The sequence below is a fragment of the Dunckerocampus dactyliophorus genome, chromosome 9, assembly GCF_027744805.1.
Source record: "Dunckerocampus dactyliophorus isolate RoL2022-P2 chromosome 9, RoL_Ddac_1.1, whole genome shotgun sequence".
Taxonomy (NCBI): domain Eukaryota; kingdom Metazoa; phylum Chordata; class Actinopteri; order Syngnathiformes; family Syngnathidae; genus Dunckerocampus; species Dunckerocampus dactyliophorus.
The window spans coordinates 28,216,559-28,288,647 of NC_072827.1; the positions used below are offsets into that span (position 1 = coordinate 28,216,559).

The window sequence follows — 72,089 nt, forward strand, 5'->3', positions numbered from 1 at the left end:
ACTCATCACGGTTGGGTCTGGAACCAATTAACCGCAATAAATGAGGGATTACTGTAAGTTGTAACTCCGCACTTGTCCAACATAATAGATGTTATATATCACATACAACAACATATTAAGGAGTGGGAAATGAGGACACAAACGCAACACTAGCATAGCTATGTCAAATACAGCTAAAGAATCGTCCCGTATTTACAAACAAAAGCAGCCAACTAGTATCGAGCTGAAAGGGAAGCGCCGTGTCCCGTACTGTCGCAAGTATCAAAAATAGTCTGAGGATTCCAGCTTGCGACAGGTTAAACTAATCGATGCCAGCGTGTCAGTGTGTTCGCTCACTTATCAAACTCATTGATGTTTGACTTTTCTGGCATCTTTATTAATTCCCTTTGCCAGGCTGTCACTCTGCCTCATCTTGGCGGCAGCTAGCTCGCTAGAGTTATCCGCCTAGCTTCTGGTCTTTCAACTCCAGATGTGACTTTTTCAGTGACATTGGTCTTTCAAAGAAAAAAACAAAAGTAAGTTCAAAGCTCGTTTTTGTCTGACGGCAAAGCTACAAGTGGCGATGATGTTCATGCTAACTTAGCAGTGTAGTAGTAACGCTTGCTCACTTTTTTGAAAGCCTCATTAACAACTCTGCTCTGTTGGTGTCATTCTCATAATTATAGCTTGTCCTCAAAATACCAGTTGTGTATCTAAGTTGTTTAATTAACATAAAAACGTAATGTGTCCATCTTTATGATAGCGACACTAAATTATTTATTTTTCAGGGAGTTGGCAAACCTAGCTAGAACGCTAACATTGCAACATCATGCTAGGTTTTTTTTGTAATCATATTATCTCAATTTTGCATTTACGAGTGTTAACATTTAATGCACTATTTGTTCGGTTGTTTGCTGCTGCAATGACCCATTTTCCCGCTCTACGGGAATTATTAAAATTTAATTCAAACTGCTCAGTCTCGTAAAGGTTCCGTGTTATTTTATTTATTTCTATCACACTCGCGTCGTGTCATGTGCGTGTTTGAGAAGATAAAAATAAATAACTGACTGCTGGCGCTCCGACGGCCTTTGAGGTTGCATCGCTAGCGTGACGCTATACGGCAGAGAGCGAGTCGACTCATCTTGTGATGCAGTGCACTAATGTACAGTACATGTTTTTATTTGGAGTTAAAAATATACTGGAGTGCTCGTCTGCCCGCTTGCTCGTTTGCTGGCTTTCCCTACTCCTGCTACGCCTGCTCCTTTGTCTGCATTGCTGGGGTCGTCCTGTCGTTGTGGTGGGGGAAGGGGGCTGGCCTAGTCTTTTCATGGATCTGGGCTGTGGGTCTGGAACCCCAGGATCCCCTATCCGTCTGAGGTTTGGGCGCATTGGAAACATTTGTTAAATGGAAAGTAAGCGGTGCAAAGGCAAAGATGAAGTGAATCACATGTTTGTCTGGATTGAGGTTAGATCAGTCCTGACCGCATCAATGGCTACGGTGGTCGGGATGCATGTGAACCGCGAGGTGATGTTGACTGTTACCATGGTTTCTTTTTTGGCAAGTCTCAGGTTCTGGATCGTGTCGGTGCAGCTGTGGAGTGGTGGATATGGTATGGGGTATCAACAACCAATGGCGTAAGAATGATATTTAACAACGTCGTAGATGGGAGTTAATGCTGCTTACATACTTGTGTATCTTGCTTGCTGCTGTAACAGATGAATTTCCCTGCTGTGGGATTAATAAAGTACTACTACTACTACTACTACTACTACTTACGATCGGCCTGAGTGGAGCTTCTTCCTTGTGGTTATTTGGAAGGCTTCCCCTGGGCACAGGTGGTAGTACATGGAGTGGTTGATTCCTTCTTCCTTTTCTAGCTCCCGAGGACATTCAGTGATCTTCTTGTATTCGCTGGTAGGATCCCTCTTGAGCCTTTCATATGTGTTGTCATGGTACAGTAGGACAGCCAGCTTTTCCTTGTAGTCTGTGGTGTTGAAGATCACGGTTCGTCTTCCCTTATCAGCCGACTTGTCAGCCGATTGTGCCAGCTGACAAGGGAAGATGCACTGTGAGCCGCAAAAGACTATTTTGTGTCTAATGGCTTGGTTTCTTAGCTTCTGACATTGATGGCAGTTTTTACATTTAAATATCACCCATTTTAGCACTGTTTGACCTACTTTTTGGGAGAACTACAAAGAATAAGTGGTCAGTTTGAAGATTGTATGTTGGTTGTTGGTACTGCTTGACGCAAGCTAGCCAGTTTTGTAGTGGTTTAGCAAAGCGATGTTGTTAGCAAACTTGCTAGATAATAAAGAAGACAGCATGATGACATGACATACAAATGATTTTGTCCCAGTTTTCGGCTAACTACAATCAGTGTATCCTCTAGTATTATTTTGTATCCGGTGGATTAATTTAGGCTACGTGCTTGTGCTCAGTGATGTTCATGGCTGGTGAGGCACTGACTCTGTTAATACAGGTTAATACAGGTTAATACTGGTTGCTCACTAGGAGGATGCCCAAAAAAGAAGAGAATAATTCACTTTGGTTTAAAAAAATAATAATCAAAATGTATTCAGATACTTATTAGACCCAATTATTATTTTTTTATAAACTATATTTGTTAAATGGTCTTTCACTTGTATAGCGCTGATCCACCTCCAAGGCACTCGAAGCGCTTTGACACTGTTAGCACATTTACCTACTGATGACGCAGCATCAGGAGCAAACGGGGGTTCAGTATCTTGCCCGAGGACACTTCAACGCGATCACGGGAGGATGGAGGATCGAATCCGCAACCTTCAGGTTGGGAGACGACCACTCTACCAGCTGAGCCATGCCGCCCCGTTTATATCTATATTTGTAACTATAACTATAACTATATCTATATTTGACATCTGTATTTTATAAACCTTTTTTGTATTTGAAGTACTTGCAGCCTTTCCTTCTCCAGGAAAAGTTCTGACACGTTGCTGTAAAAGTCTAATGATCACCAATGAGTTTGGGTGTGTAATCCTCCATCTTGGCAGTCAAATTCATTCATTCAGCATTGCATAGAAATATATTGAATGCATTTAATTGTCTGCTAGCGCTAGCTAGAGAAAGGACCTTCCTCTGTGGAAGGACGTCAGCGACAAGAAGCACCTTCCAGCTCACGCACCCTCCCACCCCTTCAGGACGTAGCGGTACTGCACGTGCCTCCCCTGTGACATTTCTACGTATTTTATTTTCTAATTAGCAAGAATAATGATGTCACACTTACATTAAAAACATTAAACAGGCTATAGAAAGCCATGGTGTGTAACATATGTTTCTACAACATTATATTATTGGCACCATGAGCCCAGGCAGGGCTTGGGCACGAAGCCAAGCATCCACGCTCACGGTGGCCTCACCCAAGGTTTCTTCCCTGTATTTGATCAGGAGATCTGCAAATTCAGGAATTGTTAGTGAAGAAAATGTTAAAAACGATTGGAATCATACAGAAAATATATTTAAAATACAGTTCAATGGAGAAATATGAAGATTTATTTTATGTTATTGTTTGTTTTTGTATTTTTCGTCATGAGCCTCACCTGCCTCCTCTGACTGCACATCACCGCTTGTGCTAGCCTGTCCCAGTTGCCTTCGTGCGAGAGGCGGGGCACACCCTGGACTGGTCGTCATCATTAGCAAGGCATCATTCACATTCATACCTATGGGCAATTTAGAGTCTCCAATTAACCTAACATGCATGTTTTTGGAATGTGGGAGGAAACCCACACACACACAGGGAGAACATGCAAACTCCACACAGAGATGCCCAACGGAGGTTTGAACCCAGGGCTTCCTGATCTCCTGACTGAGTGGCCAACATGCTAACCACTCGGCCACCTACTTGAAAAGTATTTTTCAAAAACAAACACTTGTGCTCAGCTTTTTAAAAAATATAAACAATCAACGTACCATATGTCTTCCAAAGTGACTTCTGACATTCTCAGCATATAACATATGATGCAGTACTAAGGGGGGACCAGATAATGAAAAAGGCTACTGTTGCGTTAACATGTATTAATTAAGCACTGCGTCGAGCACAGCCTGGGAAGTCATCAGTTAAAAATAACGCCCCTCCATGCACACAGTGTATACAAATTTAATAAAATACACAAGTACAGTACAGTAGCCCACATTCACGTGTAAGCCCAGCTTATTTTCCACATAAACAGCAGAGAGGACGACAATAAAATTACAAATACATTCTTAAAAAAATCATTTCATAGGAACCTTGAATGGTTGTTATGAAAAGGGACGTCCCCTGTTGCACCACCATTGACAGTTCATAAGACACTTCACTTTTTTTGTATTTAACGCCACTGATATGTGATATGTCGTTGGCCTTTTGATTCTTCAAAGTGATGCTCCTTAAACACTAAATGGAGACAGATAGCTACACCGTACAAAAGCAGACAGGACTCAATAGCTTAACAGTAGCGGTTTTGTTCCAACAGCCACACAAGATGGGACCTCGAGATGTGTAAAATACGGACATCTAAACTGACAAATACAGTACACTATGGAAACACTTGAAAGTCAGGAACGCACTTGATTAGCCCGCAAACCTTCACAGCAAGGACACAAAGTTCACCTAAACACAACAAGTCACTAGGGATGGGCATAATGATCAGCTAATCACTCATTTGATCATTAAGAAGTCATGGATGGTTTGAAATTGATTGTTGATCATGTGGAGTGCACTACTTGACTGCAACCAGCAGAGAAGCAGTTGATTCATTCTCAACGGGTCTGCCACCTAAAGAAAACAAAGCGACGTGCGGTATATGCAAAATATCCATTATTGTAACACGCTGCTTGACATTTCTCAAAGTTCGGACATTTGAAATGTTACATTTTTTTCATAATTTATATTTTTGAGTTTCCGGCTGTTTCATAAAATATAGATTATATTGTTATGTCAATTTTCAACATAAACCCGGCATGAGAGTGGTGCGATCCTGCCTTTTCCTTTCTTCGCCATCCATTTTTACCATATTGGCCCGAATATAAGATGACCCGGACTATGAGAGGACTCCTCTTTGTGAAAACCTATTTTTTGAAAAATATCTTTTAAGACATCAAAAAGAAAATGAATGTTCTTTTTGGTGTGTGTGAGTGTCAGGAAGAAAAGCTCTGACTCCCTTGGGGAGAAGTCAAGCGGTGGCACCTGTGGGTTTAAATCTTTACCCCAAATATAAGACAACCTGTCTTTGTCAGAATTTTGTAGGGAAAAAAATACTCATACCAGTCTCATACCAAGGGTTGATACAGTATTTTTATATTATTTATTTTCATCTTGTTTTCTCCCTTTGTGATTGCTATACAATTCATCATTTTTCATCTGTTTTTATTATTTGAGTGTGTATTTATTTGTTTTGATTGTTAAATGTTTTGATGGCGTTTGATGTTTTTTTTGTTGTTTTTTTTTTGTTTTTTTAGTATTTTAGTTGTGTAACTCTGTGCAGCACTTTGGAAACATTTGTTGCTTAAATGTGCTATACAAGTAGATTGGATTGGAAATTCGGAACGTTGCAAAAAATTTGCATCTCACAGGCCCGCTCACGATACCACGTGAAAAGGATGATTGGGAAGTTGACATACAGGCACAAGTTATTCAGCTTAATACAACACAGACATGGAAACAGGAGTTCAGAACATTCAGCAAGAGATGCTAATATTAAAACAAAATCAATTGATCAACCTTGATATTCCCCGTCGTTGTCAAAAAATGCCCATCCCTTCAAGTCACTGAGTAAGAAACGAAGAAACACGCAAAGCAGATGATTTTTGGTTATACAATGTTTGGACCCCAAAAAAACAAACAACAACAAAAGAAAAACAATCCACCCCAATCACATGCTTGTCGGCCAAGAGCGTGTGGGGGTTGGAACGGGGTCACCCATGTCAGATCCCCGAGTCTGGCGTCTCGTACTCGGACACGCCGCACTCCTGGCTGATGACTGAGCTGTGAATGAGGCTGCTGGACAGCGCCTTAGGGCGGAGCTCGCAGGTCAGGTAGGAGGGCTCCTCCAATTCAGTGTGCAGCGGGGAGCACTGGCCATCTGGCGGGCCATAGGCACTGCTGTCTGAACCCCCCTCCCTCTCCTCTTTGACCTCTCGCTCGCCAGAGTCCAGGGCCGTCCCTCTCTTAGTGGGACTTCCGGGGGTGGGTGGACTCTCCTGTAGGGGCGGGCATGCTGCACGCTGCGATTTTAAGTACGGTTTGACGTTGGCCACTAGGATGGTGCTGTCCCGCTGCTCTTTCCCGAAGGTGCTGAGGGCTTTCCGGCTACCGCGGCTGATGGTGCCATAAATCTCTGTCTCTACCATGGCATCCATTCCCACGGGGATGAAAAGGTTGGTGCGATTATCGGCACTATCCGCTTGGCTTCCGATCCGTAACTTTGGCATCCAGCATCTGTCAGAGTGTCCCAGTGCACGACACTCATCGGTGCAGTGGACTGATTTGTCTTGTTCTGCAAAAACAGTTCAACATTTGTTACTGGATCCTGCTGCATTACAAAGAAAGAACGTGTTAAACAAGGAACATCAATCATGAGTTCAGAAAAACTGAAAATGAAATAACATCTGTAAATATTGTATGAAATGTTTTTTATACATTACTGGAGAAGAACATGCAGCCTTTTGCAAAAAGGGCAGAGTGAAAACAAAACACACATTAATATGCATGCCTTTATTATTTGTATCCGTCTTTCTGTCTACAGTCATTGCAACAGATGAGTTATAATATTTGTGACAGTGTGAATTAAATGATGATAAAAAAATATGCAATGATTTATTATTTATATTTGTTATATTGCTGCCATACATAACTAAAAATGTTGATTTAATCGAGGCAAAAAACAATGCAGGTGTATTTTAAAATGTTTACTGTCCCACAAATGGTCGCTAAACGATATTATTATTATTTTCACAGGCGGTTTGTACTGTCTATCAAATCTTCAGAACATTTCTTGAAATGCCGGCTTTTCAACTGTTTTAAAGAGCAGCATTTCTTTGGCGATGTATTGAACTACAGTCTCTGTGAACGCACACGATTTTGCGCTGTTCAGTTTGTATTTACTTTGCCGATCAAACGTCTCAGTGAGTGTTGACTGTCGGTGTGTAGTTTTTTTTCCCATATGGGAAAACTGGGTCGGGTGGATATGTTTGAGGTGGGCAAGTTTTTTTGTTGCATTTTATGTTACTACCATTTTTCCAACCAATTCGGCATATTGGCTCGTTTGTGTTCCTTGCATATTCTCACACAGGAGATAAGGCAATTGGCTTTGCAATCATCTGTTTTCCTAATTTATACTACGTTGCCTTGCATTGGTCCTCACTCTTTTGCTGTGTGCATGCTAGCGGCCCCGCCTCTCCCTCCACGTAGACAAAGCGATTTTTTGACTAACAAGAGTTCTCACGTCATTCAAATACCGTTCGCATGTAGGTTTTGCGCATCTAGGTGTTGAAGCAATGCATAAAGTGAACCCTCTTCCTGCATGTTTGGAGGCGAGAGATGCATGCATATGGCAATATATAGGGCCCGTCAAAACTATCCAGTTAATTTCCATTTGTGATTCATTCATTTATTTATTTTTGCAAGACAGTTTTTGTCTGAACGTTTTGATTTCGTGTGATCTCTTGTGACACACCTAACAAAAAACGAAATATAAGGCATTCAGAAGACGTGATGTAATGTAATATCTGTGACTTGTTGTGTGCGCCTTTAAGAGACTGAGCCTGGGAAGTGACGTGTATGACGTCAGCTAGCCAGAGTTGACTCTGTTTATCTAGTTAGCAGTGCAGAGAGTGCGAGTGAATGACGTGAGTCGTGGCTGACAGCAGCTCCTGTGTGAATGTTCACTGCATATGCCGTTCTCCGCTTGTTAATAAAGCGATTGAAGTGAATCGTCGACGTGAGTCTCTCCTTAACCACAAACAGGGGCACTACAGTAGTATTCTATGCTGATCACCAGATGTAACAGTAATCTTACGTTATGTTACATTGGTACGACAATAGCCACCACAGGTAGTACTGTCCAGAAACTGGAATGTGCGTGATATTCTACAGTCGACCCTTGCTACATCGCAGTTCGAACATCACTCCCTCACTCTATTGCAGTATTTGAAACATTCATTAATTAATAAATGATGCCTGTTTCGTGGTTGACTACAGCCTATTATTAATCAACAAATATGCATATTTATGCAAATTGTACTTTTTTTCCCCCAAATTACGCATTTTCAAGCATAAAAATGGCTGAATGAAAGAAAATACAAAGCCATTAAGACCACCAACTTGTGAATGTACTACTATTCTACATCAGTCGCTAGGTGTCAGTAATTGTTCGGTGAGACCACCACCAAAGCACCAAACTTGAACAACTGGCTTTTATTGCAGGTTTAAATTATTTCACAACAGGCAATATAATAATGACATCATAATAATCATAATAATAGCTCATGTTACTCTTGCGGCCATAGTCCACAACAAACTAAAACTCAACTCTGAACTCCCGACACCACTTCCTATCTGCTACTATCTACTTCCCGACAAGGTAAACTGTCTTAAATGGCTTATTTTATTGAATTATATACACAATATTGTGTAATACGAGTGTAAAGGTGAATATAGGCGTGTTCGTTCATGTCTAGATGTCTCTAATCATGTTAAAAAAGGTATTTAGAAGATCATAAACACATTTTCTATACCATAACTATGGAAATATTCCATTTATAAAAATGGAATCCTACTTTGAGGAAATTTACTTATGGTGTTCTGGGAAATTTGCATTCTGCCTGCCCCCTCATGATGAAAAACTGCATTTTTGTATTGTTTGTCTTTTTGACATTGACTGATTCCTCATATTCATAAACTGTCCATCATCACGATGCATGACTTGAAATTTCTCAAACAAAACTACTGTCTGCAGAACGAAAATGTGAAACATTAAGGAACATTAGCCTGATGATGACACATTAAAATGATGAACGATTTTGTTTGAGTTATTCATAAAATATATTTTATACATTGCCAGAAAATTTCAAAACAAGGCCTTATCTTACCTTATCTAACAGTGGCTGAGCGACAGTTTGCAACGTTATGGAAACTTTGCATTGCACACAGGCCCCCTCATGATGCCACATTAAACTGATGAACAAAGCATGTATGCATCATTTGGATTATTTATATATTTTCCCTCATTGCGGGTCAGTGCAACAGATGAGGGATTCATAATATTCATGAATGCCTTTTTTCCCCTCTCTCTGCAAACCATTGAAACGTGCGTAGGTGTTTCCTGGAAAATGTGCTTGTGGTGCAGAGGAAGTATTTTTTCTGATGCACAAACAGCAAAAAAACAAAACAAAAAAAAAATCAGCTGTGTAAGTTGCATCAGACTGTACACTATATAGCCTTATAGCTTTCCAAATTGTGTTAAATTTATCGTCAAAAGTCAAATTGGAGTTTGGATGCTTGCCTTTTTTTTCCCCTCTTAAGACTTTATTGTATCGTAATCAGGTCCCTATTTGCATTTCCTGCCCATTTTTCATTTCGCTCCTTATTAGATGCGTCATATATAATGACCCGTCCTTGCCACAAAATGACCTCATTTGCATGCAAGGAAACGAGAAATGTCGGGAAAAAACAATTATTCTATTCCGAAGATGAATACTTATTGGTGCAAATTAGCAGTGAGTGAAAAACAATTACCTTCAAAACACTGCAAGGATTTCATATTTAATGGCGGGTAGTGATTGTTTTTAATGCTGCCTTTGAGTCTTTGCATATCCTCCCCATTGCCTCGCATCCTCTCAATGACCAAAACATGTTGGGTTAATTGGTGATTCCAGCATGCCTTCAGGCAGGAGTGTGAATTGTTGTCTGTCCCTATATGCCAACCCTGTGATTGACCGGCGACATGTCCACAGTGTGCCCCGCCCCCTTCCTGTACCGCGTTGACTTGGAGAGACGCCATCTGCACAGTATCAGCAGCAGGCTATAGATAATGAATGAATAATGAATGACTGTTTATGTCTGTTGATGCAAAGAACACACTGATCTAATCTAGCGCCAAACTGATAACTGATGCTGTTCATCGCAAAATTAGTCACGACAAGCGAAGTCGAGCCATGCGTCCTCACTGGCTCGCAAACAAAATAAACACGCGGAATGAGCCACTTGTTATTGCAGCATTTACGCCGCAATCAACATTTATGTGACGACGCCGCAATAAGTATTAGTGGTTTGAGGCTATGCGTTCCAAATGTCTTGGCAAAACAAGCAGTCAATAGTAACGGTTGGGTTTTTTTGCTTCATAAAGTAAAAAGGAAGCAAGCCCTTCCAACTACAAAAGCATAAAGTTATTCTTCCTGCTGTTCATCTGCCTGTTTTAATTTAGCTGTAATGATCAATTAATTGCTGGGAATTATGTCATTTACTCACAAAGGCACACCTACCCAGCTCGTCTGCCCGCCTCAAAGTATGAATGAGACACTTGAATGATGATGAATGAAATACTGATGAGGTGGTGAGTGCCAGCCTACAACCAATGAGTGAGGCTTTTCCTCTTTGTTCCAAGGGAATCTTCCTCCCAGTTTGCTGGGCTTGGAAGTTCAAAGAAACAAAAAGAATCCACACGCTGCAGGAGATGAGAACAACAGCTTCATGTAGCCAGCTCATTTACACCATAGTGCTTGTTGTTGGTCAACACATGCAGCACTTTAAAGCCTTAGGGGGTGCTTACACAGCACACTTTTTAACTGAAAAGTCATTAAGAAACTGCCATTTTCAAACGTAGTTTACACTGCGACAGCATTTCGGAGTCTTAAAATGCAAACATTTGAAAATGGGTGGATGTTTTTTCGAAATGACACGGACATTATTTTGAAAAAATGCAAAAACTGTCGACATGCATCTTAAATGTCCTCTTTTATTTATTTAAGGGACTTTTTAAAGGTGTTCTAACAGCAATATATGTCCCTAGAGTGTGTTAATGAGCACCAAACATGACAAAAATTTCCCTCACTCGACTTTTGAAAGAGGCGCCCCAACTGCCATTTTTGATGTTCCGTGTCTCACAGAGGGGGAAGCTTTGTAAAAAAAAATCCAACAAAAACCAACAGGCTTCACCACACATCTTAAAATAAAGCCAAAATAAAATCAGTCAGCATATGTGGGAGCTGTAAGTTAGATTTTTTTTTGCTTCAGCAAATCGGCTTGTGAGTATGATGTTGCTGTAAAACGTGAAATTTGCCATTTGTACCGTCTCTTTACACTGTAACAACGGCTTTTGAGCCTGAAAATGCACACAGGTCTCAAAAGTGGAAGATTTAAAAAATAATACCGTTATTATTTTTGTGTAAAGGTTGAAAACAGTTGTTGGCGAAAACAAAGGACGTGAGTGTTAAGTGCTGAGTATCTGTATGCACGAGTTAAGGTTGTACTGATGTGTCTCCTTGCGTGCAAGTTTGATTAAACTGTACTTCTCATTATTCTCAAGCCACTTGTCTTGTCTCTCATCTATTCCCTTGACAACAACACAACAAAACTACAATGGTGGACCACAGCATTTTTGGAGGCTTTGTGCTTATATTGCTACAGTAGTTACGTCAACGCTACCTCGCCCAGCCAGATTGCATCAAATTTTAAACTCTTATATAACACATAAAGTCGTCCCTCACCACGTTGCGCTTTGAATTGTGTGGCTTCACTCTATCATGGTTTATCAAAAATAGATTGATTTGTGTTTGAATAATATTATTTTTAAAAAGTGCAGTGTTCTACACTGGTCACTAGGTGTCAGTGATGTTACTGTAATGCAAATCCCCCATTTGCTGCGTTTATTGTTTATTCCTTATTTATAAATGAAATATTTTTGTGATTAGAGCACAGAAAACCTGTTTACAACTTTCTGTTTTTTGGTAACATGATTAGAGCCCTTTAGACATAAAATAACACCCCTATAGTCTCCTTTACACTGGTATTACTCAATATAGCAGACAAGTATAGTAAACAAGCAATATAAAATATAAATAAGACTTGAGCTTGTGTGTGTTGCGACAAATGTGTTCTCTAAGGGAACTGAGTGAGTGATGTCAGAGGTTCAGAGTTGAGTTTCAGCTTGCAGTGGGTTACGACCACAGCACTAGCCTGTGTTTTTATTACTTTTTTATATTAGGGATTAATGTGCCTGTTGTGAGATCATTCAAACCTTCAATAAAAGCCCAGTGCATGTGTGTATGTATGTCTCACCGAACTTTACAGTAACATTACTGACAGTGTAGAATACTACACACCAACATCTTTGAATGCATTTTTTGAATGCCTTATATTATTATTTTAGTTCATGTAGCCATTTATATGCTTAAAAATGCTTAATTTAGGCAAAAATAGATCAAATGCACCTAAATATGCATTTTTTTTTACTAATAATATAATAACATTATATTATCAGTATATAATAATATTTTTGAAAAACTTGCAATTGGCTGGCGACCAGTCCAGGGTGTACCCCGCCTCTCGCCCGAAGTCAGCTGGGATAGGGTCCATCATACCCCCGTGACCCTAAGTAGCATAAGCGGCATAGAAAATGGATGGAGGGATGGATTTTTGAAAAACCGTGATAGCGTGACGACGCGACAGTGAACTCAATGGAAAAATATGTTTAGAAATGAAAACAACGTGGATGTCAACCACCGTTATGTGTTCAACTTTGTGCGTTCCACTGTATTTTGCAACAGGTACATTTTTCCTCTATTCTTTTACAGCACCCCAATCTATGTTGAAACAACCAGTCTTTTATTTATTTCTTTATTTTGACCCTGTCACATTACATGCAGTTTAACGTGACCGAGATCAAGAGAAATACAAGTACATGTGGGTTCAAAATGCATTTCACATCAAAAGGACGGACTAAAACATAGCTTTGATTTGGCAAAGGTACACCTTGTACATACTGGAGTGCTTTGCTTTGAAGCATGCACGCCTCTGATTACGCTCCTCTGCCATTTGTTTCTCCATTTTTCTTCCATAGAGAAATGCTTTTTTTTTTTTGCAGATAGACAAGAGCAGACCGATAAGCGAGGCAGGAAGATGCGGCGCTCATTTCCATGGCAGCCATCAGTACTGAAGAGGAGCTCGCAGATGATACTGATGAAGAGATGTGTGCGCTTAGAAGGTCCGGGAAATCACACTCCGGTATTATGTGATTGTTCTTTTCTATCTCCCACGGTGTAAGTCATTGTGTCACACAAAATCTTTTTTGGCTCACAAGCAGGAGTTTCTATTTTCTCTCTCCTAAATTAATGATGTTGTTTTTTTAAATGCTGAGTTTAATGGTCACACGTCATTCCGCGTATTAATAAATAATCAAGAATGTTTGGGGGACATAAATCACATTTCAGCGTAACTTCTTTTGATTAAAAGTGGGGGAGGAAGGCTGATGATGAAACCGGGATGCTTTCATGCCATTGTTCCTGCCGTTGGCTTGCTTTCTCTTTTTTCATCTTTGTCTGAATGAAAGAAATAATAGTTGAATATCAACTCAAGGCTCAAGTGACAGCATCGTGCACTGACTTCACATAAAATAACAATGAAAGTCTTTCACATCTTATTGGGTAAATGTGGAAAAAGGAAAACAAAGAAGGTGCACGCCCATTATAAATAGAATGAGAGAACGCCTAGCAACATCCCCACAGTGCATCTGGCGTCTGTGAGAGGGAATAAATATTCAGGGTGCATGATGGTGGAAGCTTCACTCCAGGTGCATATATTACCTGTATCAAAGCAGCCAGCAGGATGGAGGCACAGCAAAGGTAAAGATATAAAAGCAATACTACTTAACCCATGAGCCTTTTTGTTTAGAGCAAATATTTTGCAATGTCTCTTTTTTCAGCAATGCTATTTTGTCATTATCTATAAAACAGAGGCTCTGGAACTCACGAAAAGGGAGAATGGAGTCGGATGGGGCGGTCTTGAAAATCTTTCCCATATTCTCATTTGAATTTACAAGGAAGTCATATCCGGGGTGTCTGGGGGCCACTTGCGGCCCGCAGCTGTTTTTTTCTTTTTTTTTTTTTTATTGGCCCGCGGCACATTTAAAAAATATAATTGGGGAAGAAAACTAAAAGAAAAAAATAACAAACAACAAAAATGGACAAATCAGCAGTAATTTCCCTCACAATAAAAAATTGTAATTCAGCAAGAAAAAATCGGAATTTAATTTAATATGCAATATGAGGAAAAATAACATCATTTTATAGCATACGTTTGAAATATGATAGAAAAAAGATGTTATTTTATAGAGAAAACAATGAATAAAGTTATAATTTGTGGAAAATTAGGTTGCGGAAATAATTACGACTACGAGAATAAAGTCCAAATTACGAGAAGAAAATTGACAAGAAATTCAAGAAGTTCAAATTGTTGGACAATTACAAAAAAAAAATGAAAAAATGAAAAAAAAGAAGCAGTAATTGTAGGAGAAGAAAGTTAAAATTTTAAGAGAAAAAAGTCGTATTCTAACAAGAAAAAAAGTCACAATTTTACCTCAATACATAAACTCACAATATTATGAGGGAAAATAGTGAAACTTTAGAAGCATAGAGTTGAAATATTAAAGAAAAAATACTTTTTAGAAAAGTCATAATATTATAAGAAACAAAAGTTCTCATTTTTGGAAAATTAGGTTGGAGAAAAAGTTCTAATATTATGGGAATAAAGTACAAGTATAATGGGAATAGTCATAGTATAACAAAAAGACAATTTAGGAAGATTGGTTAAGAAGTGAGTTGAAATATTTTGAAAATTTTAAAAAAGCAGCAAGCATGGGAAAGGAAGAGCACAGTTCATACTAAAAATGCGTTTTCACCTATATCACAAAGTTGAGATGCAGTTTTTTCTTGAAATATATATAAAATATATATAACTTCTTAGCATATCTACATGTGTTCCTTTAAGCCTAGGTTCCAACCGGACATTTTGGCGTTCCCCAAATTGTTGTTTTTATGTTCGTGGAGAACGTAGTTGCAGTGGCTGTGAAGGAGGAAGCTCTCGACACACCTGGAGGATGTACACAATATCTGAACGTGCATGAGCCGCACTAATCACGTATGTGCGGTGCAGGTGTGGCACACGACACACATAGGAGTCCGCAAGTGCGACGTATGAAAAAATGAACATTTCGCTGAAATCTGTCACCGGCAAATCGTATGAAAAGTTGGCCATACAGACGATGCACGGAGACGTACGAAGTGCGTAAGTTTGTCTTGCAACCGGAGAAAAATGGTAAGTGCCGGAGTTCACACCTCTGCTGCCGGTCTGTGGCCAGTCTACAGCTCGAAAATCAACATGTCACACGCACGCCATTTCTTGCGATTTTTGCACGTAGACCGGCCGTAGGACCCCGTATGACGATCATTTTTCAGTATGTGGCCCTCGGTGGAAAAAGTTTTGACACCCCATATAATGTTTATAGCTGGGATATTGTTTTTAGTACACCCCATTGAAATGATTGTAGTACTGTACATTACAGGTAAGATTTTGTTTTACTTAATGAACTTTTCCATCTTATGGTTATAATAATGATATACCGTACCTGTAAAACCTCAGTTCATTTCAACTTTTTCACCATATCATTTTTCACTGAAACCACCATGTGATGTCCATTTTGACGCAAGTTACCAGATACGGTCCCTGTCCTATAATAGGCTACACATACTGTATTTATATTTCTCTTCTTATTTGAACCCTTTGGCGCAGTTGTCACTTTCCTGATGGGTCATAAAATGAAGCTAACAAACATGAAATGCTGCACTCAAAAACCTGCATCTCAATAAATTAGAACAAGGTCATTTACTTAACGGAAAGCTGTACTTTCTTTGGAATTTTGCCAATCATCCAAAATCGGCATGTGAAACATGAGCACAAGTCTTTCCCTTTTCTGTGCGTTCTAAAAAAAAAAAAAAACAGTTAGCGTGAATGAGCTAACAATGCATGCCATGGGACACACCTATATCGACTATAAAGCCCTCTAAAAAAACTCCAACAGCGTTATATACATTTATATATATGTCTTATGTATTTGCCATATGTAATGCATTCATGATAACATGTAATACTTACAGTGTTTTGATCATTTTAAACATTACCAGAGCTTCTTTCCTGGGCACATTTACGTATTTCCCATCTACGCTACTTCCATCAACAAGCAGCGTGTCAAGCGCGTGTCTGTTTGTTACTACTAATCATGGCAGACTTCGTGAGAGACGGTACCGATGACTACTTTTGGACAAATGAGGATCCAGAACCTTATCTTTTTGAGATTGAATATATGGAGGAGGAGCTGCAGGTTTTAGAAGCTGAGCTCAAGAAGAGAGCGTGAAACTTTGAAGGTAGCAGATGGTGGGGGGGGCAAGTCATTACACAGGCATGACTTGGTGATGTAAATGTGGAGCTTGTCAAGCCATGCTGATAGAAATGGAGTGAGGCATACAGTGTTACCATGGATGGAAAGGCTTGGTGTGTATGGCAAAAAAGACATTGCTCCACAGCGAACGAGGAATTGTTAGCGCTAACAAACCCTGCAGTGATAGAAACCGGAAAAGATACCCCAGACCAGCTGGACCAGATGGACAACTGTCCATCGAATAAGTCACCATATTGATTGTGATACATGGAGCACATAGCGCATGATATCACAACATTTTCATTGCATGGTATAACTGCTGTTGTACTATGCACATGACAATAAAACTCTCTTGAATCTCTTGAATCTTGAACACAGTCCATCTAGCCGTGTGTAAACGAAACATGGAATGTGGGCTAACACTTTACAGATAATTTGGCCATCTATCTTCATATGCTTGTTCTTGTTTCCTAGTCAGTACAGATTGTGTCCTATCGCATTGTTTTGAGCAGCGCTTGGTAGTGCCATGAGGCGCTGCCCAACTACGCCGCAAAAATAGTTCCTTGTGTTAGCTGCTACATTAACAACGTCGCTGTAGCTTGGTTTATATACAGGTCAGTTATATGAGTAGAACATTGTTGGCGTTTTTTCGGGGTGTTTTTTGCAGGGGCTTTATAGTAGAAATAGGTGTGTCCCGTTACGTGCATTGTTAGCTTCCACATGCTAGCTGTTTTTTAGCTGTTTTTCTCACTTTGGAATGCGCAGAAAGGACCTAGACGTGTGGACATGTTTCACATAAGGATTGTGGATGATGGGTAAAATTCCACATAAAGTGCAGTTTTCCTTTAAGTAAAAAGTGAAACTCTCAATGTGAAATGGTTTGAGAATGTACGACTTGATTCCATAGCCTACAGCTAATAAAAACGGCAAGTTCAATATCTCATCAAATTGTAAAAGTTCAATAATTCAGTATTCCCTCGTTTATCGTGTGTAATTGGCTCCAGACCCGACCTTGCTAAGTATGATTCCTTATTTACAAATCAAATACTTTTGTAGTTAGAGCATACATTTTAGAATTTGTCATAGAAAATGAATGGATGGATGGATGGAGGCATGGATGGATGGATGGAAGCATGGATGGATGGATGGGGGCATGGATGGATGGATGGAGGCATGGATGGATGGATGGGGGCATGGATGGATGGATGGAGGCATGGATGGATGGATGGAAGCATGGATGGATGGATGGGGGCATGGATGGATGGATGGAAGCATGGATGGATGGATGGGGGCATGGATGGATGGATGGAGGCATGGATGGATGGATGGAAGCATGGATGGATGGATGGAGGCATGGATGGATGGATAGAAGCATAGATGGATGGATGGGGGCATGGATGGATGGATGGAAGCATGGATGGATGGATGGAGGCATGGATGGATGGATAGAAGCATAGATGGATGGATGGGGGCATGGATGGATGGATGGAGGCATGGATGGATGGATGGAAGCATGGATGGATGGATGGGGGCATGGATGGATGGATGGAAGCATGGATGGATGGATGGGGGCATGGATGGATGGATGGAAGCATGGATGGATGGATGGGGGCATGGATGGATGGATGGAAGCATGGATGGATGGATGGGGGCATGGATGGATGGATGGAGGCATGGATGGATGGATGGAATTTCACTGTTTACGACCTTGTAAACACTGTAGTGTTGTTAACATTATTAGAGCTCTCGAGACATGAAATAGCACCCCTATAGTCACATTTACAATCAAATTACCCAATATAGTCAGCATAATAATGGAAAATAAGACAAAATATAGACTCACACATGTTCCGGTTTCTGGACAGTACTACCTGTGGTGGCTATGGTCTCATCAATGTCATGTAATGTAACACTACTGACACCCAGTGGCCAGTGTAGAATACTACATATTAGTCTTCCAAAGCCTTTTCTGAATGTCTTAGCTATTTTTATGCTTGAAAATTCTTAATTTAGGCCAGAAGTATGAAAAATTTGCTTTAATGTGCATATTTTTTACTAATAATAGGCCGTATTGAAACACGAAATAGCATGATTTAGTAATTCATATATTTTGAAAAAGCACAGTCACAGTCTGGAGATCGGGAAGACCTGGGTTCCATTCTCCCTTGGGCATTTCTGTGTGGAGTTTGCATGTTCTCCCCGTGCGTGCATGGGTTTTCTCCGGGTACTCCGGTTTCCTCCCACATTCCAAAAACATGCATGTTAGGTTAATTGGTGACTCTAAATTGTCCATAGGTATGAATGTGAGTGTGAATTCTTGTTTGTCTATATGTGCCCTGCGATTGGCTGGCGTCCAGTCCAGGGTGTACCCCGCCTGTCGCCCAAATTCAGCTGGGATGGGCTCCAGCATGCCCCCGCGAGGAGAAGCGGCATAGAAATTGGATAGATGGATGGATGATAGAGTGAAGCCGCAAAATTCGAAGCGCAATATGACGACTGTATTCTAAACTACTGGTGTCACACTGTAGTCACAAAATGAACTGTAAAGGCTTCCTGGGCCTTTAAATGGCTGCTTAGAGTCTAACTGAAATAAATGAACTTTGGCCTGATAATCACATTCACTGAGATTTTGCTGTCAGTATATGTTGTCATCATTTCAAAATGATGAGTAAAAAAGCGGGTTTTTGACTTTACAGGGTGTTATTATTTTTGTATTATGCTATTACGGAATATGTTATTACGTAATGTTATGTTTCTGTTCAAACTCTTGCTGTTGCACTTGCAACTTCATAAAAAGAAGCACTGCAAACCAGGGGTGTCCAAAGTGAGACCCAAGTGAGTTCTTTGTTCTTTCTATTGATATGTACAGTATATTATTAGATATTACAAATATACTTAGATGACAAATAAGATATGACGAATATGCTTTGTCATCCATAACACAAAGCTTATATAGTTTATAGCACAAGATATGGACTTTTAGCATCTTTAATGTACACATCAAAGTGGCCCCCACATCCTTAATTTTCTCTGTATGCTATATCGATATTTGTCTTTTTATCTGAGAGTTGTATTTATTGGAGCATTGCCTGCCAGTAGATTGCAATTTCATGTCCATACTTCCGTTTAAAAATCATTTAATAATAATAATAATAAATAATAAAGAGAGAATTTTTCTTTACGCACAAAAAACACACTAAAATCGTAGCCACGTGTACCGTTGCACCCCTAGTTAATAGTGACATATAAAAATAAAACACTTTATCCTTAACTTTACTGACAAAAAGTCGCGTCTCGTTTATTAACAGTCTTAGTAGTCACACAAGTGTAAAAACAAGTTAACCACTGTAAACCCAACTCAAACACAAAGCATTGACTCTGATAACAAGGGACGATGTGTGTGATTACGCTGGAGTCTTACTGCTTTGAATGCCAAGTACCTTCCAATAAAAATGCTCACTGAACTGAGGTCTCATGCAATCTAAAACTCTAGAAGCGTGTTTTCTTGAAAATGCTGTTCGAACTATAAATTGGTATGACCTTACCACAAAATGACATTAGTGGTTAACATCTTTTTATGCTTGTGCAGCAGTTCAATGAAATGAATTGAATATCACTATTCTTGGCGAGTTACTGCTCAAATGACAAATTCTGCCTTACTACTAATAAACCAACCCGCAACAAACTTAACCATATACCCTGATGTAATTATCTTTTCAACCTACTTTCAGGAAAAGCAGCCTCTGTTATTCAACGCCATGCATTCGCATTGCCCTTATCTTGCATACACGAGCAGCGCCATGTCAGTCAACAGGCACGTGCAAGACATCTCTTTCAATATCTCTCCGTATGATTGGCCTTAGAACCTGCTCAATCACATTCCAGAAATGTGCTGCAAAAATTGTGATTGAATTTACACCTCCCACGGAGACAAGTGTGGTCTGCCATACTTCCCCACAGCGCGCACACACACAGAGGAGGGATTCAGACTCTCTCTCTCTTTGGCAGCCACAAGAGTGTTTCTGTCTCTGCACTCCCGAGCCCGCCGCGTACAGGCAATTCATAGCGATGTAAATGGTGTGGAAAGTACCGCATTGGGGCCCGATGACCAGAGCCGTTCTCCTCCAAGGCTCGTACAAGCAAATGAAAGCCATCACCTCCTCACTCAAGCCCGCCGTTATCCTTTATCTCACCTGCGAGGCTTGCTTTCATATTTGCTGTTTGTCTGCGCTACAGCTAAATATATCAATCCCTAGCAGGTCGGTCGGGTCGCAAACAGCTTGGCAATCATCTGTGATTACACTCTTGGCAGTCATTTCAGTCCTAATTAAACTTTAATATTACTATTTTTAGTTGTAAACCAAACCAATAATAACTTAGAAGCACTTTAAGGGGCAAAAGGTGCAGGCGCCAGAAATACCTGTGACTGTCTATCACGCTTTTTTGTCCCTGTCATGTTAAGTCGAGGTATGCATGACGTATGATCAAAAGAGAAGCAGGCAGACATACACTTTGCCATGCATATGAGTTTGTTTGATGCCAAAATCAGATGCAGCATGTTTGAACGTTCCACCTTCACACAGTGGACCCTTTTATCCCCTTTAAAGCACGCCTGTACCTTTTACTCTGCAATACAAGCTCAGGGCGCCTGCCATGTAAAGCCGGCAGCCGCAGTCAAAAAAAAAAAAAAAAAACACGGCGCCGATTTACCACCTGCATGTTAAATGTTTGTCTAGCTTGGCTGTGCCCAAAGCGGGTGAAGCCGCACTTAAACGCTGGCGAGGCTCGACACATAAAATATAAACAACGTGCGCCGCAGGAGAGCGCCGAGGCATCTTGACGATGTCGGGAAGAGTCCACTCACCCTGCTCAAAAGGCTGCCCATTAACTGATGTGGCTTTCATCTTGAGGGCCTCCCTGGCAGACGTGTCACACTGGGAGCCTCTATTAGTATCCTGGTCACTATCAGCTTGGTCACTATCACCATGGCCACTGTCTCGCAGGCTCGCTCGTTCTGCATCCTTAAATGTGGAGCTGCGGCAGGAAAGGGGAAAAAAAACCACATAACTTGCCAGTCTCTCTGTACGAGCGCTGCTGTTTGATAGCCAGGCGAGCTTGATACTGGGATGAAGGAGCTCAAAAGACGCGGTCAGGGAGTGTCTGCATGTGAGCTCTTACCTTTGAACAAACGGTTGCCTGCTGCCAGCATAATTGGGCTCGGAGGGGAAGTTTTCCGTCTACAAATGACATGAAAAAATTGTGTTTTTATTTTTTTGAAAAAAACAAAACCAAAGAGCTTTCACGCAGTTTTTGATAGACACAAGAGATCCCGTAAAACAGCCGCATAAAAGCTGTTAGAGGAGGCCCGGCAAATAAGCCGCAGAGATGGCGAGATATTGCCACAACTGTGTGTACTTTCACACAGCGCAGTCAGATGATTCAATTTCCATCCGCACCAGAGTCTGGTGTGACTTATAAATAACTTGTCAGACAACAATTGCTTCCAACACAACAGGGTGGAAAGTGTCAAGTGCGAAAGTTTGCATCACAATCCTTGCATTGAGGAACACCCCCTTTGCACGGCAGCTGGAGCCGACCCTCCATCCCAGACCAATTGCAACAGAGTAAGTGTGGTCGGGGGAAGCAGGCTGCCAAATCGAAGCGTTTCAGGCTTATTCCTGAAGGGGGGAAGACGGCAGATTTACCATGTACACAACCTTAAGTATTTTGATTTTTTTCTGTGAAACAAACATACTATAGTGCGCCTGAGATCCAAAGCCCCGGAAATAGGGCCCCCTTAAAAGGCTGTGTGAAAAGGGTGTAGATTGAAATATCTGCCCTTTTTCCATGTCGCTGTTCTGGCACTGACATGGAATGAGATGGGAAAAAGTCAACTCTGCAATTTTCCACCTTCACAGGTAGTAACAGAGCCGGAAAGTACTTTAAGGGGTTGGTATTAATTATAAATCGCCAAAGTCGATTTTGGCTGACAACTCTGTTTTTTTGAGTCAGAAAAAATAAACCTATGAAAGCTGGTCAGATGTTTAAAAAAATGCCGGAATTATCTTTCTAGTCCTAGTTCTGAACCTGACAAACGTTACAAAACAAGAAGACAAATGCTTGCAATAATGGCGGAAGAAAGCGCTGTAGCTTGACACGTCACGTGAACTGTATGTGAACATTTACTATGACCAGCGGAGACACGTTACTCTTATAACTCATGTTTTTTCAACCTGAATATACTGTATGCCGAGTGGAGTTTTAAAGATCTATTTTTGATAAGACTGGGAGAACAAGGTCCGTTGTACTGGCATAGTATACATTTGACTTCAGGCATTTTTGCAGCTCTGTGTGAATGGGGACTGTTTTAAAAACGTACAAAGAAACATACCGTACATACTTACACAAAACATACTCAGTCATTCTCCTTTTAGCATGCCCTTATACCGTATGTTAGACCAGAGCTTGCATCATATTCTCTGTTTCTGTAATGGCGTGAAGCTGTGTAAAAGCACACAAAATTGCGGCAATATCCCGCCTCATTGCCGCACCTTCTGTTACGGCTCCAATGAGGCTGCATAAAAGAGGCTGAGTGTTTCAGCATCACCTGGCAAAGAGGAGGGGTATGATAAAAACACATCGCCAATGTGACCATATGTGCATCTTTGGCAAGACAAAAGAAGGAAGGCATTAGCCGCTTTCATTAGTGCCCTTTTCCCTTCATCTTGAGAATAATGTGTTTGTGTTGATCACACCCACGTAGCACATCGACTGGTGACAGCGCCAGGCCTTGTCATCTGTGTTACCATCTCCAAATGTGAGACTGACCCAGATATTTACATCGTGCACAACACATGATTCCACACGGCACGAGACGCTCGCGCTGGCCAATTAGCATGTTAGCTGGCGAGGCTCGGATGGACTCCGTCAAGGGCAGCCTCGTGCCAACTTTGGTTGCGGCTGGGCGGATCTGACCCATATTTGAAAGAGAGAGGAAGGGGGGTTGGGGGGGGGGGTGATTGTCAGAGTTACGCCATGTGCATCTTGCTGTCTGGCGCACACCGGTTGGGTAATGCGATAGGACAAGCTGCTCAAACACCTGTCCGCTCCAACATCTCAGGCCGGGTTGTGTTTTCTCTCCATAGCTGTGGATCTGCTGGGGGTCACAGCAGGCCTTGTTCAAGACTCACACTGTTTGCCTTTACCACACACAGAGACAGAGAGAGCACTTCCTCATTATGTGGCCTGCAGCTGTAGCACTTTGCGAAAGAACAAATGTGGATAAAACATTAACCTTATTAGTAAAATGCCACCTAGTACATCCTAAAACGAAGTTGTCATACCATGCTTCATTTGCAGAAAGTGCTTGCCTTAAGCGAGAAAGCAGAGGTGATAATGATGTCTGATTTTTTTTCCCCCCCAGAGTTCCACAGCTAAGCAGAGGGTGCAGATAAGCACAAATAAATAGCAGGTAAATAACACAGCACAGCGTAGTGGGGATGTCTTACCTGTATAACCGACATCCTGTTGGCAGGAGTGTCTGTGCTCAGCCCAGCAAAGCTGGAGTGGCATCCAGCCCTGGGTACTGTCAGGCTGTTGGGAGTAGTTTTCAGGTACATGACCTCCGACCTGGGCAGCGTGAGCGGCAGGGGGCTCTGGTAGTCGAAGCATATGGGAGAGGTGATGAGCGAGGGGCTGCTCACCACGTTCATGCGACTGGCCGAATCTCTTTCCTCCATCTCACTCTGCACCAGCATGATGTCACTCTTGTTGATTCGCTTTTTTTTGCCCTTCCCCGTTGGAGGATTGGAGTACTCAGGCATGCGGCAGTTATAATTCCCGCTCTCCTTATCTTGATGCTTGGACTTGACAGCGATGGCGGTCATGACTGCTAAGAGCATGACAGAGATAATGCAGAGGGTAATGATGAGGGGCAGGGATACGTCCCAGTGTTGCTGCTCGCCACTCACGCTGGAGCCCCCACCACCCGCCACCGTTTCTGTGTTGGCTTTAATGACCAGCTTAGCCACGGCGGATAAGGGGGGCTTGCCGTGGTCGGTTACCTTAACCACCAACTCCACCATGGGCGAGACGTCCTCCCATAGGGCGTGAGTGGTTCGGACCTCGCCTCCAACCGGATCAATCTCAAACAAGTGGTCGTCATTGCCCTCTGTAATCTCGTAGGTCAAATGTCCGCTTTCTCCGTGATCGTGGTCCACCGCTTTCACCGTAGCCACAATATAGCCTATACCAACATTTCGAGGCACTGGGATTTCTGCTGTATCATTCAGCAGAAGAGGCAAAATAATCACTGGGAGATTGTCGTTAACATCAAGGATGTTGACCCTGACGGTGGAGGTGCTCTCCATGTGAGGGGAGCCTCCATCTTTAGCCTGAACTTTGAACTCAAAAGATTTAGTCTGCTCGTAGTTAAAAGAGCGTGACGCGTATATGGCTCCATTGGTGGGGTTAACAGACACGTATGTATAGACAGACACGTCACCAATGTGCGACGGCAGAATGGAATATGTTACTGTTCCGTTGCGGCCTACATCTGGGTCGTGGGCCAGAACGGAGCCCAAGTACTCCCCTGGGATGTTGTTCTCGGGCACCTGTAGCACATAAATGGCCTTTGTGAAGCGAGGCGCATTGTCGTTCTCATCCAAGATCTTCACCGTGAACGACTTGGTGTAGTTCAACGAGGGGATGCCATTGTCTCTGGCCACGATGGTGACATTGTATTCATCCTTTGTTTCTCGATCCAAAGGTCTGTCAGTGAGCAGCGTGTAAAAATTGTCATTGTTCTCCTGCAGTCTGAAGGGAACATTTCCCAGCACGCGGCACTGGAGCTGACCGTTTCGGCCAGAATCTTTATCTGTCACTCTGACCAGCGCGATGACAGATTCAGAGGGCGCCGCCTCGCTGATGGCACCCTGCCGCACGGAAACAAAACTAATTATTGGTGAGTTGTCATTTTTGTCCAGCACTTTGACAGTAATTTTACAGTGGCCCGGTATGGGGTTGGGCCCGAGATCCTTTGCCTGCACATCAAACTCGATGATAGGATTCTGCTCATAGTCAATTTCCCCCTGGACCTTGATGACACCAGTGTTGGGGTCAATGGCAAACAAATCTTGTATTCGCTCAGACGCATATCCTGTAAAGGAGTACACCACCTGCCCGTTGCTTCCCTCATCTTGGTCAGTGGCGTTTAAATCTATGAGTACTTTTCCAGGCGAGGAATTCTCAGACAGTTCCAGCACATAGGAGGATTTCTCAAAAATGGGGCTATTGTCATTGGAATCGGTCACCCTGACATTGATTTGCATGGAGCCTGATCTGGGATACTCCCCTCCATCAATTGCAGTGAGGAGGAGGGTGTGATGGCTCTGGTCCTCCCGATCCAGAGGTCTTTGAACCACAAGCTCGGGATAAATAGTCCCGTCACCTCTTACTTTTAAATCCAATGAAAATGTATTGTAATCATCTCTGGTGACTTGATAAGTCTTTATCCCGTTCTCCCCAGTGTCCAAGTCATGTGCAATAGTCAGTGGGAAGCGTGTGCCCGCGGCTGCATTCTCCGAGATATCAATGTTAATGTGATCTGAGGGGAAACTGGGCGAGTTGTCATTTATGTCCTGTATGTCAATCTTGATCATGCATATTTCCTTGTCATTGGCAAACACCTCCATGGAGAGCTGGCACTTTGGGTTCCGCCTGCATAAGGTCTCTCGATCAATCCTTTGTTTGGTGAAAATTAGTCCACTCTCCGGGTCAACATCCACCAGGTGTGGTGCAGAATTTTCCAGGACTCTGAAGTTGGATTTTTTCCCTCTCTCCAGGGTCCCATAGCTGCCGTCTTTTGCAATATTACCTATGATAGTGCCAGGTCCTTGCTCCTCCGGGACGGAATAACTAAGGTTTTTCACTGTCAGGGCTTTAACCCACAGCAGAAAGAAGATGGGAACAGAGAGACGCATCCCTTCAGTTGGATATGTGGTACTGGCACACAGGAAAGAGGGGGGGGGGAACCTTGACTTTCAACCTGTTGATTATTCTGCAAAACCTTTAGAGCACTAAATCCAAAGCAGGCATGCGACTGCAGGACTAATTGGATATCAAATCGATTTGTAGACCCCCTTTAATAGGCATTAGCTCTCTCACATGCCGCTCTGCAATGATGAACTCTTTCTGTAAACAAAGATGACCGCCTGACGACACCCCGTGCATGAATTAAAGATCAAATTCAACATTGCAATGCTTTGTTTTCACTCTCCGAGGGGCTCCCACAATGAATAATCGATGAGAATAAAGTATTAATATTCCCCTCTGCGTCCAAGGTTAAAGCATGGTGAAGGTTAAGAGCTTGTCTTTCAATAGGAAGAAGAGAGGGAAAAAAGGGCAAAAAAAGAGGCGCATTGCCCTCATGCGACATCTACACCCTGCAAAGCTCCAAAATGCACCATCGGTCCGTGTTACCATTCACAGCGCATAGTGACTTTTGTCTCCTGTGCGGCACACTGTTGCATACGGAGCTGCTCGTCTCTCCTCCTCCAGCAAAGTGCATGGAGCCGGCGCTGCAGCGGCTCGCTTCGCCCCGCTCTCTCCGGTGCAACCTTTTGTGTGTTCCTGCCCTTCCTTCGCGAGGAGCATCCACAGCGGCCACTTTTTTTTTTGGTCCACTAATCAGTCCACTAATCCCATAATCCAGTCCGATTTGAAGGCGCTCCTCTTTGCATCCATCAGCGGCCACTCTTATCTGTTGCACGGCGGAGATGACGAGTCGCAGGGAGAGCGAGAGAGAGAGGAGAGAGAAAATAAGGTGCGAGATGATTGAAGATAATCAGAATGAGTCGCGTCTCCTCCTCAACTGTTGAAAGCTGCCTCCCTTCCTTGCTCCCTCCTCCTCCTCCCTTTTCCCCGCGTCTTTGCCGCACACTCCCGCGCGTATACGTGCGCACACTTTAGTGCTCCTTTTGCAGCCAAATGAGTGAGCGGTGACAGATCTCGCCTTCTAGGTGGAGCACTGGCTGGCATGAAGAAAGGCTGTACTAGTGCTACGTGATGCATTTACTGATGTGCGCGCAGTGTCAGTGCATGGGGAGGGAATAAAAGAAAAGGGAAGAAGAAAAACATGCCCGTGGTGCTGGTGGATGCTCCAAACACACAAAGATGTGAACTGAAGGATTAGGACTAGATCAATGAAAGCTACATGCGGTCACTCCAGTGAAGAGCCGGATCACACGTGATATTAAAATGGATCTAATTATATCCTCCCTCAAAACACCTCTCTGTGCGATGCAGTGCAGCAAACCACAAAATTAAACACGCTGTTGCATTTCTGACAATGTCAGTCACAACTGAGCTTCATTCTTTTTGTCAAGGCAGAATGCGTGTGTCGAATGCGGCCAGTGAGTGCTCTTTGCACCTGTTGGCAACAGAAGCTTTCACTCCAAATACAAGAACAGGTATGGTCAAATACAGGAATCCTGCATCGTCAAATGGGATCCAATGCAAGAGCTGTGTCAACAACAGTAACTGTCATGGTTGAGTTTATTTCAATCATGCTTAACTTTGCATTAAGCATCACATTAGTGCACAATAGGACATGTCTGAAAAGGAGTATGAAGAAGCAGAGCTTATTTAGTCCTACCCCGTCTCCATGTTTTAGCAATTACTGATAGTCTGTTCATTGTGTTCAACATCACATGTGACCAATTTCTCAGAGGGAAAGAAGAGCATAAGTAATGTTTCATTGTACAGTTCGCAGATTGAGTTAGAAATCTTATTCAGTAATGAAAAGAATAAATACAGGAGTAAAAACAGTAGATACGGCAAACAATGGTATTGCTAACGATTTGGTTTATTTAACAAAGTGGCATTAAGGAACATCACGTGTTTACGCTTGCACCGTTCAACATGTACAGAAGCAGATCTTATTTAATACAACCCCTTCTAAAATTACAGCAATTGCTGATAGCTTGTTCGCTTCCTGTGTTTAATATGTTCACATGTTGCCGTTCTACCTCTACAAAGACAACAAGAGCGCTGATCAACACTGAGGCTTAACATTCAGACCTATATAGTATAAGCTTGTCGTCATGTCAAATGGGATTTTCCATGTTATAATGAAAAAAGCTGCAGCCAAAAGAAACTATCTGGATCAGATCTGACCTTGCATACAAATACAGTAACTACAAAGGGGGGCAACGCTGAAAAGATAACAAGGGAATAAAAACAGAATTGCTAGAATAACATCATAATATTAGGACAATGAATGTTAACCTGTGTAGACGATTTATGAAGTTATACTGTATTGCATTTTTTCTTATACCGATAAGGCTAGAATATGTTACCGCGTCACTGTGCCGGAGTCGCTTACGGCAGTTGGCTCATCCCAAACCCTCCGGCGGTGCCTGACGTGCAAAGTCAGAAAATTACAAGGAAAAAAGTTGTACATTTGTGAGAAAAAAAAGTCGTAATATTACGAGAATAAAGTCGAAAATTTACGAGAAAAAAACGTTGTAATGTTACGAGAATAAAGTCGTAGATTTACGTGGAAAAAAGTCGTACATTTCTGAGAATCAAGTCTTAATATTACGAGTCACCATTTCTTACGTGTCAGAGGGAAACGAGAGCATGCGTAGCTCCTACTTCCGCCTTCCTTACCCCGCGTCCTCCACGTGACCAAGGCCAAAGGTCACGTTGTCATGCTCTGTACTGCCACTCTGCTGCCGCCTGCCTGCCACTCTGTTGCAGTGCACCCCTCGCTGCAGAGGACAAGCCAGGAATTCCATACCTGTAACCAATTAGAAACTGGACCAGTTACACTGCTGGCAGACCTCTCCTCGTTGCCAGATTGTCTCCCTTGTTCTCCTGTCTAGCGTTGTACCTTTTCCCCTGCTTTCTGGTCTACCCATGTAAGTACGTTTTTCCCTGCTTGGCGTTCTCCAGCAGCGGACGCCTTTTGTTATTTGGACTATTGTATCCTAGCTTCCTGCCTGGTTGTCAGCAGCGTCTTTAGCTCTTGGTTTTTGTACTTTTTCCTGCTAGTTTTGTCGCAGCGTCTTTAGTTAGTTTTTTGTGGCTTCTGCTGTATTTGAGTTATTTCTAGTATCTTTTTCTATGCCTTTTTTCCTCCTGTGGAGTGACTTTGTGTAATAAACTTTTTTCTCTTGGTCTCTTCTCTCTGCATCTTGGGATCCAAACCCTTGCGCCTCTCATGACACACTTAAGTCCTCCCCTTTTCGTAGCTGTCTGTGGCAATGCCTGTTATGACGAAGTGTTAAAATAATCAGAGATTTTGACAACAAAGTCCTAAATTTACGTGAATAAAGTCGCAACTTTACGAGAAAAAAGTCGTAACTTTATGTTACAGGCATTGCCTGGGACAGCTATGAAAAGGGGGACACGTAATATTATGACTTTATTCTTGTAATATTACGTCTTTTTTCTCAAAAATTATCGACTTTATTCTCGTAGTATTGCAAATTTTTTTCTCATAAATTTAAAGCTTTTTTTCCTCTTCAGTTTACAACTTAATTCTCATAAATTTACGACCCTGTTCTCGTAAATTTCCGACTTTATTCTCGAAATCTCAGATTCTGATATTTTTTTCAGTGTGGCCCTGATACTCTGTCGTAATGACTGATTGGTCGTCAGAAAGGCGACTGAACAGTACAGTAGTTGCTACGCTAGCGTACTTCAGCCTTTACATTTAGATTCTTACAATATTGTGACTTTCTTCTTGTAATATTGCATAATATCACAAGTTTTTGTTAGAATATTACAATAAATTTTTGTTAATAACATTTTTATTGTAATATTGAAACTTTTAATGATATTCTCATCGTAGGACTTTTTGCTTTTAATGTTGCGATTATATTCTATTTTTTTTCTCATAACGTTAACATATTTTTGTAGTATTATGACTTCTTTGTCGTAATATTGCAACCTTTTTCTCCTAATGTTAACAATTATATTCTAATATTTTTTTCTCTGAATATTCCAACTTGTTGGTCCAACAATATCATCAAAGCTTGATTCATGTAACTTTGCAACTTTTGTGGCAACACAACATATTTTTTTCTCATTTTACTACTTTTTTCTCAAACTATTACAACCTTTTACAACTATTACAACAGGTGGACAGCAAGACACACCCAATGATAATAATAATAATAATAATAATAATAATACATTTGATTTCCATTGATAATTTATTTGTGATTTTGTTGTCAGCACATGTGCTATGTAAAGAACAAAGTATTTAATAAGAATATGTCATTCATTCAGATTATTTTAGTGTTCCCTTTATTTTTTTTTAGCAGTATGTTTTTCTGCAAATATTATGATTGTTTTTCTCATAACATTCCGTTTCTCGTAACCATAATTCAAGTCATGATTTTACTAAGTCGTCATTCACAGTGGCCCTTTGCCCAAAAGGTAGCAATTATTTGATGTTATGAATTCAGAGTCAACATAATATCAACCAAAAAAATATATTAAAATAATTGTAAACAAGAAATTGCACATTTTAATAAAAAATGTAATAATAAACAATAATAAAAAAAACTACAAACTGTGTGCTGAAATGTGAAATGGCAAGAAAAAAAAAGACCTTCATTCTGTTTAATACATCATAGCATATCATAGCAATCCCCACCATGCTTCTATCCAATGGTTAGCATGTTTTGTATTTTTCCCAAATGAGCACGTGTCTGATGTTTGACTGAAAATGAAATACAAAATGTAGACATGCCCCCTAGTGGCTGAGAGCACAACGGGGATGATATCAGAACAAGTAAGTGTTTTTTTGATTCAATCTTTTGACATCATTCCTTTCCTGTCCGTGAGCTCACCTTTAAATCTTTCTTGCAACATTTTGGAAGCAGTTACAGTTTTGGGGAAAGTAATAGCTCATCTGAGCGGCACATTTTGTTCCAATGTTGGAATGATGATGCTGTTATGCACAATGAAATGAGTGCAGGAATAAATAACAACGCTCGAGTCTCAGCATTCAGACAATGCTTCACATCTGAGCATTGCTGTTTTGCAAATGCAGAATATTTGCTAGAGCTCTTGTATCGTTAGATTGTGCAAGTGCAACTACTGTTGTGTATTTAATGTGGCGGTTTTGAGAAGGCTACAATCAAAGGTTTGCAGGCAGGATGCTCTCAGCTGGGGCACATTCCAAATCCTTAATTCTCTGCTCAAATACCACACATGTTAGCATAACCTACCTTTTGCCGCTATCAAACATCAATACACCCCCCACACGTCAAGCTCATATCCCACATTGAAAAGATGGACTGACATTTAGCTCTCAGCATTTCAACAATATGACATTTGCATTTTTTTCCCTTTACTCCAGCAGGTTGCCGTGTGGCGCTGGGCGGAGACTGCCGGCCAGCCAGCATCATTCCGAGTGGAGGCCGCGTCAGCCGCAGGGGGCCAAAGAGCAAGCTCTGTCTGGCCTGGATCTTCATTTACTTCTGTGTTGCCCGGCATCTAAATCAACCAGGCGTTGTCTCCGAGTTCATTTCCATTGTCTGGAACATGGTGGCTGCGCTCCTCTTGGGAGCATCAACTTTGCCTGGCTGGGGTGCAGACTGCATAAAACGGCCATTTCTGCAGGTAGGAGATAAGAGCAGAAAGAGGAGCTAATTATCATTCAGTGGATGTTAAAACCCCAGGAAAGGGCGGCTATCAACAGCAGTGTCTGTACTGACACAGGCCAACTATTTAATAGGATCCCAACTCCAAACTCTGGTTCATATTCATAATAAATAGGCCACATCTTAATGTGAGGCTGTGACTGTTGTGCTACTCTAAAAGCTAACTCTCTAATGAGGCCGCTGCCCTCAAATTAATAGCGGCTTCTTACTTTGTTTGCCAGTTAAAACGCCGGGATGCTCCGCTTGTTTCACGACAAATTGAATTTCACTGGAAAGCACATTATTCCCGCTGCGTGTAACACCATACCTGTTGTAATGGACTCTGGTGGAGTTGACTAACACAACATCCCGGCTCCTCTTTCCGCTGATTCACTTAGCACTCGGCTCGGCCTTGATTGGAGGTGAGATTAACTTGTTTATCATTCTTCTATTGCGTCCACTATTGCTTGCACCGTCAACACTAGAATACTGATGTTGTGAATATGAAGGACTGGGCGGTGGGGGGTGCGACATGTGCGTCACGATCCGAATGAACTAATGCATGAGCAAACAAGTCCCGCTGGCACCTCATTCCTCCAAAACAGATTGTGTTCATGCCGAGAGAGAGTCAAGCATTCACACTACACTGGAACCTCTAAAGTCAAACGCTGGTGAGGTCCAACAGTGTGGAAGTCAACGGGGGAAAATAAACCTCTCAAGTTGCACAATTTAGCTTAAAAAGTGAGAAAAGATGTTAAAAAGGTGCCTCACCTTCACACGCCGGCTTTCAGTATCTCTCAAATACGAATACAACTGTCACATTTCAGCAACCATTTTTACGACAGTATATCTTTTCAAGGGACACAACTTTAGAGTAGTCCATGTACAGCTTGGATATCCACGTAGATTTACTATCCGCTAGAAATGGCTCAACACGCGGCCACTATTGTCTAAACAGCTGGCAACACAAGTGAGTATCAAAATAAGTGTGCCTTTGCTACCGTTAAATGTGGTGAGAGCTTCATGGTCTGGGGCTGCATGGGTGCTGCCAGCTCTGGAGAGCTGTGGTTCATTGAGGAAAACATGAATTCCACCATGTGCTGCAACACCGGGAAGCAGAGCATGATCCCCTTCCTTTGGGAAATGCTCTGGTGTCATGAATATGTTGCTCACAGCCACTAGAAGGCATATTTGCACTTAACTTTGCCACCAAGCCCCTTCATATTTTGGGGGGCAAAAGGTCAAAGTCAAAGTACATTTGTAGGAAGTATATAAGTATATTTTGGGAAAATTTACAAAAGGAGCAAAGTCCAGTCGTTCTCTGAAGACGAACTCTGTTTAGGTTTCTTTTATGACTTCAGTCAGAGCGGTTGTGCAGTGAGTGTAAACTTCCCTTTTTAGTTGCTGGGATCTCAAATTAAATTGTCTCCAGTCAGTCTTAGCTTGGACAGCTAATCGCTCCTCAGAAAGAGGTGGCATATCTAGAAGCTGTGTGTGTGTGTGTGCACACATAAAAACAAGCGAAGGGTCTTGCAAGTGTGTTAGGTAAGCACAAACATGTTGCCACACTTACTCAAAACAGAGTGCAAAATATCCCATTCATTACACAAAGTGCTCATGACACCAAAACACATGTTAATCTTGTTATTTCCGCCATGAAAAATAACATTGAAAGGCATATTTCCTCTGTTAGATGTGTACTCGAATATTGAAATATTGCAGTTCTTCCGGGTGTGGAGCAGGCCTGACAGTCCTACCCGAAACTTCACGTTCACTCCAATGCTGTCTCAACTGTCATGGGCCACTTCTGGATGAAGTGCTGTTTGCTGTGCTGTGTATTTTATTATATAATGCCCCTTCGTTGTGTTGAAGGCTTTTGCTGGAGCACTCGAGGAGATGGAGAAAGTTTGTTCACATTTCCTAAAGACACCATTCGCCTTGTCAAATTGGTAAACGTCGTGGGACAAACATTACTGCCCCGCAGATGGAAGAAGTAAAAAACCCACGAGACGTTCAACTGTGGAAAAGCGTGCCAAGGTGGCAGTAAGTCAATTCACATTTCTCCTAATATGCTCGATAGTAGCCGGCCCGGTGCTGAGGGCTAATGCAGCTCTAATTTCTAACTGACGCGCCAGTTAGGCGCGTGTTGTAGCTATCAATGCCAGTAAAACACATCATGTGGCTTAGTAATAGTGATGGTAATCGTGAATGTTATTATGGTTGTGAATGTCACTTTTTTCGCATGCGTTCATGGCTGTGCTTGCTCACCCGTAAATGTTTTCTAGACCTGAACTGCTTGCAGTCACTCGTCTTTCTAGCCTATCTTGCAGTCGATCTGTCAGTTTCAGTAAGCAAATACATATTTTTATACTACTGTAGATCTTACAATACTATGGGGTTTAATTCCAGGGCTAAATGGTCTTGTAATTTGGAAAAAATAAACATACCGCGTACTTGTGGCCATTTTTTTGGGGGGGGGGTGTCATATCATAGTTATCACAACACAATACCAGTGAATGTTATTATTATTAGTGGGAATATGTCACTTTCTTGGCTTTGCTGTTAGTTCATGGTAGCATGCATTTGTATCTGTTCCCCGGAACGTAGTCTGTCAGTGACGTCACAACCAAGATGGCGTCACTTCAGAAAACTCGTGTGTCAAAATTGTGTCAAAATCACCACTTTGCTGTTTCCTTATTGTTTTTTTTCAAACTCTTTTGGTGTCGTGAGCACTGTAATCCAAAAGGCTTTTTCAGTTCTAAACTGACTATTTCATTCGAGAAGACATTGAAGACAACACATTGGTGTTTTGGACAGCGAAGTGACGGGAGCCTCAACACTAAGGCCAACAGAAAACCTACTCACATAGACCAGTACCTGCTTTTTGACTCCATCACCCACTAGAGCACAAGCTAGGGGTTACCCCCTTGGGGATGGTCACAATATGGTTGTTGCTCACCAACCGTCCTGCATAACAATAGGTCGTTTGCCTGCCTGGTGACAAAGCAGCTTGTTAGTGGTCACTCTTTCCGTGGACGACGACGCTCTTTTGTGGAGATATGTTAGGACATTACTGTATGCAGACAATCGGTAATGGCGCAAACCTCCTCTGTTTTTTCTAATTTGACATAATGCAATCTTTCACACCTCTTTCAAACCAGCGGTCGTCCATATCGAGAATTTGGACATCATTGTCCTCAGCAGCAGCAAATTAACCTGCTGGCTGTTTTGTGCCATGCGTTTGTATAAAGGGCACTTGGTCTCTCCAATGTACAGGGCGTTACAGTCCTCACTGCACTGGGCTGCATAAACAACATTGCTGATTTTGCCTTGTCCTGGGGGTGAACCAGGGTGTTGCAGGGTGTTGATCATCTTTGAGAGTTTCTCTGACCAGTCGTGTCAGAGCCTCTTGTTTTCATCCTCAGGCCCTTCTCTTGGCAAGACAGTCATGGAAAAAATGATTAGATCACCCTTGTTTCTTCAGTTTCTTGTTGATTTTAATGCCTGATACAACTAAAGGTACCTTTGTTTGGACAAATATAGCAATGACAACAAAATAGGTCAGAAGAGTCCATTTTTGTGGCAGTACAATGCTATAGCTATTCATGCAAGAACGTCAGTGATTTGTCTAGTGAAGTTTCTAGACATCAGCTCTTAAATTCAACTCTTATGAGCTACAGTGTATTTGTCATCATTATATTTGTCCAAACCAATGTGTCTTTATTTGTACCAGGCATTAAAATGGATCAATAAACTGAAGAAACAAGGGTGGTCTAATCATTTTTCCCTGACTGTGTGACAAAGGATACACCCACAGTTAGAAACAGCCTTCCTGATGTCTGTCTGTTCTTTCTGTCGTCTGTTGTTGGTGGTGGGGATCTTCTCTGCTCTGTCCTTGAGTGTTCTGATAAACCCAAAAGAGACATAAATAGGGAGACTCCAAACTGAACTGAAGATGCCTCCTGGGTTAAAGGTGAAATGTCTTCAACAAACAAGAAGAGTCCCGTTGCCTCAATTCAACCCTTGCGGGTAAAAAAATACAGCAAATGAATGACAAAGAGAAGCTTCAAAGCTGTTTGCATCTTCATTGTTGACAGGCTGCTGTGATGTCACACCACTTATGTAGTTTTTTCTGTCATGGCCATCCCACCTACACACAAACCATATCAGTTTATCATTCCGAACCATGCCGTGATTGATTCATAATACATTTTTAATGTCACATTCTGTGTATTGTGAAGCAATCATGGTTAAAACATGACTTATGTTATGCTGTGATGTATAAATCATTGCAATTGTCCTCAATTCATTTCTACCTTTAGCATTTCAGCGCAGCGACAGCATCCCCCCTTCTGACTGAATTGCACGTTCTACTTCCATACAAGAGACCAGCATTGATATTCTTTCGAGGAGTTGAGACTGAGCGACTGTATGGAAAAAGAAAGTGAACAATACCACTACTCCCTTTCCAGCACATTCTAGCCAACCTTGAGAGGTCAGATGGGTTGAGAAGAAGAATGCTGCTTTGTAATCTCACATCCATCTTTCCTAAATTTAAACTGTACAGAACCAGTCAGAGTCCTTTAAAGAGATAAGGGTGACAGTAAGGATTAGTTTTGATGCACCAAAACCAAAACTGATTGCTTGTAAACAACGGTAGCATAGATGTTGCCATGGCAGCAATTTTATCGAAATTTCATTTACTCATGACAAAAAGTGGCAAGGAGAGGACTGAAGGAGGTTTTTATGACAATGATCTACTAAGATGTGAGTTTTTGTTCTCATTTTTGTAAAGTTTGAATGTATGGATAGCAACTTTCAATCAAAGCTCGTAAAAACGACAATCATGCAAGTATTTTGACCGAAACTGGATTTTACATACTTTGGGTTGAACAATTACAGTTTCAGATATTGCACTCTTCAGCCCCACATCCCCATCCCAGCCATCCTCTACCCCCCTCTCCATAACTGATGATCAGGCGAGGAGTCAGCTGAAGAAGATCAAGGCAAGGAAGGCCCCGGGACCGGACGGCATCAGCCCTAGAATCCTCAAGGACTGTGCTGACCAGCTCTGTGGAGTTCTCAGGCACTTGTTCAATCTCAGCCTGAGCCTGGAGAAAGTCCCGGCCCTGTGGAAGACCTCCTGTGTGGTCCCGATACCAAAGACACCGCGTCCCAAGGAGCCCAACCACTTCAGGCCTGTTGCCTTGACCTCTCACCTGATGAAGACTCTCACCTGACATGGTACTCTGCAGCACAGGTGCCCCTCAGGGTACGGTGCTCTCCCCTTTCCTCTTCACCTTCTACACCTCGGACTTCACACACAACTCCACACAGTGTCACATCCAGAAGTTCTCCGATGACACAGCCATTGTGGGTTGTGTTTCAGAGGGGAATGATCTGGAATACAGGACGGTCATCAGGGACTTTGTCAGCTGGAGTGAGCTTAACCAGCTGCAGCTCAACACCAGCAAGACAAAGGAGATGATCATTAACTTCCAGAGGAAAACATCCCACTTCACACCGGTGAACATCCAGGGAGCGGCCATAGAGTTGGTAGACAGCTACAAATTTCTGGGTGTTCACCTTAACAACAAACTGGACTGGTCCGTCAACACCCGCGCCCTCTACAAGAAGGGCCAGAGTCGCCTCCACCTGCTGAGGAGACTGAGGTCCTTTGGTATGTGCAGGACTCTTTTACGGACCTTTTATGACTCTGTGGTGGCCTCAGCCATCTTCTATGCTGTGGGCTGCTGGAGAGGGGGCAGCACGGACAGGGACAGGAGCAGGATCAATAGGCTGATCAGGAGAGCGAGCTCTGTCCTGGACGGTCCTCTGGACTCCGTGGAGGAAGTGGGAGAGAGAAGGATGTTGGCTAAGCTGACATCCATCATGGACAACACCTCTCACCCGCTACATGATACTGTTGTTTCCCTGGGCAGCTCCTTCAGCAGCAGACTGTTACACCCACGGTGTAAGAAGGAGAGGTTCCGCAGGTCCTTCATACCGACCGCTGTCAGGCTCTACAACACCTGCACCACCTGAACCATGTTGTAGTCAATATGTATTCTTTACACTGTACTCTTTACTTGCGTATCTTGCTTGCTGCTGTAACAAGTGAATTTCCCCGCTGTGGGATAAATAAAGTACAAATACAATACAATTTGGGTTTTATTAGTTAGGTCTGTTTCAGTGCCGTGTGTTTACAGAAGACATTTCTGGTTTCTGTGGCGATTTCAAGGATTTTGTGCAACCAAAGTCCACATTTTCTTAACCAATTTGTTTTGTGTAGCATATTAAGCAGGAAGCGGGCAGTACTTTTGGCTATGGCCGTTTGTGGGACAATTGCTGTGACGTCTGTTCCGAGGTGCGTGCGGGTGAGGAGTCGGAGCCAGGAGTGGTGGGACGTTGACGTGACTGACACAGATTGTTTAAATAGTTTGTAGATGACAAGAAGAACTACATCTGTGAGTACCTTTCTCCAACTCTTGCATGGCAAAAACAACAAAAAACGAATTTATATCCATATACAAAAGAGGCCTGGGTCGCATTTGAATAAATCGGAATTGTACTGTTTACATTGACATGACAAAAAATTGGAATCGGAATCTGAATTGGAATTGGAATTGACCTGCAATGTAAACATAGCCTAAGTTACACTTAGAGGTGTGTTTAGGTGAAGGGACCATTCCATCATTTTCCCTGTCTATAGGTAAGTTCCAAGGGCCATGTTGTTTACCCTCCTACTTGTTGATCTGATTGGCTTGTAATGGATGTGACAGATAGAATGTTTGTCCAATCGTCTTCAGTGTTTTCCATTTAAAAACAACAACAAAAAAAGGACTAGCCCCTTTCCAAACAGTTTCTATACCGAGGTTTCCCAGATGGATTTGTGAAACTCTTTTTTTGTAAAACAAACCATCTGGTGCGTCAGGTTAGCTTACAGCTTTTTGCCCGCTACAATGGAAGGAAATAGCATTCCACTGTGTGCTTTAGTTTGCAGAGGGAGAAAAATAAAATACTTTTTTTAGTTAAACAAATTATAATCCTGCAACCGTGAACAACCTTGAAAACTATTTACTATCTTTTATTTTAGTTCTAATGAGCTGCTTTGTCTTATTTGTCTAGTCTACCCTGGTCTGTTTAAAGGTCAAATTTAGCCTCATGTTTGAAGAGTGATTCACTGGCTTGTATATTGGAAGAAGATGTACTTTCTGTTGGCATTTCCTTGCACTGCAGGAGCAGACCTTGGCTGTTCACCAGTGGCCATTGCTTGCACATTCTCAGAGGTGAACACTTGTCATGTCGCTCCGCCACATCCACAGGCAGAGTTGCGGGCCCGACGGTGGATCTAACAAAAGAGGCCTCATGCATCTCATAAGCCTTGTTATCAGGAGACATGTAGAATAAATTATTTTTGTTAGCGACCAGCTGTGGATTTGCATGCAAATTCAAATCCTCAAGGGTCGAAACGCCATTTCTCAAACATTTCTATCCGAAGTCAAAACCTACATTGTGGGTAAAAGATGTGATGTTTGTGCCTGTGATTTTTAAAAGAAATCTCCGGTGTAGCTCCAGAGGGGGTGGCTGAGAATGATTTTTTTGGTTGGTAAAATTCAACAATGCGGAGCCTCATTTGCATTTTTGAGCACATAACTAGTGTCACTAGCTGTTAAGGATGCGGCCTGTAAATGAGTTATGCAAATTCCCGCCAAGGTACATGCTCAACAGTCAGCTTGCATCATCTCTTAATGCTTCACATTCTATTCACATCACATCAAACTTCCGCTACCAGACAATCTTTTTACATTTTTTCTGAGGAGCACCACACACTCACACACTGATGCTCAAGGTTACCAAAAGACATTTGTGACTTTATGTGGTGAAGCTGAAGAAATGATAGAAAAAACTGTGTGTGTGTGTGTGTGTGTGTGTGTGTGTGTGTGTGCCGCAATCACCAACAGCGATGAAAATGTGCTGAAAATTGCAGCCGGTGCGTGAACTTGAAACAGCACGCACTTTAGATACGATTCAAAAGCAAGAAGATTCTCGGCCTGTCAAGGAACAGTCATGTCTGGATGATTGAAGAAGGAGTTCAAAATGTAATGTTGAAGAGAAGTTGCTTCACCTTTGACCTCAGTTAAGGTCAGGTAATTATCATTAATTCCGTAGGGAAAAGAAAAGGACTGAAAGATTTGAATTTTGATCTAAGCTGTGGCAAACATCAGCAGTCATTCATCCGAAGGAACGGCTTCATGGCTGACCATCCCACTTCTGACGCTATTTGTCACAGAACATACAACCCTGATTGGAACCCAGGTGGAGGAGGTCAGTGCCTATAAGAGTGTTAAAATGAATCTTAGCAACCTGAACACTGGACTCTTAGGACGAGTACCTTTTAAAACCAGATTTGAACTGGGTGTATTAGGTTGAAAAAACTGTGCAATGACCACAACACCAAGTAACTAAATAGCATACACAACTATAGTGACACTACGTTGCACTACCTCCTCAATACACAGGTGGTCTTTCCATGTGACTTTCTTGTTGGGGTCCTTCCACACCAGAGTTGGCCTCATAGTTAATGATCCAACTTCTGACAACACTTGTCATACAAATCAGAGTAGATCCCAGAACCTAGAATGAAGCACTACCTAACTATAAGTAGTGGAGCCCAACTGGCGCCCCATCTCAATCATCTTGGTGCTTGCTCCCATTTCCGGGGTCCATCACACAGGGCTCACCTGTCCAGGTAGTCCTTCTACGCAACAAGCTCTTAACCACTTCTGACACCAATCACAACACTAGAGAACCAGACTCTTTTGGCATGGTAGCTAGATTGTGCACACCACCACCACATGGTGATGTCAAAGAACAAGCATCTATGCAGGTTTGAAGAAGGTCAGTTGGAAATTGTGACTAATAAAGTTGAAAAAGTAACATATACCTACCATTTGATCTTGGATGTCAGCTACTTGATAGTCCTTGGTCAGTCTTCCTCAGTATTCAATTCCAGTTCCACTTCCAGTGAGCAACATTGAAGGTTAGATTGTTTGCCCATCAGAAGAAATTAAGTATAAACTTCCATTAACTTAAGTCTACAATCTTTACATTGAATGCAGCACTTACTGCACTTTGTTTGTTTAGTTTCTGTTAACAACCTGTGGATGTTAACACTGACCAGATTGACGCCATGCTAAATTACAATCAAGAGAAGGCAGCTATCAGTGTTTTCTGTCCGATACGTTGCAAATGAGCGCTGTTGTAGCAGGAACTAAGCTCGCACAGCTAAAAAAAAATCCATACAATTTACCAACAGAGTAGGTTTTATTAAAGAATCTGGCGCCTCTGTTGCAAATTAGTCATATAATTGTAAATGGCCCGAGCTGGAAACACAGCATTTCTGCAGCCCTGAGGAAGACTCACCCTCTGAGGGTTTCATTGATTATTCATCCTGGTAATGACCTCATGTCCCGGCCTGTTAGACTCCAGTGCTCATCAGCCTGTCGCCTCACTCCAGCACTACTTCACACCCTTTTTACAACATATGTTCATAAATAATCAGATTGGAATTCTATCCAGATCAGATTTGGATTCTTTTTTCTTTCTAACAAGGGTTGTCGGTTTCAGGGGAGGACATGTGCATCAGCTGCATGTGCGAGGGTGGTGTGGTAGTGGTGTGGAGCCTGGGGTTGCATTGATGAGATGGCAGGGACACAAAACAGGAGACAAAAGCAATCACGGCATCGACTTGGAAGTTGTCAAAGTCATTGACCCGGAGTCAGCGGAGTCAGAAAAAAAAGAATGAAGGATGCAATTTACTTGTGAGCAACTCCCTTGGACAAAGTCAAGCTGCACAGAAAGTTTCATACTTCTGCTGCACAATGACAATTGAGAAAACTCCATCTCCTCAGCAGACGAATGGCTAAGAGAATTTTCTTCTTCTGCACTGAGAGGAAAGATGGTTGAACTATTGTGTAGATTTGGAGCAGAAGGGCGACAAGATCTTTTCTCTGCACAGAAAAAGGCTGATGGAACAAATTCGGTGTTTTTTTTTTTTTAGATTTTGCTGCCTGCGTGGGTGGTTCATACATCATGACACCAATAAGTCTGCTCTCATGAGGATTTAGTAGGATCAAATAGGAAAAAGTAGCAGTGAAATTTGTTGAAAATTGAACATTGCTTGGTGAACCTCTAAGCCAGGAGGTGCTGGGGCCCTTTGTGGCCTACAACTCATTTTTTATTGGCCTGTGGCATTATCGGGGGAAAAAAATTGTACAAAAATAACAAAACATGACATGCATCAGAATGCTATGAAGGACCACACTGGAAAAATGTTGAAATGTTGACTATAAGACATCAGACTAATGCTGCTGTTGTATTGACCCAAATGTATTTTTTCTTAGACAAAAAAATCTGTTCTGATTTAGGACCAGGTGGCTCAATCCCCGAATGAAACTAGATACCATGAATGTTAACGATGTATGCATCAGTCGTCTTGAAGCTGTGGTGATGTATGGCGACGATGTGGGTGGGGGCGGGTTTCAAACTCACTTGGGGTCGTCAGGTGCCCACATAGGCAGTACGATCTAGGCAGTAAGAACCCGACTTGGGTACAACCACTGTCCTGCCGGACCGGCCAGTTGCTCAATCTTCGCCCCCACACCACCTCTTTAAGGTAAGGGCAGGAAGAAGGCGGTGCTCAGCAACGTATTCTTTAGAATGTAAAGTTAAACTCGGGGCTTCCAAAGATGTCTGTGTACAATACGGCTGACTTTGTTATCGGAGATGTGTTGATGTGTGGCGACATCATGGGTGGGGTGGTGGGTTTCAGACTTCACTGGGGTCATCAGGTTGTTGTTTCCATGATAGGCCCACGATACCTCCAGAGAGCTCATCTGCAACAACTGGCGTCCCAGGTGTGCCCCCTCAGATTTCAACCTTTCTGTGGCCCTGATGTTACTTTGTGGCCCAGGAGATTTCTTCGCCTCTTCACCCAGAGCTACCGACTAGCTTCCTCTGCTGCTCCTGAGAGGTCTTTGATGGTTTGGCGTTGGGCTTGGCCGCAAATTCCCAGATCCCTGAGCAGCCTGATGGTACGTAGACTTGCCCACAAAGCCTCTGCAGACGACTTTCACGGGACAAACCTTGGCTGTCCATCCTCGTTTTTCAGCATCGGTTGCCAGCTCGTTGTACTTGAGGGGTCTTGCCTTGGAAGGCCTCTTCCACAGCATCCTCCCAGTGAACAGTGAGCTCAATGATGGAAACTCTGAAGTGTGGCGGACCAGAGCACAAGGTCTGGTCTGGCTGATGTCCGATGTGTGGACTTCAGCTGGTGTTGCATCTTCTGTGATGAATGCTCTTGCTGATGCTGAATGGAGTGGTGGAGCAGGCAGGGCATTGATCTTTGTGAGTCTGGTCCAAAGTAGTATTTGAGGACATGGTTGTGTTGCCAGGTGTGGGGGCCTTGTAACAGGCTTGTCTTGCACCCAACCAGAATGTGTTTCAGGTTGGCTGGAGATAGACAGAGAGGTCATGTTGTATCTTCTCCACACCATAGTTTGAGGTTAGGAGGGCCTTCTTGATGCAGATGTTCAAATGTGTGGGTTTCATTTCAGTGTATCAATGAAACATCCATCCATGCATTTTCTACTGCTTATCCCAGGGTGTCCAAAGTGCGGGCCATGGGACATTTTCAGTCCTTGGCTGTTTTTTTTATTGGGCCATGGCACATTCTAATAAAATATTTTATTTAAGAAAACTACACCGAAAAAATCATCAGTAATTTTACAAGAATAAATATAAGACAGAAAAGTTGAATGTTTCATAATTTTATAAGAGTAAGATTGTAATATAATGAGGTAAAATCATGTAATTTAAATAGCATGAAGTTCTATATTAAAGAAAAGACGTTATTTTTTAAAAAGTAATATTATGATAAACAAACAAAACAAGGAAGAAAGTTATGATCTTTTGGACAATTAGGTTGGGGAAAAAGTTATAATATCATGGAAATAAAGTCAAAAGATGCGAACAATAAGTACAAGTTACAAAAAAAGTTGAAATATTTGGAAAATGTAAAAAAAAAACTCTGCAAAAATGGTTAAAAAAAGAGCAAAGACTGAAAGTCAAACTAATAATACACTTATTTTTACCGATATAAAAATATACAGTAACAATACTGTAACTTCCTAGCATATATATACATGTACATGTGTTGGTTTACAAAGATAAAGTAATAATAATGAGTTAACAGAAATTCCCTTTAATGACACTTTTTTTCATGTGCAATTAACGTGCACACGTCATGTGTCAGCCCTGCAAGCTAAAATTTGGATTACGTACCGGCAGGCGTATCCAAAGACTGCTATTTGGAGGGCTTTAGTCACCTTAGCATGTGGGGGACAAAGGCGGAAGGAGTGAGCACACACACAGCGCTCAGTGAGACGGCAGAAAAGGCCCGCAAAGGAATTTATTAGCGTTATTATTATTTATTAGCAATTTGTTTGTGCTTGAACTGCTGTGTTTGTCACAGACGACAGGTGAAAACGTGCATGTTGCAAGACCTGCGGTGTCACACTTACACGCTGCTGAAGTCGCCAGATCAAGAAAAGTGTGATAAAGTGGGTATAAAGGAGGGTTTGGACGTGAAGTATGAGCTATAGCCTGACTGCAGTCCTCGTTCTGTAAACTGCCGACTGTTCTTGAGCACTCTGTTTTTTGTAAGTTGTCAATATTTATTTTTCTAACACTCTGTTTTCATTCCACTTAGTTGCTGGGTGTTTTTGCAAACCTTTATTTGTAATGTTAGTCACAACTATATTTTGGGAGATTATTTACTTGAAGAGAATGATATTTGAGTGATGGACAGTTTACAGAATGTTTAATAAAGTAAAATTTGCATAAAGTAAACATATTGTCCAGTCTCAGGTGTATTATTATCCAGGTGTGTTAAAAACTTTAACATGATCTTTCAAAGGTACACTTATCAAAGATAGAAACTTTCCTATTTTCGATACATTGCTTGCAATTAATTATGAGTTAACTATGGACAAAATGTGATTAATTGTGATTAAATATTTAAATCTATTGGCAGCCCTACAAAATATCAAAGTGACCCTTGCATCCTTTCATTTTTCAGTATGTGGCCCTCAGTGAAAAAAGTTTGGACACCCCTGGTTTATCTTATTCATGGTGATGGGGGGCTGGAGCCTATCCCAGCTGACTTTGGCCAAGAGGTGGACAACACACTGGATTGTTCGCCAGTCAAAGTTACGACGCTAAATAAGCTACTTGCATTATTATAGACGCTTCAATAACTCTCTGAGCAATATTATCTTTGTTAAGGCATATTTTTAATACAGATCTTCTGTTGGGTCTTATTAGATGCACCCGATGTGGTCAGCGAGTGTCGTTGTTGACGTTCAACTAAAGGAGGAATCCCCGTGTCCAAAAATAAAAGTTCTTGAATAAATACACGCGTATAAAAGAACAATTGGGAGTTCACAAGTTCAGCCTAAAACTCCACAAGAATATAAACGTTTCAATCCTTTTCTTTGTTTAGCCAGCTTGATCAGAGCCTCAAAAGACCCGTATATTGTGATAAATGTATCATGCCTACCACTTTATTTTGGGAGGGGGGGGGGGTCTTCTGTCTTGTCCCATATTAGAGTGGAAGAAAGTCACATGACTGACGGTGAAGCAGAAGAGGGAGGGGAAAAAAAAAACCAAACAACAACAAAAAAAATTCCTCCCAGGAGAAATGAATCCAGGCAGTGGAGAGCTGAGAGGCGAGTAGAGTGAATGCAATTTCAGAAGGGGAACTAATGGAGGTCATGTTGTTTGATGCTCCTGTGCTGGCCACCAAAACAACTTGGAATCAATCACGTCCACATCTCTTTCTGTCTGAATATTAATGTGTGTAAGGCCATTTTTAATAACAGTGCTCATATCAAACAGAGCCATCCATTATTCCCCAGACGGAATGAAGTGCACTGCACTTATCGGCCAGGTGTTATCAATAATAACATTTGAAATGCATTTTTTTCTCTCCTGTTTTCTTCAAGCTGTTCTCCTGCAGTGTTTTTTTTTGTTGTGACGCAAGGTCAAAATGGAGTTTATCCTTCGATATCACCTGTCAGTCTAGACGAGAAACGCTCACTCAAGGTGACATCACTCCACCGTCTGCTCTCCGCGAGCCACCACACCTTTCATTTCCTGTGAGCTCCAAATTTACAACTTCATCCTCTGACAGAAGGAGTAAACATTTCTAATGTGACCCCAGCCAACGGGTAAACAAAGCCTCCCTGACACCATGACGACCCCCAAGAAAACAACAAACAAAGCACCTTTTTTTTTTTTTTTTTTTTTGCTTTTATGGATTTTGGAATAACAGGACTAAAGGAAAACTGCAAGGGTGCATTTATGCCCTGTAAAAGTTCAATAAGAAAGGGTATTAAGGCCACACGGAAATGAAAAATAAATATAGAAGTGAAATTACAAGGAAAAAGTAGAGAAAATGGTATCTGTCTCATGGGAATAAAGTCATTTAAAGCAGTTGTATTATAAGGAAGACAAGTTTGTTAAATAAAGTCCTAGTACCACCACAGTAAAGCCGTTTTTTTTAAGCAATACTTTCAAAAAATAATAAAATCCCGATATTTTAAGAATAACGTCATATTTAAAAGAACATGAGATAAAGTTGAATTTCAGTTTGATTCTTTTTTAAGTTGTAATATCACGAGAAAAACTCAACTGATAGCATTTCCAAAACAAGGTCATAGTAGTGCAAGAAAAAGACAGGCGTCGCGTTGTCACGGGATATAATATAATACCAAAAACTTTGACACAAATAAAAATATGGGGATATTTTGAGAATAAAATTGTATTTCTTCCAGGTAAAAATAATCTTTACACAGTATTACACAATAAAGTGGCAATGTGCCGACAATAAAGTCGGAATATTCCGATAAAGTAGTCTTAATATTACCAATAAAGAGTGAGAGGCAGAAAAGTGGTCACTTTGCAAGATGAAGTTTCGATTTTACAAGAGTAATGGCATAATATTATGAGAATAAAGTTGTTTTGTTATATTTTTTTTTTAAAAAGGCAGTTAAAGTGTAGAAAAAAGAGGCAATTTCATTTGATTTAAAGCAGGTATACATTTATGGTCATAATATATATATATATATATATATATATATATATGTACATGGACATACAGTCTCATAGTTGTTTTTTTATCTTTTCAGTGTGTGGTAATACTCGTTAACAGTTCCATACTGTTCTGTCTAATATGTTTAATTACTAGAAGGTGAGATAATAAGATGGGAATGGTGATAATAGTTTGGCAAAGCTTATATTCTTGCCTTATTCTTTCTTATCTTGGCCTGAAAAAAGTGATTTAGTATGCAACGCTTCAATCAGCAGTCTCAAAATTCATTTAAATGAACTTCTTGGGAGATATTTATCCAGCAAAGTGGCAAACAGAAGAGAGACTATCAGAAAATTAAAGAGAACGTAACATTTTTTTTGGAGGTGTGAAATTAAAATGGGACAAAACGGAACGAGGCGTCAAGGCTAGGCAAACACTCCAAGATGTTCCCGAACAGATTGGTCTTCTTTTTTTGTTTTTTTTTTTGTCTTTGGATGCTTTTCTGCTCATTAATTCAAGGAGGAGACGACTTTTTCTACAGAGTGGTTTCTCATTAGACTTTTTCCAATGCTGCATGCGATGTGATGCTTGCCACCTAAAGATCATCACGCCAGAGATGCTGTATATTTCAAAATGACTACAGAGGGATCTCTAAAGGTGAACACCCCCTGGCAATTTAGAATTTGACCCACGTTTTGGTCAAAAACTACACACAAAATGATCGTCATGCAAGACTTCCGGTAGCTCATGAGACCTCAGTTCAATTCTGTGCGCTCTTTGCTTTTTCTTTGAGCTTTTGTGGCTGTTTGTGCGGCACGAGGCCCTTTCACACCACCCTTGGAAGGAATCTTTCTCATAGCTTTCTTAGAACGAGGGGACAAAGACCTTCTGTGGCGCCTGTGTGAAATCATATCCCTGAAAAAGGGTAGTGCAATGCCGACAGCACACTTCTCCTGCACTGTTGTGTTGCATGTGTCCGTACTCTTTTGACATCAAAATATAAATTAGTCTATTTATTTTTAGCCTTGTAGGACACTGAAGATGGGAAAGTGTTACTAAAACACTTTCATTTGCTAAAGACCTCATGATGGTGACAGTTTAACCCTGGAACGGGTTATTTCTATTTGCTTTATTTCCTTTATTTAAATGTTTATATAACAAAACATTTTCAATGTTTTTTTTAATTTTAATAGTATAATTAGAATTCATTTTGAAAGGCAAACAAACCACAGACCCAGAACACAATGAGTTTGACCTCAGACCTTCCATTGTACTGAGCAGTCATTCAGTTAATGAGTCCTGTGTATGAACTTACCAGTATGAACTTTTATTATATTAAATGTTTATATCAATTAGTGTAATTAATTAAAAAAATATATATTTTTGTTAGAATTTGATTTCTATAACAAAAGTTATCGGTTCACTTGTAGTTCACTTGCTAGTTATGTAGAAAAAAGTGAATTTTTTCATGGCTTTGCTTCGCGTCAAGAACTCCACTATAGAAACGCGTGTTTTTCTACACTTCCGTTTCTTAAACCATTATTTCATGGTGAACTGGAAAAATGTCCGTTGCTGAAACCTTTTTACTATGTTGTCTTCACGTCGGCTGCGTTGTCTTTTGCATAATCATTTCCATTTCTTGCATATCGGTAATGTTTGATAGCAAATGCTAACTGGACGTACCACATGAACTGTGCGTCTAATGAGCGCTATGCAGCTACACCGGTACTCAGGTTATGTACACTACTATTGAGGAATTATCTTTATTGCCGTATTGAATTGAATTAGGAATTATATCAGCTACTTTGATTACCTGTAGACTTTGAAACTAAAATTTTAACATAAAAATACCTTAGAAATATATATAATAAAGATATATTCTCTATATTGATAGTAGGCGGTAGATCTTTGGGACTTGGTCATTTTAAAAGTAGCTTGCAGGCTGAAAAAGTGTGAGTAGCCCTGCTTTAGGTATTCCACTGTACTGAGCAGTCATTCAATTAATAAATAATGTCTATTAACCTTTTTAGATGAACTGTTTATATTCATTTGTGTAATTAGTTTTTCAAATTTTTGAAATCATTTTTTAATGTTAGTATTTTTATTGGAATTTGTTTTTCGAAAACTAAACAAACCAAATAACTGGAACAGAATGAGTTTGACTTTAGACTTTCCATTGTACTGTTCCCTTTTTTATATTAAATGTTTATATTAATTTATATAATTTAATTTTTAAAAACTTTAAAATATATATTTTTAAATTTTTATATTTTTATTGGAATTTGTTTTCCAAAATCTAAAAAAACCAAGTGCCTGGAACAGAATGAGTTTGACCTTAGACTGTCCATCGTATTGATCAATCATTAAATTATGAAATAATGTGTATCAACTTTTTGTATTTAAAATATTTATATTAATTTGTGTAATTAATTAAAAACTTTTTTTTTCATTCTCATGTTTTATTAGAATTACTTTTTCGAAATCAATCAATCCACAATGTCAGGAAAGTTGCGGTAATCCAGCGTTGCTTCATGACGTGATGGCACACATGAACGCTGTAGAGCAGTGTGAGTCGGGCGTGGTTCCAATGGGCCAGTGTGAGTGCGCCCTTAGTCCCCCTCATCCTTAATGTTGGTCATTTCCATTTATATGTGCTAAAACTAGAGCACTCACATTGTGGCCTTAATTAGAGTATTTGACTATAAATGCATCAGAACCATGACTCGACATTGCTTAGCCATTAACCCTTACATACTCAAATTTGACCCGTTTTGACATTTGACAGCTAAATGTCATTTTAGCCCAGGTTCCCGCACGGACAGACGGGGGGGGGGCAGCAAGGGGAGGCGGACGTCATGGCAGCAAGACTAAATGTTCAACAGGCACTGCGTCTGCTCTTCTAAGATGAGTCTGACACTAATTTAGAGCGGAACAAATCCTGAACTGCCCAAACCGCATCACACCGCCAGCCTCGTGTCGTATTCCGCAGCATAAAGTCCACGTACAATGCCTTCGTGGTTTGGAGTGAGCTAAACCCAACCAGTCGGGTAAGCAAGAACTAGAGCGGGTTCTTTTTGGAGGAGCTTGGAAAGGCCCTTGTGACTCCTCGCATGCAAAAGCGACACCTCAACCGCACAGCAGCCTCAGCAGTATTGGTGAGGGCAATGCAGAAATTTGAGCCTAGCCCTGATCACGAAGCAAACATGAGGGAACAGAAGAGAAGGAGATGCAGCTTCTGCCGAGCATAAAAACAGTGTAAAACGGGGACAACCTGCTGCAAATGTGGGAAACACGTGCAACATCCACGTGTGTCCAAGGAAAGGATCCCACCTCTGCTTTGAAGGCAAAAACGACTTCACAATCAGCACTTTATATCTCATGATAATCAAATATTTAGGGCTTTTAGAGTTTTATTTCCTACGTATATTACTTCACATCATACTGTGCAATAGATAAAAAACAAGCACCTGTAATGTAAAACTAAAAAATACACTTCCCCTGCCCTTTGAAACATTTATGAATCATTATTTTTTGAAGTGGCATACGGTAGTTAAACATTCTGAATAAATTTGTATTTACAAAAAGTGGTGGAAATACTTGCTACAAGGGAATTCTAGGGTCTGGGCCTGGTTCGATTTTGATCCGGATCAAAATATGAACAGTACATAAGGGTGAACAGCACATCATCATATTAGACCTCAACAGTTTCTGACTGCATTATTTGCATAATGTTGCCAGCCCCAAAATAAGAAAACATGTACTGTCATCCCTTGTTTATCACAATTAATTGGTGCCCGACCCGACCGTGATAAATCGTGAATTTCCTCAAAGTAGGATTCCTTATTTATAAATGGGGAATTTTCAAAATTAGAGCACAGAAAACCTATTTATGACCTTCTAAATGCGGTTCTTAACATTATTAGAGCCCTTTAGACATGAATAACACCCCTATAGTCACCGTAACGCTCATATTAGCCAATATAGTAAACATAATCATAGAAAACAGGACATAATATCGACACACATTGTGAGACATTGCAGGGCACACATAGACTGTAACATAATCAATGTAACATAATCAATGAATCATAATCAATGTAACATAATCAATGTAACATAATCAATGTAACATAATCAATGAATCATAATCAATGTAACATAATCAATGAATCATAATCAATGTAACATAATCAATGTAACATAATCAATGTAACATAATCAATGAATCATAATCAATGTAACATAATCAATGAATCATAATCAATGTAACATAATCAATGTAACATAATCAATGTAACATAATGTGACTTTACTGACTTTTCAATGCATTTTCTGTCTTATACTTGTATTTTAGTTCATTTTAGGCTTGAAAATGCATAATTTAGGAAAAAAATATGTACAATTTGCTTATGCAAGCACATTTAGTAGTCATATAAAAAAAAAAAAGATAGAGTTAAGCTGCGAAATTTGAAGCGTGCAGTGGCGAGGGACGACTGTACAAATTGTTCCCTTGGGTCATCCTAGGTTCTTTTATACCCGGGGTATGAGTTAAACCAGGCCTATAGTAAGTAGTAATATCAGAGCTGTAACAGAGGTGGGATGCCTGTTTGAAAGGGTATTCTGCCGGGACTGGGGTGTGAAGTTCAAACACCTGACACTCACTTCTCCCGCCCTGTTGTGTTGAAAGCAGTTGTCACCGTCAGCAACGAAGCACATCTAAATATCTGATTGCTGTGTGAAAGCACAACGCTGAGTTCTGTGCCCAGGTGAATGCATGCTAGGTGTACAGCACATGCAATGCAGCTATTTTGTGGGGATCTCTGTGTAAACGAGGCTGGAGCGAAGGCTGGACTCCCACTAAATAAAAGCAAATGCAAATGCGCTGCATGCGTAATTGCAGATGATACATGAACTCCAAAATGCCAGTCGCCGCACAGCACTGAGTTCCAGTGATGCTGGCGATTATGCCGTTTCCACCGAGGGCGTAATTTGTGCAGCCCCCCGTTACCACAGCAACACCATGTTATTAGCTTTGACAATCCTCAGTCATGTTAATTCAAGGGGGGGCGGAGGGGAGGAAGGAAGACAGCATGCCACCTAGTGGGATGTGAATAACCCACATATCTCAGCCGCAATTAGCATCGGGCTGTACTGTAAAGTGACAGGAACTAATTCCTAAATACTGTAGCGACATGAAAGAGGAGGGAAGCCACCCACAGAAGAGGAATAGACTGTCAGCGGCGGGTGCGCATCAGCATCAGGCCTTTCCATTTACTTCAAGGTTAACTGTGAGCCACTAATAACTTCAGGGAACTGGAGAAACAAAACATTGTTAGCTAATTACATAAGCAAGCCATTTAGACTGATTGATGCAACTTATTATCCCGCGTTCCCCTTTCTCTCCGGCCTGGCCGTCTCGCCTCTCTCTCTAATTTGCTCTTTCCATATATAGGATAAGGACGTGGTTTCATTTGCCAGCCGCCAAGGAGAGCGCTGGACACCAAGCCACCCCCTCCCCGATTGATCATCATCAGCAGCCAAACACTCCCGTGTGAAGGCGCCGCCGTCACATTGAAGAGGCAGAGGTCAACTGGATGAACTAAATTAATCAGTCGGACACCATGACGCAGCCCATATATAACAAAGAGGCCTTAAAGGAGGGGGATGGGCCGAGGGGTAGGTCATTTATATTTATTATCATTTTTTATTTGATGTCTCCCCGAGCCGCCGCTGATGCAATGCTCAAAACGATGCGCCCCCGCCCCGCTAGCGCATGCACAACATTTTGTGTTGATGTTGATGTCGTAATAACAGATCATCCTGAATTATCCAGAGGTTTTTTTGTTGGGCGCCATTGTAAATAAGCTCAATAGGAATGTGAATTAGCCAGCCCCCGTGTCTCACGCCTCATGAATATGATTAATTGGAACAGCAACTTGGAAAAAAAAAAAAATTGAGAGAGAATATTAATTTTCCTCAGTCGTGAGCGTGGGTTAGGATGTTTGTTGGTGATAATGGAATGTTGGGGCGGATGGGGGGTGTCACCCGGGGTGGTGTCACCCCCGACACAAAATTCTGGGGGCCACTCACAACGAGCCGGTGTGGTCATCATCTCAGCACCCGACGTTGGGGGGCCTTTCTGTGTTTGATTTGCTTGCATTGTCTCCATATTTTCCCCACGACTAAAAACACGTACATAAGGTTCACTTTTAGTTCCCTTTGACCGAGGGGCTGACATGAGATTTGGATTCAGTCCCCAGGCTACACAACACGGCTGCCGCCCACTCATCCCCAGGGGGGTGCGCGCCATAGTTTAAGATATGTAAACGGATCCAGTGATGCACACAAATAAAAGTAAAAAGCTGGTAACATGCCAATCAAAACATTGGTTGGCTTGGTGGAAAAGCGGTCAGCAGCATTGCCGCCCAGCAAGGAGGCCCCCCAGTTGGATTCCAGCAAAGGCTGCTTTAAACACCTGACATCATGGCCTTTCTATGTGAAGTTGACATGTTCTTCTCATTTCCACATGACTTTTATGAGGTTATTCTGGTTCCCCCAACAACTAAAAACATATTAGGTTCATTTCCAGGCTGTCCCTTTGGCAAAGTCCTGACCCAAGATCTGGATTTCGTCCCAGGGGGTGCTGCTCACTGCTCCTCAGTCCTGTGTGCTACACCCCACAGTGATTCCACAAAGAAATGTGAAGTACCTGCAGTTCCGTGCACTACATATCTGCCCCAAAAACGGATTAATAACAGTATTGGTCAAGTGCCCCCCTTGTCATAAGCCCCCATCCTGCACCGCTGGCGGTGGCGCACCCCACAGTAATGTGCAATGTCACAAAAAACATTAGTTCAGTGGACTACATTTCAGACAAGCAATGGCTAAATATGCATCTGCATATGTCATGTCCCTCGGGACGTGCCCCCCTTTCCCCAGTGGGCGCAACGCCACAAACAAACATTGAGTCTTTTTTGACGAAGGCCCAACAATAGCTCTGTGTGCTTTATTTTAGATGAAAACAAGATAAATAAATGGTTCTACCCGTCATCATACCATGTGCCCCATGCCGCCCCCAGGGTTGGTGCACCCAGCTGTGCGTGATGTGTACAGTGTTCCCCTTGTTTATCGTGGAGGATAGGTTCCCAAAATAGCCCGCAATAAGTGAAATCCACAAAGTAGCCAACGTGATTTTTCTTTATGTTTTAAGGCTGTAAAACCCCTCACCATAAACTTTATACGTTTTTCTCAGACAGGCAAGAACATTTCGTCACATTTCTCTCGTTTAAACAGTCTCAAAAAAGTTCAAACCTTTGTTTGAATTTTAATGATCAACACAAGAAATGATGAAGTCACTCGCGCATATTTCACTCCGGTGACCGTGCCTTTTCGTAAAACATATTGCTGCAGATGAACCCAAGATTCATTTACAAGCTATAAAGCTAACGACGACACAGGAGACATGGCAGGACGGCACGGTTTCTCATCCTGCCACTCACAGGGTGGGCACACTCCGCAAACAGATGAGGCCTGATACATAAGCTAACATTTGACTTACTTCCACGTCGCCAAACATAAGAAAGAACTATAGTCAGACCTGCCGACATGTAAACATTTGTCGCACTCAGCATGCAATTTGTATGCTTCACTGCTCTCCATTTTGTTGCATTTCGCTGGTTTCACTTTCGAGTCCAGTCTGTGCAGAACAGATAAATAAATAGATATTATCAGTTTCTCAATAGCATTTAAAATCAGGGGGGGGGGGAGAAAACATTTCTGACAGAAAATAATTGAGGACCACTGCTCTAAAGGGTCAAAAGGCTCACTACTGCACTGGAAGACACCTCGGGAGTTCTATAGGTCCATGGAGTCCATGGAGTAGGGGCACCAATACTACTACGCCACTGCACTCACACTTTCCCAGAAGTGTGACAAACTTTCAACCATCCTACCATTTTATTAGTGCATGTGATGAGCTGGTAGTGTGGAAGACGGGCCTCAATTTGTGGCACAATGGTGTGCTACATTTGGAATAGCAGGCACGTATCAACATAGGGGACGTTTAGCAGTAGTCCATTAAAAAAACAGTGACCCTGCGTAATAGCAAGAGCTCATGAAATGACTATTCTCTGCACAAGGAAAGAGAGAGAGAGTCCCCACTTCTAATGAACTCTAATGAAATGCTCTATAAATTGCTATTTAGTTTCTTTGATCACATTCTTCAAATTGCATTCAGCAGTGTGACTTGAGGTGGTGTGTGTGTGTGTGTGTGTGTGCGCGGGCACGCCTGTGTGTGGATGACTGAGTGGGGGGGCTGCATAGCGTAATGTTGCCCCCTAGCGGTAAAAGCGCAGAATTAAAGCAAAGACAACACAGACAGAGTATGCCTTTATACCAGTGGTGGGTGGTGCATTTGATACCTGGGCCTTTGGTGAGGACTCAACCAGCCAAAATTTTGCTTGGCAGACACTGTGAGGGCCAGTATTGTTATACAAATAATGATAATTGTTCATTGCCATTTACCCTGACTCAGATTCAAACCACGGTCCCCTGTGCCAAGTGCTGGCTGACATTGTTCCCCACTACACCAATCAGCTACGTATGTGCCGCGTAGTATACAGTATGTCAGTTCCTTATTGGTTGAAGTGCAGCATTAATAGTTCCAGTTTGTAGTTGAATAATGCCAGCTCTCTGCTTTTGTCTTACCTACTTTTGTCTTACCTACTTGTCTTTGTCTTTTTGTCAGGGCTATCCTGCGGAGGCCCTTTGATATTTGTATTTATTTGAAAAAGGCTAAAAACACTGTTATACGTACAATTTGTGTTATAATTAGTTATTATTGGTCAACATTTTTTGTAGTTACATTATGTGTTTTTGCTGTATTTTTCCACTTTTTTTTGTTTGTTTTTTTTACTTTGTTTCTGCAATGTGTCATAAGCCTATATGAGGCAAGCCACTGTCCACAGATGGCCCTTGGGCCACATTTTGGACATTCATGGTTCACGTGTTTCGCCAGGAAGGTGAAGTGTGTTGCCAGGCGACGGAGGACTGCGTTCAAACTCTGCCTTCTTAGCTCTGTCACTGGTCAGGGCTTGGGTTGCATTGTGGAGGGGTTTACAGGTTTCAGATCTGCCGTAATGCTGCACACTCGGAAGTGGACCTCAACTGCCGCGCACCTTTATTGACCGCTTGTATTTAATTACCAAAAAAATGCATGACGCAAAAAACCCTTGCTCTCTTTCACTTTTAATGTGCACCCCTACTCGCTAAGTATAGCGACTATGTCACTAAATTGTCAACACGGATCTCTTCTACATATGAGGTGTGTTATCAAAACAAAGTTAGGCTGAGAACAGCACCATTATTGATGAAGCAAGACTCCCACTTAACGCTTTATCTTCCAATACACCGTGACTTTCATTTCTGCTCATTTCCAACTAATCGCAAATTACATCTACAATAAGTGTACCTTAGGAAGGTCATTTTAAAGTCTTTTAATACTCCTATCAACATCGGACTGGACAATATGTGGGCTTTATGCAAATGTTTGTTCAACTTTCTATTAATTTTAAACAGCTCCACACTAAATGGACCTCAATGTATCACAAACAAACACAATGCACAACAAGCAGACGTTGGTAAGGTAAGCTGTCCATCGATGACGGGTCACAAAAACACCCAACAACTGAAATGAATACATCGTGTTAGATAAATAAATAAAATAAACACTGGACTTCAAGGGCAACATGCAGGTTTTATTCTGTCCTCTTTTACAAGCACAACAGTTCCAGCACAAACGCTAATAAATGGCTAATGGATAATAATAATGGCGCTAACAAAGTCACTCCTGAGCCTTTACTGCTGTCACACTGACCGCTCTGTTTGCTCGTTCACTTCCGCTCTTGTCCCCGCATACTAAGGTGACACAAGCAATTCAAAGAAAACAAAAACAGCTTGTGTCTAAAAAAAAAACGTGTTAGTTGGGACACTCCCACGTCAAGTTAGCACTGTATAAATGGCAATCAAAAAATACCTGCAGCGCTGCAGCACCGTCTACAGCTTCTTCAGTTCCAGCTGCAGCGTGGGCATCGTGACACTGCTTGCATGCAGCACCAGGACGTCCCTCAGTGGCTCTTGATTTCTATGAACACTCTTGATCATCTCCAGAGTTCTGGTCCATCTCGTCCCGTGGCTTTGATGCTCAACATGCCATTCAAAATACCCTGGTCTTTGTCCATTTCTCCTCACTATCTGTTCCCACTCGTGGCCCAACATCAACTGCAACCCCTCTGTGTTTCCCCAAACTACGGCGTGGGCCGAGGATAACACAGGACGTGCGCACGTTAACCACGCGTTTACAAAAATAGTGGCGTTGTTGAGAATTTGCGTTAAGTCGTTATTATCGCGTTAACTGTATCAAGTTTACACGTGAATTTAGTTTGATCTTCTCTCCTTTTGAATGCACATGTCCAACATGTTCAAGACATACAGTTCAAAGTATTGAGTTGATGTTTTTGTTAGTGCCCGATTATTTATTTTCCTGTCCAATATACAAATAAATTGTTGAAACATCATCAAATGTGATTTTCTGGATTTTTTTCCACATTCTGTCTCTCACAGTGGAAGTGTACCGATGATGAAAACCTCATCTTTTTACGGTGGAAAACTTGCACCATTGGTGGGTGTCCAAATACTTTTTGGCCCCTTACTTACCACTTCCACACGGAATGTCACTCCATCTCAGGCATGGCATGTCGGCTCGCCGCTGCTGGCTCAGCAGCTCGTCTCCATGCAGTGTGAAAGGTAATGTAATCTAACGTCATGTCTCATAACACTACTGATGCCCAGTGAACAGAGTACTGCATATAACTTGTCTTTCAATGTTTTCTGACTAATAATATGCCATAGGCAACCACAAACCTGCAGTCATTTATTTATTAGTTATTTTTTGAAGAAAGGCGATGTAGTGAGGGAGCTACTGGTGTGCATCCTGTGTGTTGGTTTAAGTAAGACTACCCCCTGCAGCCAAGTCTAAACAGTTCATAAATGAAGATGGAGTTTTCCAAAGGGCACACGTATTTGCACAAGTTGTGCACACACTCACGCTTTTTTTTTTTTAAACGGCTTCCCCTTTAAATCACCTGGAGAATTCATAATTAATGAATGCTGACATTTTCACTTCTGTGGCCCAGTTTGAGTCATTTATAAATTCCACTAATGCCTAATGCGAGCAGTAATTATTTAAAAACACCAGTGATTGGTGGCTGAGCTGTTTTGTATAAAGCTGTACATTTTTGGACAAGTTTGCAGTGAAATTGAATGCGTTTTTTTTTTTTTAATTCTTTTGGTCATTATGGAATGCGAGGATATAAAAAAGATTGGGTAACATTATTATCTTTGTAACAACACCCTTTTTGATACATCTCTTGGATGAACACATACTGTGTCCCCTTTTTAACCTTTATGGGCGTCTTCTTGGCTGAAAGATATGTCTGTCCAACCGCAGGACATCTATGAAATGAAGTTATACGATCTGGAAATGATAACAAGTGATGGATAGGCTGATATTTCCTTCCTAAATAGACTAAAACTTGCAAGCAATTGATTGTTCTTAAGATGAATGCAAGCGTGACATTTGGGAAATGCTAATATTTGCTGTGTCACTGAGAGTTTCTCGAGTCGTTTTGTGCATGAAAATGAAGCCGGTTTGAGACGTCCGTCCAGAAGGGACACATGTCGCCATTTCACACATTTTGTTGGATTGGGCAGGAAAATGGAGGTGCACAAATGACATTGTGTGGTGTTAAGAGAGGTGATGTGAGTGTCTCTTGACCACTTGTGACTGTGCCGGTTGCCTGGCAACATCACCGTGGAGATGCTGAGCCAAGCTACCTGTTTCCTCTCCCTTTGCAGCCTGTCGACGAGGCTTAGAACACAGCTGCTGACTGCTAAATAATGACTTTGTGTTTCGTTTGGCTTGGAAGGATGATTGCCTGAGGTCAGGTGATCAAGAGCGTGCATGTGATTGTACACGCACAACTTCCAGCACAGTGCTGGTTTGGCTGCGGGACCCACCAGCAACAAAAAGTGTCTGAAAAGGTACAGTAAAGTAAAGTGTCAGTACATGCAATATCTGAGCAGTTGAATCCGAGCAACTGGACCTAACTTACTAACCCTAACCCAACCCTAACACCGAACCCTAAACTCCTAACCCAAACCCTCCTCTAACCCTAACCCAACCCTAACCCAACCCAACCCCCCCTAACACCGAACCCTAAACTCCTAACCTGAACCCTCCTCTAATCCTAACCCAACCCTAACCCCCCTAACACCGAACCCTAAACTCCTAACCTGAACCCTCCTCTAATCCTAACCCAACCCTAACCCCCCTAACACCGAACCCTAAACTCCTAACTTGAACCCTCCTCTAATCCTAACCCTAACCTGGAAGACAGGTGAAATTAAGAAAACCAAGAGTCCAGTTGCTCTGATTCAACTCTTCAGATAAACAAAAAGAGCAATTCAAAACGATTGATATACACTCCTGATCAAAATTTGAAGAGCAGTTGAAAAATTGCAATAAATTGCATTTTGCACTGTTGGATCGTAAGGAGGTTCTCAGTAGAGCTTCAAAATGCAAACAAGGAGTTGTTTGAGTAAACAATTTAGATTCAAGATTCACATGCACTGTATGCACAGTGAAACAGGTAGTTCTGCTATGCAATGACATTCTTGTTCTGTTCATTCTCCCAAAAAAGAAAGAAAAACACGAGAAAATGAATAAGAACATCAGAAACATAAATACCAATAAATTAAGCAACAACAACAGAATAGACATTTATTGCAAAAAAGCATTAAACCGAAATAGACTGGTCATCAGCTGATCAAAAGTTTAGGACCATAGCTAAAAAAAACCCTGAAACCCCCCCAAAATAGAAATAAAATGGACTCAGTAATGAGTAGCTGCGCCATTGTTGTTAACCACCTTGTGGGAATGTTGCTCCAGGTGGTGAAGATGGCTTCACGGACGGCATCCACTGTCCATTTTAGTAAACGTCCCTTGTGATCCATCCCCAAATGTTCTCAATTGGAATTAGATCAGGGGAACATGCAAGATGGTCCCTAAAGAGGGAAGTTATTCCTCTGGAAGAAGTCCTTTATCAGGCGGGCATTGTGAACTGCAGCGTTGTCCTGTTGGAAAAGTCATTACCACACAGATGAAGGCCTTCAGTCATGAGAGATGCAACATCTCCACATCCCAGCTGCCGTTTGACGCCCCTGCACAACCTGAAGCTCCATTGTTCCACTGAAGGAAAAAGCACCCCAGATCATGACGGCGCCCCCTCCACTGTGCTGTGTGGTCTTGAGGTCTTGCTTATGCCGCTCAACAATTTGAGCGCGTTCAGAGAGAGAAAGCTGTTTTGCCTTTGCCATCAATAGATCACCACAGTGTGAATACCTGACAGGAAATGACATTGAATCCACATTTTTGCCAAGATTTTGGCTTTTACAGGCTATGGTCTTAAAGTTTTGATCAGCCTATTTCACTTTAATGCGTGTTTGCAATAAATTGCTTCCGGAAAAAATGTTTTGTCTCAATCTCATTTCTTCTTTTTTCATTTTGAAGCTCGACGGAGGCTCAAGCTAACTAACAAACTTTGTAGGTCTTCTTCGGTGACAGCGGGCGCCACAGAGTAGGAGTGTTTTTGCATGAAAAATCCCCATCAGATCCATCAGGATGATTTTTTTTTAAACCTAATATTACAAGAAAAATGTTTGTAAAAAGTTGTAATATTACAACAAAAAGGTATAATAATCTTTTAGGAATAATGTTTTTTTTTCAAGAAAAAAATCACAATAATAATAAAAAAATTATATCAATAAAGACCTAATATTACAAGAAAAAAGTGATGTTTTTTTTAAGTAATTTATTTAGCAAGAAAAAAATTCTTACTTTTATGAGAAATTACATTTTTTGAAATGATGTATTTAATTATTTTAAGTTCCAGGAACACATTTGTTTTTTTGTTTGTTTTGGAAAAGATATATTATATTAAAAAACATATATTATATTATTATTATACTTTTGTACAGAAAAACAAGTCATAATTGTTTGAGATTAAATTTGTAATTTTACCAGAAAAAAGGCATAATTTTCCCGAAATAAAGTAATATTTTTTTCAAAAACAGTCATAATGTTAGAGCAATAAAGACATTTAAAAAAACATTTACTGTATGTTATGAGAATGAAGTAATATTCCAAAAAAATTTGTAATTTTCTGGGAATGCTGATGTTTTCCTCAGAAAAAAAGTAGATTTTTTTTTCAAGAAATAAAGAGAAAAATTGGAATCATGTCAGAATTAAGTCGGTAATGTTTTTCAACCAAAAAATACATAAAGACATATTTTGGGGGATAAAATAAAGTTGTAATAGTAACAAAAAAAAGCAATAATCTTCCAGGGTTAGCCATATTTTTTCCGGATTAAAAAAAAAAAGCCAGAATCGCATGAAAATAAATGAGTAATTTCATGACAAAAAGGCGTCATCTACTCGAAATAAAAAATAGTTTTTAAAGTCGTAATATTACGGAAAAACACATCGTTTTTTAAGTGGTAATATGTTGTAACTGTTGTACTCTCATGAGTAATATTATCAAGAAAAATAAGTAATATTTCTATGTGAACAAAGTCGTAATTTTCTGAGGAAGAGGTTGTAACGTTCCAGGAATGAAGTACCGTAAGTACCATACTGACCCAAATACACAACCCAACCAAATACACAACCAGGCCTCTTTTTCAAGACCTGTTTTTGGAGAAATATAATATAATTAATAGACACAATAATCTTTCTTTGTAAATCAGCAAAGTAGCACCAGGCAGATAAAAGTTACCATATTTCATTTGTTCGATGACTCGATGAGCGTTATCTTCAAGTTGGCATCCTCCTCTGTTGTTTGCTAATTCGCTAACGACCTTTTTCCAGCGGGTCTGTGTGTCACAGCTCTCCTGGGCCACCGGTGTGTGTGAGTGACAGGAAGAAAAGCTCCGATCCTCTCGGGGAGATGTTGCACCACCAACTGGTTTGTGTGGAAAACAATGAAACTGCGCAGGCCTGTAAAGGAAAGAAAGAAAAGAAAATAAAGCCGTCATGTTACAAAAATAAGAGGCAAGGCTTTGTGTTCGGACAAAGCTGCAGTGTTCCAAGAAAGGGGTCACTAATGTATAGATAGGCTTGCGAGGAGAACAAATGTAGTGGCGGCACGGTGCTGTAGAACGTGCTTGTAATGGCACTGCATTAAACAAACAGTTTGCTTTGTTGTGTTTGAGCTGCTCTTAATGGAGCGACTATGGATGAAGCCGACTATTTCTTTCAAAGTAAATGAATGTATTGACAGCAGCTCTCCCATTAAACAAACTGTCAGCTGGAAAACAAATGGCGTCTTTTTTTTATTTCTCTACCGCGTCCAAACGTCGATACCCGAACCTTCATACGAAGATGAATATGAGGGGGTACGAGCCATGTGAGAACCAACATTTAGACACTCTAACACAATGGCGGCCATTTGTCATGAATAAAAAGCCATGGGAGTCTTTTTTCTGTGCTGTCTTAGATTCATATGAGGGCCGTCTAGATGGAGAAGCACATTTCATAGAAAACGTGTAGATGAATGTAGCCCCGTGGCCTAATTTGACAGGTCAGTGAGCCACTGTTTGACCTACAAGGAGCTTATAATGAAGGCAAGCCTATCATATTGATTGATAAATGCATTTTCCCTCAGTGGTAAATTGGCTATCTGTCAGATTGGGACACGTCAGCCAGGGCACAGATATGACCCTCTTCTTTATTGCTCGCCTTTTTTATTTTATCTACGTGTGCCCTGATGCATCTTTAAAGCACTCCCAGCCTGGATGAGAGTTAATAAGAGCGCAAAGAAGTGCAAACAGAGCTGTAAAATATACCATGAGGATATATTTCCATGAAGCATATTGCAGGAATGCGTGGGAGCTTTGTTTAGAGCTTTATGCAAGACAAAAAAGGCAACTAATCCGCTCCATCCCAGCTTTTATCACCGCTATCAAAAGACTGAAGAGTATTTTTTTATGCTTATGCCAATGCAACACAACTCTTTGCCCATTTTCTTTCCGCCACCCCCTCCCCACAGAAAGGAATGACGCAAAATGGTTCAATCTGTCATCAGTTTTAGCTCCTTGGCAGCAGTTTTAGAAACGATTATCTCCTCTGGAGAGGCCCTCAGATAGCTATCATGTCATTTGTGACCATCCTTCCATCCTCGCCGGCACATTTTGGAAGTGACCTTAAAAGATAATGAGCGACAATGAGAGAACACGCTGACAAACTGAACATTTGGAACGCAGGTTTCAAATGTGCGGATGTACAATACACCCACCGGGCACAACATTAAGTACACCTGTGCAGTATAATGACAACCCAAGAAGGAGCATCAAAGCCACTCTGGAAAAACAGCAATACAAGAACTTGTACTATTACATGAAAAAAGTTGTTAAAAATGTTTTTGTAAGTGGTAAAACTGGGTTTTTTCCAGAAAAAATTACTTTTTCTTGTACGATTGCAATTTTTTTTTTTTTTAGAAAAAAATTCTAATCCTGCAGGAATAATTTTATTAAGAAAAAAGTTTTGTTTTGTTTAAAAAAATATTGTAAATTATAAACTGATTCTAATAGTATGACTTTGTGTTAGGTTAAACCCTGACAGTTTTGGAGTTTTTTTTAGAAAAAAAATAAAATATGACAAGAAACTCTCCAAAGACGTCTTTTAAGTTTTTTTTTGCGTGAGAGGCAAAAAGAGGTGATGACGCAAGTGCACAATGAAAAAGGTGACTTTTCAAGTACTTTTAAGTCATAAAAACGGCCACAAGGTGACAGAAGTGCCTTTGGTAAGAGCTTGGCATGGATCTGTTGCATGTAAAAACACACTTGACAGCAAGGAGGAAGTGAGAGAGCGTGGAGGAGTGTAACATGCAGAACATTACACATTTTAGGCACATTTTAACGCACACACACAGTTTAGTTCCAAATGTGAAAACTATAAATATTTAATGGTGTTATATTTGTAAATAATTTTCTATTTTGATGTAAAACAACCTTTTTTGTGTTGTTTATGTTGTGGCATAGTTGTTTAGATATTTGAGCTGTCACAAAAGCAAAACATTTGTGTCAAAGTGAAATTTATGCTTGAAATGTATCTTTTCACAAAATGCTTTTCTCCCTTTTTTTGTTGGGAACTGATATTTTCCTGAAATGTACCTGTGCTCTACGGCTGCTTACTAAAGAACGGAAAAAAGGTAGAAACATCCTTTTTTTTCCTGATGAAAGACGAGAGTCTAATCTTTTTTTCAATAGTTACATAGCCGTAGAACACAATATTTTGTGAGCCTTGAAAGCTTAGCCCAAATTGTCTACAATGGCCGATACTGAAGAAGTAGAATTTGGAAAAATGGCTGGGATTGAATGAGTTAAGAAGGAATATTACAAGAACCAAATCAGGGTGTTTCAGTATACATCATGCAGTGGTACCCCGCTTTTCATTCCAAAAGGTTCACATACTAAAACCGAGGCAATTCTTCCCTTAGGAAATGATGTAAATCCAATTAATCTATTTTAGTCACCCAAAAATATGAACAAAAATACATTTTATAGAGTGATGTTAATTGGAGACTCTACATTGTCCATAGGTATGAATGTGAGTGTGAATGGTTGTTTGTCTATATGTGCCCTGCCATTGGCTGGCGACCGGTCCAGGGTGTACCCCGCCTCTCGCCCGAAGTCAGCTGGGATAGGCTCCAGCATACCCCCGCGACCCTAAATAGAATAAGCGGCATAGAAAATTGATGGATGGATGGACCTACTGTAGTTTTACATACAGAAAACAATGCAAAATAATAATTAGTATATTGTTGAGGGGTTCTTCCTGGCGAGATTGAATCAAGTGTTCCTCGTGTTCTTTGTCAACGTGCTGGCACTTTATTTGGCCCCATGGCGGGGTATCTGACGGTCGGACTCGATAAAAAATACACGGCAAGTGAGTCAGCGGGGTGCTGTACGAAAACCGAGGCCAAATTTTGGCAAAAATACTCCATAAATATACAACTAAGCATGCTGTTTGCTGCAAACAAAATGAGTGAAGAAGACTTTTGTCGTTGGAGTGTATGTTCGGATGTTTTCTCTTCAGAAAGCTCCTGAAGAGGCCACTTTATGAAGTGAAAGCGCGACCTCAGTGGTAAACGTGTATTCTCTGTTAAGAGGCAGCTCATGTTGACACTTTTGCCCCGCATGGCGACGTGAGACAGCCAGTTATGTACACAGATGTAAATGACATAAAAGATGGGAAGCAGGAGTGACAACAGCCTGCAGCTCTATGTGCTGGCATATAATGGCTCCTTCTCTATTTTCCTCCCTGCTCCAGCACAAGCACTTCCCGCGCTCATTTGCATGCAAGAAGCTCAGCCAAGTAACCTGGGAGTCTTCAAAGCCCGTCTCCCGGGTAATGGAGCAGCATGAGATTTTACATCTGATCATCACTGACTGCAGTCTTGATCATGTAGATTCCAACTGGGACACGACTCGAGCATGATAGCAAACTCCGATTGGAGTTTCAAGTGGGAAAGGAGTTGCTTTAGAGGAAGAGTTGCGTACTTGCGTTTGACGAGCGAAACCTAAAATGACGTTCTTTATTGTTTCATCTGGGAATGAGCAGGACATCTTGCGGGATAGCGAGCACTGCACTGAAATAGAAATATAACGCACCATTAGCCTTCATCGGGCAAGGAACTATATTTGGTACCAGAAGTGGGATTTCCTTTCATGCTTCATTGTGAGAAACATGACTTCTTCCTGCCATTACATCAACATGCTGTACGTAAAGTCCTATCTTTTACTTATTTAAGATTTGGGAGAATCCCAACTAAATGCTAACAATGCCAATGACTCTCATGCTAACAGCTAGCATGCAAACATTGTCTGTGTGTATGTACAGGTACAGTATGTTTGGGTGGGAGTAGGAGTTGAGAAAGCCACTGAGTCATGTGGCCTCCCCCAGCTCTCTCGCACACTCACATGTTCAGGGACATGTGCCTCACTTTCAAAGAAATCAGTTTATTATTGCTATTATTAACACATCAATGTGGGTTTACATGGTTCACCTTTCTTCCTCCAGACGTATTCAGCATCCATATTGCCAAATAACGCCAACCTCATCTCATCAGACCACAGAATGGTTTACCAAAAGCTGGAATCTTGCTTGAGATGACCTCCCGCAAAGGCCAGGCAAGCCTCCAGATGTTCCTTCCTCAGCAGTGGCATCTTCCAAGGCCTCCGTCCAGGTAGGCGTCCTCTGTGCATGACTCGCTTGATAGTGGACCGTGACACCTCGTGTCAATTGGGGTTTTCCGCCCACAGAGGTTTTTAACAGTGTTGAACCTCTGGTGCTTGTTGATTATGCGCTGGATGGTTGCCACAGGGACATCAGACTGTTCGAAATGGCCTTGTAACCTCCTAACTTCCACTTTATGTACAATTTACGCTGAGAAAAAGTAGATTCCACTCACCTAACCCTCAACAGAGCAAAACAATACATTTGACCAAATACCTTATGAGCCAGAGAGAAAGTGCGGAAAGTGTGTGAAGAAAATGAGATAAAAAGCGTGTTGCTGCACGCTGAAATTAGCTGTGTAGCATTAGAGGCTGCTGTTGCTATGCACGTAGACACGTAATACGTTTAAAAGAAAACGTCATGAAGAAAGCGATGCACTATTTGAGAAATAAAGAGCAAAGGATGCTTTTCATTTATTGGAAAAGAAGTCACAGGACAAGATAGAAGACTCGTTTAGATACAAATATACTTCCAGTATATACTTACACTCTTAGACGATGCTATACAATGAATGCTGTTGTCTTTTTACAAAAATGTACATGCGGTTCCACTTCAAAACATCGTGGCAACCTCCAACTCTGTGGCTACAGTAACAATATTTGGGCTCTGCTTCTGGATCGGAGGCTCATTGTGAACCTGGGGGAGGTACGGCGGGAGGGTTCTACCAGAGAAGGTCTGTACGGCGCTCCGTGTTTTTTGAGGATTGGTACCGTAAGAGGAGTCCTTCCAGGAGTGGGTGTAGCGGTGCAGATCATTGAAAAGTGTCGCTGGGGAGAAACCGCTTGTGTACGCCAAGTCTCTGGGGGTCCTGAAGCACTGTGGTGGTATCGCACAGTAGGTGCCCTGGCAATCCCCCCCTAAACTGTTAGCAGTGCTGGATGAACCTGAGGTAAGGGAGGGAAATAAGGATGAGCTTGGTTCTCATGTGTGTTACGTACTGTACACTGACTGGACACTTCATTAGGGACGCTTCAGGGACAAAATTCTGCCTTTCCAAAAGTATCAATACTCACTTTTTATTGACATTGTTTACAGCAGAGCTGCTTCGTTCCTGTCATATGTAATGAATACATCGTGTTTAATTACTGCTACATGAGAGGGACGCAATGTTAGAAAAACAACACATTTCAAGTCTTACCGTATGTAAACTTTTCAAAATAAAAGAAGTAACGTCATCTAATATTCCTTCTTTTGTTTAATTTTATTTGAACTTATTCCATTTTATGATTGTACCATTAATATTTTCATTTAAATAAGTGTATTTTCAATGAATACCCTGACATTCCTATATTATTATTTTACATTTTGAAATATTTTGTTATCCGTACAGTTTGTTACAGAAACAAATATCTATTATTCTCCAGTAAATCCTGCAAAAATGGTGCATTCACGCACAAAAATTTTAGTCATTTTTAATAATTCGATTAAAGTAAGGTATTTTGCCTTTTATTTATTTTATTTCAATTTCATTTATTTCAACTATTTTTTAATATTTTATAATAAATATATTCATTGTAATATTCTTCCCTTGATTTTTTAAAATGCCATTATTATTATTATTATTATTATTATTATTATTATTATTATTACTATTATAATTATTATTAATATTAATATTAATATTAATATTAATATTATTTTACTACTATTACTATTTGCAGTATTACTTAATTATTTAAAATAACATTTTTATTTCCCCATTAATGTCCTCACACTTCTTTAAAGAAACAAAGACACATTTCGTGGCATTAGCTTACTTTTGTTAAAATAAAATAATTTGTAATTATTTGAATCCATTATAATATTCTAACTTTTATTTCTATTAAATATATTTTTTAAATAAAAATACGTTGTTTACAATAGTTTTTCTTTATATGAATAGCCTTACATTTGTGTTACTTGGAACAAATCACATGTTTTGTCAGGCCTCCCATTTAACTTCATTGACCAAATACGTGCTTTGTCCTGTAAATAGCTACAAAATGGAGCATTATTAACTTTGTACAGGCAGACTCTTTGATAAATACTTTTTTATTGGACATCATTACATTGTGACCTTTTGCTGCATCTCAGGAAAAAGTGGTAAAAAAAAGAACTTACTTTTCTGTTTGGGGTGAAAGGTGCTGAAGCTCCTCTTGCCTCCATCTCCACTGATGTCAGAGTCGGAGTCATTGAAGTCACTGTCCCCTTTGCCGCTGTCCTTCACGCTCAGTTGGTCCGTGTTGCCGATGCCACTGCAAATCCCAATCAGCGCATAGAAACAGCATGAGCCACCGGTGTAGCACATTAGCTTGATTATTGATGACCTCCCTCCCCAATATAACCTCGCTGCACATTTTGGATGGTCGTCTCTCTTACCTCACTTGCAAGCAGTATTTGTCGCCTTGCCATGCAGATGTTTGGAAAAGCTTTGAGGGCAGGAACATCTAAAAAACAAACAAAAAGGTGAACTGAAGTTGAAGGTGCAAAGATTGTGAAAATGTGATTAAAAAAAAAAAAAAGGAACCCACCTTTGACTCAGAGTCGCTGCTCCTCTCCTCATACAAGCAGGAGTCATCCAGACTAGAGGACGTCCTCTCAAGGAAGAAACCCCTCTGGCCAGTGTAAATGTTGCCATGCGCTGACCCCATGGGCGGCCTACCCTCAAACAAACTGTGCCGTGCCTCCCTTTTGGAGACCCCTCCGCTGTTGCGTCCCACTCTGCACTTGACAGCAACGGCAACAATGGCGACCAGCAACAGAGCGCACCCCCCGCTGAGCACGATGATGACAACCAGCGACCCGTCCAACCCTGCCATGAGGCCTTCTTCATCGTCGCCCGAATGTAAGAACACCACCGCCTGGTCCTCTGAGGGCTCCGTGTCGGTGACCACGAAGCGGACGGTGGCGCTGCTGGAGAGCGGAGAGCGTCCGTGGTCGCTCACGGCCACAACGAGCTCCAATGTGTCCCCGATTCGGGCCGCCAGCCACTGCTTGAGGGCGATCTCTCCTGTGTCTTTGTTGATGGTGAAAAGCTTGTGGTCGCCTTGAAGCATGTGGTATGACAGCTCGCCATTCACACCCTCGTCCATGTCTTCAGCGGAGAGACGCAAGGCCAGATAGGATGAAGGGGCGTTCAAGGGCAGCGGGATGTCGGCAGAGTCATTAAAGAGAACCGGAAAGGTGAAGTAAGGGTAGTTGTCATTCTGGTCTACGACTCGGATCTTGATTGTTGAGGTGCTGGACAGCGAGGGGACACCTTTGTCTTCAGCTTGGATGACCAGCTCCACTTCCTGGATGCTCTCATAATCAAAAGACCTGACAGTGTACAAGGAGCCCGTTTGGGTGTCCACGGAGACATAGGCAGACACTGGTGACCCTCCTGGCACCTCGGAGTCTAAAAGCTTGTAGGAGACTTTGGCGTTCTTGCCCACATCGGGATCACGAGCCACGACAGTGGTGACATAAGAGCCGGGGATGTTGTTCTCTATGACGGACACCTCATACACTGACTTACTGAACAGAGGGGGGTTGTCGTTCTCATCAGTCACCCTGATGGTGTACTGTCTTACTGTTTTAAAAGGAGGGTTGCCCAAATCTTCTGCAACAACAGTCAGGTTGTACTCAGGGATCCTCTCCCGGTCCAAAGTGGACGTGGTGACTATCATGAAGGTCTCGCCATAGGCTTGCTGCAGGGTGAAATGCTCGTGGCCGAGCAGACTGACACGCACGTACCCATTGGAGCCGGAGTCCCTGTCTGCGGTGCTGATGAGAGCCACGAAGCTCTCTGCTGCAGCTGCCTCAGTGATGTAGGCCACTGCATCGGCGCTGGCGGTCATGGGCTTGATGCTGATCTCAGGCGCGTTGTCGTTCACGTCCAGCACCTCTATGGAGATTTTGCAGCTTGACGATGCGGGCCTGGCACCTAAATCTGACGCCTTGACGAGGAGCTCATAGGACCGCCTCCTCTCGAAGTCCACCCGAGCCCTGAGCGTCACATACCCCGTGTGTGGATCGATGTGGAAGACGCGTGCTGCTTCAGGTGAGATGCTGTCAAAAGCGTACATCACCTCGCCATTGATGCCCTCATCCGGATCGAAGGCGTGCACTCCGACCACCCGGTGGCCCACCGGAGAGTCCTCGTTGAGCTCCACCTTCAGGGAGCCGTGCTCAAAAGTAGGCCCGTTGTCGTTGAAGTCCAGCACCTTGATTCGAACCGTCATTGATCCAGACTTAGCGGGCACACCTCCATCGGTGGCGGTCACCTCCACTACATAGGAGTCCTCCATCTCCCGGTCCAGCTCTCTCACCAGAACCAACTCTGCAATCTTAACCCCGTCCTCCCTCTGACGCATCTCCACGGTGAAGTGGCTGCTGGGGGAGATGTTGTAGCTCTGGATGTAATTGTCACCCACGTCCGGGTCCACGGCGATGGGCAGCGGGAATCGGGAGTCCAGGGGCTCGTTCTCCACGATCTCCAAGCCGGTGTCGTTGCGTGCGAACACGGGCGCATGGTCATTGATGTCCCGCACTTCAATCTCCACGTGGATGAGCTGGTATTTGTCTCTGGAGAGAGCAACCACGTCGAAGGTGAGGAAGCACCGCGGGGAGCCGTCAGGACACAGAAGCTCCCGGTCGATGAGCTCGGCCACACTCAGCAACCCGTCGGCCTCCCTCATGTGCACCACGGAGGAGTTATTCTCCTGCATGAAGCGGAAGGAGGTGTCGTGTCCATCAGCTGGATTAATCTTCAGATCTCTGGACAGGTTGCCTATTTCTGTCCCCGGTGAGTCCTCTTCGTAGGTGAAATATCTTGTGGTGGTGCACTGGACTGTGCAAATAAACAAAGCGACCAAAAAGCAGCAAGGTACAAGTTTGGCCATCTTGCACAATCCTTGTTTAAAAAGGTCTGCCTGCACGAGTCATTAATGAGCAGGGCTGAGCTTGTGTCCTGTCAGAATGAATCAGTGGCAGCTTCAACTTTACAGGCCGCCTATAAACTGGAGCTTATGCTAATGAGCACAGCCATCCACCAATGGCTTGCCACTGGAGCACACCAAAAGGGGGGACTTTTGTCTGGGTGACAAACTGTCGTTGACTCTTGACAGGGCAAATGGCTTAATGGTGGCACTTTTGTTCGCCTTAACTATTCATCTGCACAAATAATGCATTTCTTTGAAATGTGCATGAAAAAGGAAGACGTACACACCAGTATTTTCAGCTTAAAGGAATACACTTGAAGAGGATTTTCTGGTGATGAGATGAAAATGCATTTAAAGCACAGAAAACAATGAAAGTCTGCCTCCCAAGTAAATGAGATGTAATAATGAGCAGAGCACAACGTTTGTCCATATTTGGGCTTTTTTCTTGGTTTGTTTGCTTGCTTTAAAATGTCTTTAGAATTTGTCTGCCAAAAAAAGGCCTCAAGTAGGTGGTGACTGGACACAACATTAGGTACACCAAGAGT

The 72,089-nt window shown here is 41.7% G+C and overlaps 2 protein-coding genes across 3 annotated transcripts; both read right to left on the minus strand.

Annotated features, from left to right (window-relative positions):
• Positions 1–4,098: 4,098 nt before the first annotated feature.
• Positions 4,099–27,523, minus strand: LOC129187978 (protocadherin-17-like). Of its 2 annotated transcripts, none has more exons than XM_054787864.1 (4): positions 23,931–27,521; positions 21,601–21,659; positions 21,287–21,456; positions 4,099–6,489 (listed from the first exon to the last, which is right to left on the minus strand). In XM_054787864.1, the coding sequence occupies exons 1-4, from the start codon at positions 26,400–26,402 to the stop codon at positions 5,918–5,920; spliced, it is 3,273 nt and encodes a 1,090-aa protein (XP_054643839.1). In that variant the 5' UTR covers positions 26,403–27,521; the 3' UTR covers positions 4,099–5,917. The 2 variants fall into 2 exon arrangements, with proteins under 2 accessions (XP_054643839.1, XP_054643840.1); XM_054787865.1 differs by lacking the exon at positions 4,099–6,489 and adding an exon at positions 12,387–13,528 and having other exon boundaries at positions 23,931–27,523.
• Positions 27,524–67,070: 39,547 nt separating this feature from the next.
• On the minus strand, positions 67,071–71,662 carry pcdh8 (protocadherin 8). Its single transcript, XM_054787286.1, has 4 exons — positions 69,154–71,662; positions 69,002–69,069; positions 68,744–68,877; positions 67,071–67,527 (listed from the first exon to the last, which is right to left on the minus strand). The coding sequence occupies exons 1-4, from the start codon at positions 71,503–71,505 to the stop codon at positions 67,196–67,198; spliced, it is 2,886 nt and encodes a 961-aa protein (XP_054643261.1). The 5' UTR covers positions 71,506–71,662; the 3' UTR covers positions 67,071–67,195.
• Positions 71,663–72,089: the final 427 nt, after the last annotated feature.

Coding starts and splice junctions, on each gene's coding strand:
- LOC129187978 (XM_054787864.1), bottom strand. CDS start 26,402: ATGCGTCTCTCTGTTCCCATCTTCTTTCTGCTGTGGGTTAAAGCCCTG. Junction 21,660..23,930: donor ACAGGATGTCGGTTATACAG/GTAAGACATCCC, acceptor TGTCATTTGTAG/ACGGAAAACTTCCCCTCCGA. Junction 21,457..21,600: donor AGGCAACCGTTTGTTCAAAG/GTAAGAGCTCAC, acceptor TTCCTGCCGCAG/CTCCACATTTAAGGATGCAG.
- pcdh8 (XM_054787286.1), bottom strand. CDS start 71,505: ATGGCCAAACTTGTACCTTGCTGCTTTTTGGTCGCTTTGTTTATTTGC. Junction 69,070..69,153: donor GCAGCGACTCTGAGTCAAAG/GTGGGTTCCTTT, acceptor TTTGTTTTTTAG/ATGTTCCTGCCCTCAAAGCT. Junction 68,878..69,001: donor AAATACTGCTTGCAAGTGAG/GTAAGAGAGACG, acceptor TGGGATTTGCAG/TGGCATCGGCAACACGGACC.